The 72089-nt window shown below is 43.4% G+C and overlaps 1 protein-coding gene across 1 annotated transcript; it reads right to left on the bottom strand.

The window, feature by feature from the left end:
* Positions 1 to 41206: 41206 nt before the first annotated feature.
* Positions 41207 to 71858, bottom strand: SIX4 (SIX homeobox 4). Its single transcript, XM_040411201.1, has 3 exons — positions 70978 to 71858; positions 60632 to 61293; positions 41207 to 43513 (listed from the first exon to the last, which is right to left on the bottom strand). The coding sequence occupies exons 1-3, from the start codon at positions 71682 to 71684 to the stop codon at positions 42711 to 42713; spliced, it is 2172 nt and encodes a 723-aa protein (XP_040267135.1). The 5' UTR covers positions 71685 to 71858; the 3' UTR covers positions 41207 to 42710.
* Positions 71859 to 72089: the final 231 nt, after the last annotated feature.

Below are 72089 nucleotides of genomic sequence, written 5' to 3'. Positions count from 1 at the left end.
CCTTTGGTGATGGATCATGTGATGGACCATGTGATGAGCGCAGTGACGTCACCAAAGGTCCTTTTCTCCCAGGTCCTCAAAGAAGAAGAAAGAAGACAAGCCGGGTTGCGCGAACAAGTGGATGAGGTGAGTTTAATTTATTTATTTTTTAACCCCTCCATCCCTAATTTACTTTGCATTCTGTATTCAGAATGCTGTTATTTTTCCTTATAACCATGTTGTAAGGGAAAATAATAAAGATCGGGTCCCCATCCCGATCGTCACCTAGCAACCATGCATGAAAATTGCACCGCATCCGTACTTGCTTGCGGATGCTTGCGATTTTCACGCAGCCCCATTCACTACTATGGGGCCTGCGTTGTGTGAAAAACGCACAATATAGAGCATGCTGCGATTTTCATGCGTTCACCTCACGCATTGCACCTGCGCAGAAAACTCGCTTGTGTGAAAGGGGCCTTACTCTCACCAATCCACCCCCATCATTTACTGCCTTTCTAAAGCTTACCAGGTCCCTGCTGGTCTACAGATCTTGGTTCCAGCTTAGGCAGGGTGCTGAATCTCCTTAAAGAGACCAGTCCTGTATGGAAACAAATATGCAAAGAGGTATTGCCCAATAGGAGAACCAACCTGCCAGCGCCACCTCATGGTATTCACTCCCTATGAGTCAATGGGTCACCCCAAAACAGCTGTGTACGGATGGATATCTGGCTTGGCTATATTCCCTAGTCAAATCCAAAGGCTTGTTGGAAAGTCAGATTTTGACTCCTAGGGAGCTACTTACTTCCAAGAGGTGGCGCTGGAGAAATGGTTCTCTTCCTTGGGAATTATATTCAACCAGCCAGAATCCTACTGTATACTGACAAGGAGAAATCACATGAAGACGGCGGCCATTGATTGGCTGAGCAGGCATCTGTCACGGCTGTATGTGAGCAACAATAGTATACACAGTAAAAGAGCTACTGACCGGACCCAAACTAGGGAGGATAAAGGGTGACCCCTGTCAGACCCTCAAAGCTCTCCCTATGCTGCTAAAGCACATGCCCGGATCCAAATGGCGGAACGAGGCATGCCCACGTACCCAAGACTGATGACCACTGTAACCCCTACAATAGTGGAAGGGGCACGGCCACTGGTGCCCTACTCAGTATATGGAGGGAACCGTGGCCTCCTCAGATCCAGTCAGAAAATAATCAGGTACACAACAATGTCTGTACACTTAGCTGAAGGTGTTGCAGCCGCAGAGAAGACGGATCCAAGGACAGCTGGCAATATCCGGAGTGCTTGCTGCAGCAGAACACAGGTCCAGTGAACTGATAGCTACAAGTGAAGATACTAAAGCAAGAGCTACAACTGAAATGAGAACTATAATCCACGCCCTACAATAGGAGGAGGGGTGATATAAAGAGAGGGAAATCAAACGCATGAGGAACAGCTGGGAGGAAGGAAACCAAAAGTAAACAGAGCAGTGAGAACTCCTCCCAGCTCTAGTAGTGACATCATCACAGGGGTGGAGAAACAGAGCTGTGAGAACGTCCCAAAGCTCTGGTAGTGACAGTACCCCCCCCTCTACGGGTGGACTCCAGGCACCCAGGACCCACCTTCTCAGGATGAGCCCTATGAAATGCCCTGATGAGGCGAGTGGCTTTAATGTCTGACACCGGAACCCACATCCTCTCCTCAGGACCATAACCCTTCCAATAAACGAGGTACTGAAGAGAACCGCGGACAATGCGAGAGTCCACAATTCTGGAAACCTCAAACTCCAGATTGCCATCAACCAAAATCGGAGGAGGAGGCAAAGAGGAGGGTACCGTGGGCTGGACATATGGAGAGATCTGTGAAATACATTATGTATCTTTCAAACCCGTGGAAGATCAAGACGGAAGGCAACAGGATTGATGACTGACAAGATTTTATAAGGCCCAATAAACTTGGGACCCAATTTCCAGGAGGGAACCTTCAGTTTAATATTTCTTGTAGACAACCACACCAGATCACCCACATTCAGGTCCGGACCAGGCACACGTCTCTTATCAGCCACACGCCTATACCTCTCACTCATCTTTTTAAGATTACTCTGAATGGTAGACAAAGACGAGGAAAATCTCTCCTCCTCAGGTAAACCAGAAAGAGCCCCTCCCGAGAATGTCCCAAACTACGGATGGAACCCATATGCACCAAAGAATGGTGACTTATCAGAAGATTCCTGACGACGGTTGTTCAGAGCAAACTCAGCAAGAGGGAGAAATGAACACCAATCCTCCTGGTTCTCTGCCACAAAACAGCGCAAATATGTCTCCAGATTCTGATTGAGGCGCTCAGTCTGACCATTCGACTGCGGGTGAAAAGCAGAAGAGAAGGACAGCCGAACCCCCAGGCGAGAACAGAAAGCCTTCCAGAACCTGGACACAAACTGCGTGCCTCTATCGGAAACAATATCAGAGGGAATGCCGTGCAATTTAACAATATGGTCGACAAAAGCTTGCGCCAACGTTTTAGCATTGGGTAAACCAGGGAAAGGTACGAAATGAGCCATCTTGCTAAAACGGTCCACCACCACCAGGATCACCGACTTCCCCGAGGAACGAGGAAGATCCGTGATAAAGTCCATGGACAGGTGTGTCCAAGGACGGGAAGGTATGGGTAACGGGAGAAGGGAACCTGAAGGCCGTGAACGAGGGACCTTAGCGCGAGCGCACGTCTAACAAGCAGCCACAAAACCCTCCACCGACTTACGAAGAGCCGGCCACCAAAATCTCCGAGCAATGAGATCTACCGTGGCTCTACTCCCGGGGTGACCAGCAAGAACCGTATCATGATGCTCCTTAAAGAGTTTGTGACGTAGCTCAGGAGGCACGAACAACTTCCCAGAAGGAGAACGGGCAGGTGCCTCAGTCTGGGCAGCCTGGACCTCGGCCTCCAAATCGGAATATAGAGCAGAAACAACTACCCCCTCCGCCAAAATGGGACCCGGGTCCTCTGAGTTTCCTACTCCCGGAAAACAGCGAGAGAGAGCATTTTTTATCCCAGGTCGGAATGTAACAACAAAATTTAATCTGGAGAAGAACAGAGACCATCTGGCCTGTCTCGGATTCATACGCCTGGCCGACTCCAAGTATGCCAGATTCTTATGGTCGGTAAAAACGGTGATAGGGTGCCTGGCCCCCTCCAACCAATGGCGCCATTCCTCGAAAGCCAACTTGATGGCCAACAACTCCCTATCTCCCACATCATAGTTTCTCTCTGCCGGGGAGAGTTTTTTAGAGAAAAAGGCACAGGGTCGCCATTTGGCAGGAGAAGGGCCCTGGGACAAAACCGCACCCACACCCACCTCGGAAGCATCCACCTCAACAATAAAAGGTAAGGAAACATCGGGATGCACCAAGACGGGAGCAGACGCAAAACTCTCTTTAATCTTAGAAAAGGCTGCAAGCGCCTCCTCCGACCAAGAGGAGGAGTAAAAGAGCTACTGACCGGACCCAAACTAGGGAGGATAAAGGGTGACCCCTGTCAGACCCTCAAAGCTCTCCCTATGCTGCTAAAGCACATGCCCGGATCCAAATGGCGGAACGAGGCATGCCCACGTACCTAAGACTGATGACCACTGTAACCCCTACAATAGTGGAAGGGGCACGGCCACCGGTGCCCTACTCAGTATATGGAGGGAACCGTGGCCTCCTCAGATCCAGTCAGAAAATAATCAGGTACACAACAATGTCTGTACACTTAGCTGAAGGTGTTGCAGCCGCAGAGAAGACGGATCCAAGGACAGCTGGCAATATCCGGAGTGCTTGCTGCAGCAGAACACAGGTCCAGTGAACTGATAGCTACAAGTGAAGATACTAAAGCAAGAGCTACAACTGAAATGAGAACTATAATCCACGCCCTACAATAGGAGGAGGGGTGATATAAAGAGAGGGAAATCAAACGCATGAGGAACAGCTGGGAGGAAGGAAACCAAAAGTAAACAGAGCAGTGAGAACTCCTCCCAGCTCTAGTAGTGACATCATCACAGGGGTGGAGAAACAGAGCTGTGAGAACGTCCCAAAGCTCTGGTAGTGACAGCATCTCCTGCCATGTCTTGTGTGTTAAGATGTAGAGACCAGCGGAGACCCAGTCAATATCAGTGAGGTGAGTAATGTGTTTTTTTTGTTTTTTTTTAATCCTGTCCCATATTCAAAAAATGTAATCCCTCCAGACAACCCCTTTAATGTAATATAATATTTAGTGTTGAGTGAATCGAAGTTAACAAAGTCATGAATCCGAATTTCTTGGTGCTTCATGGCAACAAATCAATTATTCCCTGAAATTGCAGTTAAAAAAAACTAAAAACATACTCATCCATTTGATCGTGGAGAGGCCGTCGCAGCCATGTTGATTGAATAAAACATGCCAATTCTCTCACGCACTGACCTGTGTCATCACGCCGGGCACGTGCAGTGATGTCACCACGCCCACCCAGCGTGACTCACGCCAGCGTGCATGAGAATTGGCGCATTTTCTTAATTTAAGTATGAAGATCAAATGGATGAGGTGAGTATGTATTTTTTTGTATAAACCCCCTGATAGGCTGAATGTGACTATCAGATGCCACAATCAGAGTTGAACGCGGCATCTGAGGGGTTAAATGACGGGGGCAGCGCGATCGACGCTCACCATCATTGCACCCATTCAATGGAATGCGATTTTTTTGCCAAGTAATTCGTAGAAAATTGAATTTCTTGTCGAAGCAGCCGAATTGAATTTTTTAAAACTTTCCCCGTCACTAATTATATTAACACATATATTCTCCTTTGAATGTTGTTTTACCTCCAACATATAGATAAAATCACCTAAGGCTACTTTCACACTAGCGTTATTCTTTTCCGGTACTGCGTTCCGTCACAGGGGCTCAATACCAGAAAAAAAGCTTCAATTTTAGGCCTCTTTCAGACTACAGTATGGCTTTTTCAGTGTTTTGCGGTCCGTTTTAAACGGATCCGTTGTTCCGTTTTTTTGTTCCGTTTTTGTTTCCGTTGTGTTTCCGTTTCCGTTCCGTTTTTCCGTTCCGTTTTTCCGTATGGCAAATACAGTATACAGTAATTTCATAGAAAAAATTGGGCTGGGCATAACATTTTAAATAGATGGTTCCGCAAAAAACGGAACGGATATGGAAGACATACGGATGCATTTCCGTATGCATTCCGTTTTTTTGCGGACCCATAGACTTTAATGGAGCAACGGAACGTGATTTGCGGCCAAATATAGGACATGTTCTATCTTTAAACGGAACGGAAAAACGGAAATACGGAAACGGAATGCATACGGAACACATTCCGTTTTTTTTTGCGGAACCATTGAAATGAATGGTTCCGTATACGGGCCGCAAAAAACGGCCCGCAAAACGGAAAAAAAAAAACGGCCGTGTGAAAGAGGCCTTATCCTAATGCAGTCTGAATGCAAAGCATTCCGTTCAGTATGCATCAGGATGTCTTCAGTTCAGTCTCTCTAGGCTACATTCACACGTCAGTATTTTTCTCTAATCCGATTTTCTGTCCGTTTTTTGCGGATCCGTTGTTCCTGAAAATGTTTCCGTATGTCATCCGTATGTCATCCGTTTTTTGCGGATCCGCAAAAAACGGAAACATGTATAAATTTCAATAAGCAAATAAAGTTGTTTGGATTTCTTTAAAAAAAAAATAAAAAAAATTTAAATTTAATTTCCAGGAACGGATTCCGTATAAGGCCTCTTTCACACTACAGTATGTCCATTTCAGTGTTTTGCGTTCCGTTTTTCACGGATCCGTTTTTTTTGTTTCCGTTGTGTTTCCGTTTCGGTTCCGTTTTTCCGTATGGCATATACAGTATACAGTAATTTCATAGAAAAAATTGGGCTGGGCATAACATTTTCAATAGATGGTTCCGCAAAAAACGGAACGGATACGGAAGACATACGGATGCATTTCCGTATGCATTCCGTTTTTTTGCGGACCCATAGACTTTAATGGAGCCACGGAACGTGATTTGCGGCCAAATATAGGACATGTTCTATCTTTCTACGGAACGGTAAAACGGAAAAACGGAAACGGAATGCATACGGAACACATTCCGTTTTTTTGCGGAACCATTGAAATGAATGGTTCCGTATACGGACCGTATACGGACCGCAAAAAACGGACCGCAAAACGGAAAAAAAAAACCGGTAGTGTGAAAGAGGCCTAAAACGGATGACATACGGAATGACATCCGTATGTCATCCGTTTTTTGCGGATCCATTGACTTTGTATTGTACCAGGATCCGATTTTTCAGGAAAAGAATAGGACATGTTTTATATTTAAACGGACATGCGGAACGGAACAACAGAAACGGACAGCACACATTGTGCTGTCCGATTTTTTCCAGGACCCATTGAAAATGAATGGGTCCAGATCTGGTCCTGATCTGTTCCGCAAAAAACGGAACAGATCAGGAAGAAAAAACGGACGTGTGAATGGACCCTTACGGTATTTGGCCGGAGAAAATACCGCAGCATGCCGGATCCGGCATTAATTTCCATTGAAATGTATTAATGCCGGATCCGGTACCAAGTGTTCCAAAAAACCGAATCCGGTTTCCCAGTCTGCGCATGCTCAGACCTTTAAAAATGCCAAAAAAAATACGGGATCCGTTTTTCCGGATGACACCGGAGATACGGATCTGGAATTTTCAATGCATTTGTCAGACGGATCCGCATTTGGATCCGTCTACAAATGATATCCGTTTGCATACGGATTTCCGGATCCGGCAGGCAGTTTCGGCAACGGAACTGCCTGCCGGATCCTCACAACGCAAGTGTGAAAATACCCTTAATTAGTGTAAATTTTAAAAGGGAATAATTTGTCATTAGAAAATCACCTACTTACCTGTGCCTGTGTCGGGAGCCGGTCTGAAATCAAATGCAGTCACCGGGAGCAGGCAGTTCCGAGAACAGCCGCCGGGGGCCTTCATCGGGCTGTTCTCGGAACTGCCTGCTCCCGGTGACCGCATTTGATTTCAGACCGCCTCCCGGCACAGGTAAGGGCTTACCTGTGCATCGCCGGACGGGTGAGTCTACCTTACTAAAGATGGCAGCCCGCATGTGTTCGCTGGCGAACACTGCGAACTGACCATCACTGCTCCTGCACACGACCGTTTTTTTCCCCCGTTTACTGGCCGTTTTTTGCGTTCCGTATACTGTCCGTATACAGAGCTATTCATTTCAATGGTTCCGCAAAAAAAAACGGAATGTACGCATTCCATTTCCATATTTTCGTTTTTCCGATCCGTTGAAAGAAAGAACATGTCCTATTATTGGCCGCAAATCACATTCCGTGACTCCATTCAAGTCAATGGGTTAACAAAAAAAAGGAACACATACGGAATGTACTCTGTATGTCTTCCGTATCCGTTCCGTTTTTGCAGAACCATCTATTGAAAATTTTATGCCCAGCCCAATTTTTTCAATGTAATTAGGGTCCATTCACAGGTCCATGTGTGTTTTGCTGATCCGCAAAACACAGACACCGGCAATGTGCGTTACGCATTTTGCGGACCGCACATCGCTGGCACTTAATAGAAAATGCCTAATCTTGTCCGCAATTGCGGACAAGAATAGGACATGTTCTATTTTTTTCGGAATGGAATTGCGGACCCGGAAGTGTCGATCCGCAATTCCGGATCCGGGCAGCACATTGTGCGGCCCCATAAAAATAAATGGGTCTGCAATAATGTTCCGCAAAATGCGGACCAGAATTGAAGACTTGTGAATGGACCCTTACTGTATACTGTATATGCCATACGGAAAAACAGAACGGAAAAACGGAACAGAAACGGAAACACAATGGAAAACAAACACGGAACAACAGATCCGTGAAAAACGGACCGCAAAACACTGAAAAAGCCATACGGTCGTGTGCAGGAGGCCTAAACCACATTTTTATTTTAAACATATTCTTTTAGAATTTTCGTTGTTTTTTTGTTTTGTTTTTCCATGTCACTATCTATATTTTAAAAAATTGTATATGATTCTGAAATTTTCACACTGGGCAGAAGCTGACACCATTGACTTATATAGACAAGTTTTCTAGGCATGCTCTGTGACCTGTGCAGAGGTCAGGAGGGAGCTGTGATAACATCTTTTGTGAATGGTGGATTCTGTGTTATCTATACAGAGGTGTTACTTGTCATTGTAATTCTGCATATGGTGATAATGATAACGGGAAGGTGTAGAATCTAGCCAGGATAATTTTCAAGTGCGCTCCCACAGGCTGCCAGATTTACTATAAGTCATAAACTGGCGTAAATTTCAGAACACCATATATTTCAAATTCTGGTGCACGGACTGGCGGAATATACACCAAATTGTCAAAAAAGGATATTCATACTGTGTCTCTTACTGGCTGAAAAGGACATTAGGGTGGAAGATTGTGGGAAGAGCTGTCAGTCTGTATCATTGGGAGTGTTCTCAGAAATTAATGGTGCCCCAATGGTGTACAATATAGTGCTCATATAACATTGCCCAATTAGTAAACTAGCGTTTGACTGAGAGTACACGCGCACAAAGATTCCAGACCATAAGGGCCAGTGGCACCCCCTTCAGTAATGTCAAGTGATGGGCCCTGTGCAGCCACACTAGTCACAATCCAGTAATATTGTGTTTTTCAGTTTGTTGCAGACACAGCATACATACTATCAGGAAAGTGAAGCTTTAAAGGGGTTACCCAAGAGTCGGACAGACAGATCTCCTAGAGTGGCCGACCGGTGGTGATCATACTTAGGGCTCGTTCACACGACCGTGTGAAGCCCGTGCTGTGGACCGCAAATTGCGGTCCGCAATGCACGGGCACCTTCCGTGGGGCAGGCGCATAGGGATCGCAGACCCATTCACTTGAATGGGTCCGCGATCCCTCCGTTCCGCAAAAAGACAGAGCATGTTCTATCTTTTTGCGGTGCGGAGGCACGGAATGGAACCCCAGAAAGCACTACGTAGTGCTTCCGTAGTGTTCCGTTCCACACCGTTCCGCATCTCCAGATTTGCGGACCCATTAAAATGAATGGGTCCGCATCCGTGATGCGGAATGACAACGGAACGGAGCCCGTGTATTGCGAGCCGCAATATGGGAACGGGACGGGACACCAACGGCCGTGTGAACGAGCCCTTAGGCCAAGTCCACACTTCAGTAATTTGGTCAGTTATTTCCATCCGTTATTGTGAGCCAAAACCAGCAGTGAAACCTACTCGGAGAACATAATGGAAAGATCTGGCATTCTGATCACTATAAAAATACATATTAACAAATGAATCAGCTCAGCAGTTAAAATGGCATAAGGATAGAAGGTGGAGACTCACTTCCCATGATCCTCTGCAGCATTTTCTACACAGTGTTATTGCTAGCAGAAATTTCGAATTTTTTGTGTGCCATTTCCCTAGATATGAAGCAGCTGGTCACCTCATGGGAACACATTCACTGACTAAACACTAAACAAAAGCCCTGATTTACACTTGGCTTCAGGCTAATCCACAACCATTCATGTAATGTCAAATGTCATATTGCATCCCATAAAATTAGTGTAACATTTTGTGTTGTGTCAAAATTGCTTCATTCTGGAGAAGTATCCCGCCGCGCCGATCTGTGCTGTGGAAGATTACAATCAGCTTCTTATCTTACGTCTATTTTCCTAGTAAAAAATAAATAAAATAAAATCACACCCAAATAAAACAAAAAGCTACAAGCAAAAGTATGGCAGACATAAGATTGAAGGGAAGTATATAGCCAGGCTGATAAGGCTGCCAAATGAGAGAGTTGGGGGACACACACGCTATAGTGTATATTGTAAATGTGATATATGGAGGTGCAGGCCCGCAGAGGGCCCCTATGTAAGTGGTCCATGTATTTTCAGAAGATTGAAGCTATAGAAGACCTCTTTCATGGCTCTGTAGGAGAACCTTCTTATTCAGGTACTAAGGTTCTTCCTAACTATATCATTACTAGATAATTGTACAACAAATTGTGCTATCCCAGGGATATTTAATCTCACAAACATCTTTGTTTCAGGGCAAAATTTTACCATGTTGGTGACCTCCTGAAGTTGCGGTATTCACCACCATCATAACCATCTTATAGCAAAGTGTATCACTATTCTGTGTGTTTAAAGGGGGTCTCCAAGACGTAACCAATGATCAGGAGTCTGGGCATGGTGTAAAAGTGTATATGAAAAAAAAGCTGACCTGTTCAGAGCTTTACGGGTCCTGCACCAAGCTCCCATCTCCACTGCTTCCAGTCCCCGCTGGACTGGAAGTGTGATGTGCTGTCTACATGACCATCATCCACTGCCGGCAAATCAGTGGCCTCAGTAGGGACCTGTCCAGGAACAGCACATGACTGAGGTCACTGCTGAGGTCAATGATTGGCCAGCTGTGGTGACTTGCATGTAGATGGCACATCACAGTTCTGGTCAAGCAGAGACCAGAAGAAGCCAAGATGGGATTTGGCCTCTGAACCTGGAACACCTCTGAACAAGTGAGTCAGACGGTTAAGTACTGAGGAAACTATCTTTCGTCCACAGATGAGAAGGCTCCGGGGGTTTTCTAAATAGCTGCTGTTCTTATTCACTGCAATAGGACTGAGCTGCATCTAGGCCATGTGACAGATGTACAGTGACATCACATGGCCTAGGAAGAGGCCGCGGCGCTCATGGAGTACCGGCCTCTTCTAATAGCTGATTGGCAGGGGTCCCATGTGAGGGACCGCAGCCGATCTGATATTGATGACCTTTCCAGAGCATAGGTTATCAATATAAATTCCCAGATAACCCTTTTAAAGAGAAGTTGGGAGCCAGTTGTCGTAAAGGGGTTTTCCCATATACAACATTTATCACCTAGCCACAAGATAAGTGATAAACGTATGATCAATGGGTGTATGACCATTGGGTCTCTGACTCCCCTGTATGAATGGAGTGGTAGTGCTCATGGGTGACCACAGCTCCATTCTCTTCTATGAGAATGCCAGAAATAGCCAAGCAGTGTACTCAGTAGTCCCATAGAAATGATCACACATGCATGACCACCAGGGACCTTTATATACTCATCACCTATCCTGTCTATAGTCCAATGACCCCTGTTCTGCAAAAGGGAAGAGAAGATAGAGAGCTGTTACAGCTGTTAGCTGTTACTTAAAAAGCAAGGCTAAAGAGAGAGAGGCAAGCATGCCATGAAAAATATTTTATCTCCAATCGATAATATTATGTTGGTTATAGCATAATCTACTTAACTGGAACTATAAGGGCAGTTCACAATGAGTTTTCTGGTGCTGATTTCGGAGTGTTTCTGATTCTAAATCAGCTTCAAAAACACCTCAAAACAGCCTCCCATTCATTTCAATGGGAGGCAGCACTTGCATTTTTTATTAACACATGTAAAAAAGAAGCAGCATGCCCTATATTGGGGCAGAATCAGCACAGAATCTCCCACTGAAAGAAAATGAATAGGAATCAGAAAAAACTGCTCCATGAGTCCATGTGGCTTTTGTGCGTTTTCCACACTTTTTCTTTTGGCACATGTCTGCATCAAATCTGCTTCAAAAACCTCAAGCTGAAAATTCAGCTTTGTATTGAAGTGAGCATCCATTGGTTAAAAAAAAGACAAGTAAAAAAAAAAACGCATCAAAAACTGCACGAAAAACATGCCAATTCTGGTCTAATTTTTTAAAGTGTATTTCTAAAATCAGTTGTGTGAACTGGCCCTAATATACTCTTTATGGGCTCATGTGGCATTATTTTTCTCTTTTTTTTCCCCATCCGTTCAGATCTCTCCTATCAAGCGTCTCTTTGTGACCAGTTTAGTAAGATAATTTGTATAGAAGTAAAATCTTGATAATCTGCCACCAGCAGGATCATAGTATTGCAGTTTTAATTTTATAGATTATAATAAAATACGAAATTCAATTTACTTGAAATTCCAGCCATCATATGGCATTTACACTCCTTCCTAGAGCTTACAGAGCTTCACTTGGAGTCTTCTGTTTTGTATTTTGTATTTAACATTTTCTCCTTAAAAACTGAAAAGATCAAATCATTATTTCTTGGATATCATATATTTCAAGGATAATGGGCCATTTGGATTTTCATATAATTTAATGCTGTTTAAATTTTGCAGACAACTGAACCCTAATGCAATGGGTTCCACCTGGCATACTATCCCCTGCTGTGCTGGTGGCAAATCCTTGCTATATACTGTAGATGTACTCTGTCACTTAATTGAATCAATTTCATTTACAATGTTCTAGAACCCCTGTAACAATTTTATCAGGAGACCTACAAGAAGAATCCTGATCTTAGAAAAACACACCAGGAATGTAGAGGTCAATTAGAAAATGTTTACCTCCCCGGCTACTAATCAGTCCGGGATTTTCAGAGGGACCCACAGAGACATTGGGACAGCTGTTGTCTTCAATTTCTTTTCTTTTTAGAAACCTAAGAAAAACATTACAGGTAAACTGAACATTTATATAAAAGGGTTGGCCCATCTAATACATATGTCACCAATGTCAGATAGGTGTGTGTCCCATCTCTGGGACCCGCCGCAACTATCTCTAGTACGGGGCCTCCCAAAGTGAACGAGGGTGCAATGCACAAGCGCGGCCATTGACTTCTATGGGAGTGCCAAAAATAGCCAAGTTCCAGCTATTTCCAAAACTCCCATAGAGGTGAATGGAGAGGTGGCAGTGCTTACGCGATGCGCTGTCCATTGACTTCTATGGGAGTTCTGGAAATAGCTGAGCATGCTCGCTGGGACCTGCACTTATCTGACATCTCAGCGATATGCCACCAATGTGTGAGATGGGCCAACCCCTTTAAGTTTCACTATCATTTTCTACTTTTTCAGTGACAGAGGGGGCTCACAGCATACACACTTATACAGCTCTTAGGGTATGTCCACACAGATTAAAACATACATTGGAAAGGTCCAACATGCATTTGTCACAGAATCCATGGCAGAAATCGGAGGATTTCTAGTTTGTCAGGTTGTGCATCCGACCACAGATCAGTTCAATTCAATGAGGCAAATCTGAGTGTGGCTATGGTTTCCACACAGATTTTACAGATATCCCTCCATAGCACAGATTTTAAATCTGAAGCTGTATGAAATGTGGTACCGCTGAGGTAATGGCTAGCAGAGAATGTCATCTGTGTATTTTTTCCAGATCCTCTGATACTGTGACTTAAAGGGAACCTGTCACCTGGATTTTGGGTATAGAGCTGAGGACATGGGCTGCTAGAATTGCCGCTAGCACATCTGCAATATCCAGTCCCCATAGCTCTGTGTGCTTTTATTGTGTCAAAAAGATTTTATATATGTAAATGAGGCAAGTAAGAAGCCCAAGGAGCTGTTACTAACGTTTCCGGAGCCCAGCCACGCCCACTGTGAAGGAGCCCAGCACCGCCCACATCCTCCGAATCTCCTCCTTGCTCCCCGACGTCACAAAGCTAGAGCGCATGCGCAGTGTCGGCATAGTGTTCCCTCCCTTTGCTGGCATCAGCTTCAGGGAACGAACTGGGCTAGCTCAGATTACGGCGCTCTAGCTTTGTGACGTCGGGGAGCAAGAAGGAGATTCGGAGGATGCGGGGCGGTGCTGGGCTCCTTCACAGTGGACGTGGCTGGGCTCAGAGTCAGAGAACGCTGGACTCCTCTTTGAAGCATGGAGGAGACAGGACTCATCTAAGGTTAATTTACATATATGGCGGGAACATTTATTTTAGGTTTCTCTCTGAACTGATAGTTCATTCATAATTGATTTTAATATCATTATTAATGTATTAAAAAGTATTTTTTAGAAAAGTGAGCGAATAAATAGGCTTAGAAAGTGATGACAGGTTTCCTTTAATAATATTGTTATGTAACTGTTATGTATTCTATGTACATGTAACATGCCTGGTTTTGCAGCAGGTGGCAGTGTATTTGGCAGAGAGTACCTTTAGATAAAATGGAACTTACCATTCCATGCTCCCCCTTTTGGGCTGAAGTGGGCTAGTCCTGCTTCCTACAAAGGTATGGGTTGCAGGAAGCTATAGTTTTAGTTGAAGTTGAGAACCGGAGTTGAGAGTTGCAGTGGGGGAGTGAAGCAGCGTGGTGTGGTGAGGGAGCATGGGATTATAGGGGATATGATAGAAACTTTTAAATACATAAAGGGAATCAACTCGGTAAAGGAAGAGAGCATATTTAAAAGAAGAAAAACTACCACAAGAGGACACAGTTTTAAATTAGAGGGGCAAAGGTTTAAAAGTAATATAAGGAAGTATTACTTTACTGAGAGAGTAGTGGATGCATGGAATAGCCTTCCTGCAGAAGTGGTAGCTGCAAATACAGTGAAGGGGTTTAAGCATGCATGGGATAGGCATAAGGCCATCCTTCATATAAGATAGGGCCGGGGGCTATCCATAGTATTCAGTATATTGGGCAGACTAGATGGGCCAAATGGTTCTTATCTGCCGACACATTCTATGTTTCTATGTTTCTATAAATCATACCCCAACCCCATAACCAACACCAATAGCTTAATCAATACAAAAAATACACGCGGACACCTTGAATGGGTGGAATAAATAAGGCCACGGCCATCTTTATTAAAGATTAGCTTAAAGTTAAATAACAATAAATCATCATAAAATAACTCATCAATAAATTAACTCATCATCAATATCTTATTAACAAACCAATTATTAGACCAGCCATAAGCTCGGCCTAAACTACTGACTCAACTCGTCCGCTCACCTTATCAGTGAGCGACTTTTACCCTCCTTCTAATAAAGCGGCCGTGACAAAATAAAATAAAAGAGGGAACGGCGGGTGGGGCAGCAAAACTTCCCTCAGGTACTTGCTCTGACAGCACACAGCTGGCAGACACCTCTTTTTATAACCCTAACCTGGTTCCAGCCCAGAAATCCCACCCAATCCTATACCTGTTGCTGGGCATCCCTACTCCATTCTGCCCAGCAACGAAATTCCATAGGTCCCTCCCTGACCCAATCACTAACCTCTCCCATTCTGCCCAGTAACCCACCTATTCTTAGCCCTGAACCTCCTTTTTCTGGCGGGAAAAAAATTCCCGCCAAAAGCTCCTAATGTAAAACTCTGGGATGATTATAATCCCATGTGGATCCCTCCATATTTCTTTTCGGGATCCTGACATTTCCCCTCACTGCGGCAGGAGCTTTGGGAAAGTAGTTCATAGAGCAGCCCACTGATATATAAAAGGACTTCAGGACTTCTCAGTACCTCTGAGAGGGAAAACAAAGCCCATGACACCCTACTCAGCAAAGCAGGTCACAGGATACCTCACTCTCATAAGAAACAGTAACTGAAGCTGATAGGAACCAGACTGAAGCCAGAGATTAGCACAGCAGCAGACAGATAAAGCAAAGTATTAAAGTTCACCTGCCAGTTTACCCTTAGCCTGCTGGAGCCAAGAGAAAGATCAGTATTGTTTGGATGACACAAGTTTATTCAGGTAAAAAATGTCAAACTTTACCAAGTCTGGACTTTATTTATCCCACCAACTACAACTCCTTTGTTGTTGCTACAGAGTGTAATCCCATAGCAACAGTATTCAGGTAGGAGCACTGTGACACAAAATTATTAGGGCCACAACATACCACTCGACATACCTAAACACTGGGACCCGATTGCTCCTGGGGGGCGGCCTGCTGAAGTCCCATTGGATACATGGATTTCCTCATGGAATATGTGCCTAAATAGGTGTAAAAGAACTATTAACTCCTTCTTGACAGATGTTGTATTATGTATGGAGGATGTTGCAAGAGAGTTTATACAGTGGATTCAGGTATTTTAAAGCTGCATCCACCTAAACTTCAGATCCCATCTGTTTAACCTCTTAGATCCTGTCAATAGTGACTGTGACATCTTGACAGTGAAACACAGGGAGGGGGTTCCCTCTATCACTTAACATCCTGCAACACTATTTGCAGGGTGTTGAGGTTGTCATAGCAGCCGAGGGCCTACTGAAAGTCCTCAGGTTTGCCATCTTGGTTTTCCTATTATACCCTGCCCCTAAGGCTACTTTCCTGCTAGCGTTTTTGCGGATCCGTCAGGGATCTGCAAAAACGCTTCAGTTACAATAATACAACCGCATGCATCCGTCATGAACAGACCCGGTTGTATTATGTCTTCTATAGAGACGACGGATCCGTCTTGAACACCGTTGAAAGTCAATGGGGGACGTATCCGTTTTCTATTGTGCCAGAGAAAACGGATCCCTCCCCATTGACTTACATTGTGTGCCAGGATGGACCCGTTTGGCTTCGCTTCGTCAGGTGGACAGCAAAACGCTTCAGGCAGTGTTTTGGTGTCCACCTCCAGAGCGGAATGGAGACTGATCGGAGGCAAACTGATGCATTCTGAGCGGGTCCTTTTCCATTCAGAAGGCATTAGGGCAAAACTTATCCGTTTTGGACCGCTTTTGAGAACCCTGAACGGATCTCGCCAGAACGCGAGTGTGAAAGTGGCCTCATTCTGTTGAGAGGCATGATACATTGTAAAACAAAAATATTGAAGTGTATAATACAAGGGATCAAGCAGCTGCAAAAATGGAATAAAAAGTGATCAGAAAGTAGTATTACTCCAAAATAGTACCAATAAAAACTATAGAAAAATAAATAAACAAAAAAGTTATAGATGGCAGAATATAGTGACAAAAATAAAATAAAATAAAAAGTTTTTTTGTGAAAGTAGTAGAACATAACTAAAACTGTATATATATGTATGTTTAATTTTAATATTGCTGCAATCATTCTGACCATGGAGTAAAGTTAACATGTCATTTGTACTGCATAGTGAACAGCCACAAAATAATGAAAACAAAAAGCTATGGCGGAATTATGTGCTTTTTCTATTCTACCCCACTATTTATTTATTTTTTTACATGTTTTTCAATACATTTATGGTATATTAAATGGTGCTATTAAATGGTGCTTTTGGAAAAAAAGGTCTCATGCTGCTATGCTATTGGAAACAAAACAGTTCTTCTGGGGAAGAATAAACTAAACCGTTGCGTCAAAACTGACCACAATGGTGTCAAACCTTAGTTTTTAGACAATTTTGTGATATTTTTCTCTACTCCCTGCAATATCTATTCATAAATACAGTATTTTTTTCTAAGGTGGCATTCAAATGAAAATATCAATATGGAAAAATATCTAATATTTCATGTATAATGGATGGTGCTGCAGAAATTCGTAGAGCTGGTTGTGAGCCAGTGAGGAGAAATTAGCATGTAGATATGCGAAACACAGGATATTATAAAGCTTTGATCGAATAATGTAAAACAACCAGGGCATCCAGAAAGAACATGCATTAAAATAAAGAACAGTTTGTGTCTGATTAAGATCTCCTGCACCAGACGGGCCCAGAGTGAACCTGGAAGGAGATGAGCAGCTTGAACATGATGGCAGCCTGATAACAATGTTCCTTCTGCCTTCACAGACAGAGCAAGCCCTTTGTCACTTAAAGATGCAAGTAAAATGAGTGCACCTCGTGTGCACTTATGGCCAACAGATGTTCTTACAGTGGAAACCAACTGTGCATCTAATATCTAATAAGTGGGAGTCTAATGCTGGCCTGGATCAACACAGTATGCAAAAGGTGCAACAGGGTAGTATATAAAAACAAAAAATAGACCCAAAGTGTCCCAGGAAAAGGGGGGGGGGGGGGACAGTGTCTACCCAATATAAACCCCAAAAGAGGGACACACAAAAATAGGACTCGGTATAAGCTCCCGAGTTAAATAGCAGAAACAACAGAAAAGGAGCTCATGATACCAAAAAAGTATATTTTTTTGAAACATGGTTAAAAAATGACATGGATAGAAGCAATAAATAAATATGGTGCCATAAACATGATGAAAATAGGAGCGGAGGACAGAAAAAGAAAAACGCCACCCTGGGAGAAGAAGCACACGGATCAAAAGAGCATGGTACAGTATATGTATAAAACATGGGAATCAATACTGAATCAATAATCTAACCCATGTACTGAGTACTGAAGCAATAAGGTACCAGGTGAGACGCCCATCAACGCATAGCACCTCTGTAAGTAATGATTGGTGTGCAGACAAAAAGTAAAAGATAGAAATATGCTGCAGACCAATGAAATGCAAAAAAATGAATAGACAGAGGAGGGCAGCAGGAGACAGGGACTCACCAAAACAGGAACCGTGTGCAAGAAAACCCAGGGTGGCGCTACCCCAACGCGCGTTTCGGCGTACCTTCGTCAGGGGGTAGTATATAGTATATATTCACCAATCGCCCACAGATGCCTTTCTAATGCTGTTTTGGTCCCCTCCACACTTCACTTCCTAGTCCTGGGCACAACAGACAGCAATTGGCAGTAATTGACTGAGTGGATACAAATGGCCAAGCCATTTCTCTAAAAATTGCAGAGCAGTGGGGATCAGATCAGCATCAAAACAGCAGCAGTGGGGAATGAATCTATTCTGTCAAATGGGAGTTGAAGAAAAATCCAGAAAAAATCCAGTTTAAAAAAACACCCTCCAGCCCTGCAATAACGCTTTAAAAAAAACAAAATAATTATATGTGATGGAAGCCAAAGGTTGGTTTTACACATATCGCACCTATAATACTGCAATTTGGTAAATCTTGCTTTGGAAACATCTACTGTGCCTAGCTTAACCTAAAGCTGTGGCTTACTAGGAAGGGCGTGGCTTCATGGGAAAGGGACATGTCCAAAGGGTGCTGGTTGGGGCGTAGATAGAAATCACTGGGCCTCATAGCAAGAATCTAAATTGGGCCCCCATGCCCCCTCCCACTACCCGTTGTTGGCCAGTATATACAGCAGTGTACTGACATGTGAGGTACAATGTATAATAGATGCACTGTGTACACATATATAGAATATACAGCAGTGTACTTTGAGCATCAATTACAAAAACGTCTCATGCTGTTCACAAGTCTCCTTATCGTCTGCTGGGGTATGGCATCCCACTCTTGATGGGCGGCCCTCAGATCATTGAGGTTCTGGGGTACAGAGTTACAAGCCTCTACACGGCGACTCAGCTCATCCCATAGGTTTTCAATGGGATTCAGGTCTGGAGAAAGTGCAGGCCACTCCATTTGAGGTCCCCCAGTCTCCAGCAGCTGTTCCCTAATGATGCGACCTTGATGAGCTGGTGCATTGTCGTCCATGAAGATGAAATTAGACCTGTGTTGCTCATGCAGAGGCACAATGACTGGATTAATGATGTTATTCAAGTAGTATGGGCTTGTCCCTGAACCATTCACAAAGTCTAGGACAGTTCTGTATTGATTAGACACACCTGCCCACACTGTAACACCACCACCTCAAAAGTCTCAACAGTGGCTGATGCATAGTGCTCTCCTTGACGTCTTCAACATCTGATGTAAATGGTTTTGAATGGTCTGACATGACACTTGGGTGCCTCTCACCTCCCTTAAATGTGCCTGGAATTGTGTGGCATTCATCATCCGGATCCACAGGGCATTGTTCACAATGAAGCGGTCGTCAGTGTGGGATGTGGCCACTGTGGGAAGGACGTCCACTTCTCCTCCTTTCCGGGACTCTTCCAGTCTCTCTGGATTTCTGTTGCAACCTTCTGATGACACTCTGTGACGCTCTTAGCTCAGTGGCCACTTCCGTCTGAGAACATTCTGCTTGAAGCCTCGCAATGGCGAGGTACTGTGTGTCAATTGTTAGGTGTCGTCTTAGTCTCATGATGTCAAAATGTGAACAGCATGATCAGGAGGACTGTTTAAATACCAATTCTAATTGAACCAGGAAATTTATTGGGTGATTCATGGATCAAACACCTGTTGTGAGTTTTGATGAGAACAGCAAGCTGTGAAAAAGGACTAATACACTGAACAGTTGGACATGTGCATTCAAAAGTTTAGAGAGGGTCACATTCAGTTCACCTGTAAAGGTTAGAGTGCATTTTAGGTTAATCCTGAAATTTTACCCACAATCCAAATATCCCAAACTTTTTGTGAGTAGTGTATGTGGTCAGTTATATATTATGGTTATTGTGTGAGGCACATGAGGTAATAGTGGTTGTAACTGTTTGCAGTACTATATATATAAGATATGAGTTAAAATAGGGAATGGGGTACATTCTAGTCTCAGTGTAGAGCTCATTCTGCAGTTCTTCTCTATGCTGTTGAAGGTTGAAGGACCTGAAATGATGCTCTGTGCAGTTCCTGATGCTAAAAATGATGTCATCATAGTAGGGTTGTCACTATACCAAAATTTTGATTTGATTTCGATACCATGAAAAAGTATTGCGATACTCGATACCATTCGATACCACGTGGAAAAAATAAAACACCAAAAAAGCTGTGTGTATTCCGCATTTTATGGAACATTTGGCCCATAACAGAACAGTCCTATCCTATTTTTTGGGGGGACAAGGTGACAAAAAAATGGCGAATTGCTCGGTTTTTATTTTTTTCTGTTACGGCATTTACCACATAGGAGATATTTTTTATATTTTAATACACTCACCTAAAGAATTATTAGGAACACCATACTAATACGGTGTTGGACCCCCCTTTGCCCTCAGAACTGCCTTAATTCTACGTGGCATTGATTCAACAAGGTGCTGATAGCATTCTTTAGAAATGTTGGCCCATATTGATAGGATAGCATCTTGCAGTTGATGGAGATTTGAGGGATGCACATCCAGGGCACGAAGCTCCCGTTCCACCACATCCCAAAGATGCTCTATTGGGTGGAGATCTGGTGACTGTGGGGGCCATTTTAGTACAGTGAACTCATTGTCATGTTCAAGAAACCATTTTTCCAGTCTTCAACAGTCCAATTTTGGTGAGCTTGTGCAAATTGTAGCATCTTTTTCCTATTTGTAGTGGAGATGAGTGGTACCCGGTGGGGTCTTCTGCTGTTGTAGCCCTATCCGCCTCAAGGTTGTGCGTGTTGTGGCTTCACAAATGCTTTGCTGCATACCTCGGTTGTAACGAGTGGTTATTTCAGTCAACGTTGCTCTTCAATCAGCTTGAATCAGTCGGCCCATTCTCCTCTGACCTCTAGCATCAACAAGGCATTTTCGCCCACAGGACTGGCGCATACTGGATGTTTTTCCCTTTTCACACCATTCTTTGTAAACCCTAGAAATGGTTGTGCGTGAAAATCACAGTAACTGAGCAGATTGTGAAATACTCAGACCGGCCCGTCTGGCACCAACAACTATGCCATGCTCAAAATTGCTTAAATCACCTTTCTTTCCCATTCTGACATTCAGTTTGGAGTTCAGGAGATTGTCTTGACCAGGACCACAACCCTACATGCATTGAAGCAACTGCCATGTGATTGGTTGACTAGATAATCGCATTAATGAGAAATAGAACAGGTGTTCCTAATAATTCTTTAGGTGAGTGTAGTTTGGACTTTTTCGGGTGTGGCGATATGTAATATGTTTACTTTTTATTGTTTATATATTTTATATGTAAAATTGGGAAAGTGGGTGATTTAAACTTTTAATATTTAGTTTTTTTCTTTTTTGTACTTTTTATTTAATAACTATTTGCCCCCTTTGGGGCTAGAACCCTTATCTTATTCACCCTAATAGAGCTCTATTGAGGTGAATAGGACTTTACACTGTCCCTGCAGCCCAATGGTTTGTGCACACAGCAGCAGGGAGCTTACCATGGCAGCCAGGGCTTCAGTAGCGTCCTGGCTGCCATGGTAACCGTCCTGGATGCCATGGCTCTGATCGGAAGCTGCCAAAGTGATACATGATGGGGTTAATGTGAGGCACAGGTCCAACCGTTCCTAGTGCTAAAACCCCCAGGTGCCTAACAATAACCCTATCAAGAATCCATATCCTTGCATAATGGGCAACATGGGGTTAATGCATGAGCTACATCAACAGTCACTTGCTTTTGGCACAGTCTTATGAATTTTGACTTCCAATCTATGTGCCTCATATTAATAAGTGGCCTGTATTCTGTAACTCACATTAACCCCATGTTGCCCATTATGTGAGATGGTACTTTGGGGGTCACTTACTATTAATGTGAAGCACATGGGGTCCAGTCCAAAAGCATGTGCCCAGCCTGACATAAAATAAAAGTGACCCTCACCATGTTTAAAATATGGCAGTGGCAAGAGTCACTATGTTCCCTCCACTGTCTGGCCGGAGAGAACAAAGCACGCGCCAAGTGGGACACACGCCATGTATCGCAAGCCTAGTATCGCAATAATGCAAATCCCGGTACCGAATCAATACTGGCATAAAAGTATTGATTGGGTATCGAAATTTCGATACCCGACGCAACCCTGCATCGCAGGTCCTGACAGATGCTCCTATCTAACCTGGAAACTACACCATTCTTTGTGCAGTTCCTTTACTAGATGTACAGGACCTGTGATGACATCATCACAGGTCTTTTAGCTTTCTCTGCTGATGATAGGGATACTACTGTATACTGGAGCTGGACAGTAATGAGTGTAATTGGGGATAGGGCCTTTGGTTCACCACGGGCCCCTTTTCATGGCAGTGGAGCTACTGTAGAAAGGCTGATCGGCGGAGGTGCTCGGTGTCTGACCCCACCGGTCAGATACTGATGGCCTATCTGATGTTGCAGCTCAACTCAAGTGAATAGAGCCGAGCAGCAATACTGCATAAAACCTGTGGACAGGTGTGGCACTGTTTTTGGAAAAGCAGCCTTGTTTTTCTCATCCCTGCACAACCACATTAACAGTAACAACCAATGTCCGGCAGCTGCTGCCAGGGAAAACAACATACCACTTTACAAGTCAGGCCGCATAATGGAGAATTTTGTACAGTTTTGTGCACAAGGAAGACACAGTACAGCTTGTGCAGGTTCAAAGACAGGCAACTGATGTAATAAATGGAATTGGTGGACTACAGTACCAATAAAGATCACCCAAATTAGGGCTATTTTTTTAATTTATAAAAAAGATTTTGGAGGGGTTACCTAATACCTATGTATAAATACATCAGAAGCAGTTCAGAGATCTCTCCAATCATCTATTTATTCCCAGGACTGTGACAAGATGACATCCTCTACGTCTAGAGGAAAGAAGGTTTTTACATGGACGTAGAAAGGGATTCTTTACTGTAAGACACTATGTGGGGCTCTGCCAGAGGAGGTGGTGATGGGGAACTCACTAAGGGTCCTATGAATTTAAACCTTTAGATATCAAAGTCTTAGATTTTGGATGTCCCAAAACCGGGACTTGTATGAAAATCCAGTCATCCAGAACCAGATTGAATCGTTCAGTTTTACGATCAGGCACAAGCCGGGCTAGCAGTGGCCATAATTTTAATGCATCTCTTTATGTGTTGCTTTGCTCAGAAGTCTGGGTAACTACTGGTGTGGTATTTCAACCAGTGAGTAAAAACGATGCTCTCGGCCCTGGATATCAGGATGCAGTCTTCTTCGGCCGTGAATAGGATTCTTTGTTTGCAGTGGAATGTCTGAAGTCTGGTGTGCAGGTATAATTTTACATCTCCCATCACCTTCCCTTTCTGCTCAATTGTTCTGTCCCGACATAGACTTTTACAGACTTCCCTTTTAACTCTCTCCTTCTGCCAACTCTCAGCGATCTGTCCCACTGATCCCTTAACAAACTAAACATATGAATAAAAAAATTTAAAAAAGTATTTTATTCATTACCTTAGAAAGGCTGTTAGCTGCGTACAGTGAAGCTATTCTCCTGAGATCAGGATCCAGACGAGTTAGTTATTTGACGTTTTATGTGTTCCAGGAAAGTTAGAGGATAAATCAAGGGAAGCAGCAACTTTTGTGGTGAACTTTAATGGAAAATACAGCAATTCTTCTCAAGTTTCTTAAAATTAAATTTTCAACTGAAATACATTTTCCCTCATCCCAAGCCCCATGAATGTTAAGAATGAAAGGCATTTGTGCTCCTGAAGACTGTCAAATTGGGGGGAAAGGGGGCACAAAGGTACCTCGGTCATTTAGCTCCACCTTCACAGAAGGCCACTCATTTCAAATTAGGAAAATTAAATTGGGCAGTGGTTACTGCATTACATCACCGAGGTGACAGCTTGAATCCAACTAGAATATATGCAAAACAAATCTGTATGTTCACAGCTTTCCTTCCATATCCCAAAAACGACAGTACTTTAAGCCAGATGTCTTCCTATACAACTAATTGTGAGATAAGGAAATTAGATTGTGCATCCCACTGGGCACAGTATGAGTGAATGCCTCAGGATTGAAACCGGCCCACCTGAATACCAAAGGATGCTCCAGTGGACCCAGGCTCTCGCACAAAAATGGGCCCCTAACGCAACTGAATGCCCTAAAGTTCTGCAAAAAGACAACCCCATTTGGAGCAGACATCAGAGCCAGAAACCTGTCATGAGGGTGTATTTTTTAAGGGTTGATTCACACAATACTATTAAACGTAGGCATGTACATGGTGGATGAGTATTTCCTCTTGTGTGCTCATGGAACTCCAGTCCAGCAGAATTTGTGTATAGCACCATAGGGCAGTGATGGCTAACCTCCGGTACTCCAGCTGTGGTGAAACTATGACTCCCAGCATCCTCCATTCATTTCTATGGAGTTCTGAGAACAGCCAAGCAAGTTTACATCTTGGGAGTTGTAGTATTACAACAGCTGGAGTGCCAGAGGCTAGCCATCACTGCTATAGGGTATGTTGAATTACAAACATCAAAAAGTTCACCGTTCATTCCTTGCAACATGTATGGGTTTGAGGGGGGCACCTACAGTAAGGTCAAAGGTCCATATGCATGGGAACTCTCCCTACATGGCAGATATAAGTGATATTTCTACACAGCAAATAATTTACTTGTAGAGTAATAGAGAAAAAGTCCTAATAATTAGGATGTGCATTCTGCTTATTCTGAGCAATTTAATCATTAATTGAAAGGGGCTTGTTCCAAATAATAGCAATGAAGAGTTAAATTGGTGAAGTCATTCATTCTGTGGAATAACAGGTGTTGGTTATTGTGCAATTTCTTCTGCAATACTGGGGAAAATGGGGTAGTTCCAGACATTGTTCTGATGAAGAACATACTTTGATTAAAAAGTTGATTGGAGAGGGAAAAACATATAGAAAAGTGCAGCAAATTATAGGTTGCTCAGCTACAAAGATCTCAAATGCCTTGAAGTGGCAACCATAATCTGAAAGATGCAGAAGAAAGCGGGGAACTACTATCTGAATGGTTCAAATAGCCAAAAATGGCAAAGGGTCAGCCAATGATCACCTCCAGAAAGATCAAAGAAGATCTAAAGTTACTAGTGAGTACTGCTACAACCAGAAAACGATTACGTGAAGCCAAGTTACCAGCAAGAACTCCCCACCAAGTCCCATTGTTGGAAAAAAGACATGTCCTGAATATGTTAAAGTTTGCAATGGGACACATTGACTGGCCGAAAGAAAAATGGCGCAACATTTTTTCGAGTGATGAAAGCAAAATTATTCTTTTTGGGTCTAGCAGCTGCAGAATGTCAGATGACCCCCTGGGCAGTGAGTTCTTAGTAATCAAATGACATCTTGGCTACAGCCAAACAGGATTGAGGTAATGGAGTGCAAAGCCCAATCCCCTGACCTCAATCCTATAGAGAACTTGTGGGGTGACATAAAAAATGTGGTTTGTGAGGCAAACACCAAAAATGCAGATCTGTGGAATGTAGTCCAATCGTCCTGTACTGGAGGAACTGTTCAGAGGGGCCAGAAGTTGGTCGACTCCATGCAACACAAATGTCAAGCAGTTCTCAGAGGCAATGGTTGTGCCACTAAATAGTAGTTCAAAAGTAATTCAAAGTAAAATAAAATCTTACCATTTTTTTCAGTTTACATATTCAATTTCTGAGTTTATGAAGAAAAATCCTGGCACTGCTATTATTTAAAGAGCCTAATATTCCTTTTTCTTTGCTTTCAGTAAAGGATTAACACAAATTGGAGAAATGTTCTTGTTTTGATTTAGAATTGAATGTGCAGTATTTTCATTTATGGAAATAAGGGTGGGTCCACATTACGTTTTTGCTATCCTTTTGGCGTATATGTTGAAAAAAAAAAGGACACAAACATGCAACACACCACGCGCGTCCGGTAAAAAAACATTTACCGTATTTTTTCGCCTCATAAGACTCACCAAGGTTTTAGAGGAGGACAATAAGAAGAAAAATTTTTTTCATTAGACCTCAGATCAGACCAGCTATCAGACCCCCAATGTTAATCAAACCTCAGCTCACAGCCCCAATCAAACCCCCAATGTTAATAAGACCCTCAATCAGACCTCAGATCAGACGTCCAATGTTAATAGACTCTCCATTCAGACCTCAGATGAGACCCCAATGCTTATATCAGCCCCCAGCCTCAGAGCAAATAAAAAATAAATTCCACTTACTTCTCCTGCTCCGGACGCTGCCGCTCCTCACCTCCAGCGCGCTCTGTCTTCTTCATGCTGCGGCTGTGCTGTGACCTGACGCGCACAGCGTGATATCAGAGCGCCCTCACGCTGTGCGCAGCCACAGCACAGCTGACTGCAGAAGACCAGGAAGCAGTAAGTAAGGAGCCCCGGGAGTGCTACATTCACCACTTCCCGGTCCTCCGGTACTAATGAGCGCTTCAATTATGGAAGTGCTCATTAGTATTCTCCCATAAGACGCAGTGACATTTTTCCCCCACTTTGTGAAAAATACAGTACTTTTTTTTTTAATAATGGAACTCTATGGTGAACTGATACCACTGTATGGCATCCGTTTAACATATAAGTTTTTTTTAAACAATTTTGTGCTTCATTTGTTTTTTTTAAACTCACTACTATATGCCTCTACCAACATTCATTGCTTCTATAGCACTAACAAACCCTATATGTAACTTGAAATCCCAGCATGGCATCCAAAGTAAAAATATAACTTTTTATTCTGTTAAAAAAAAAACATCCAGATACAGAGCAAAACTAACAAGCTTTATGCGTCTTGGCTCCTTCCCTTTAGTCATAACCTGATTATAACTAAGGTGAAGTAGCCAAAAAGCTTATTATTCTTGCTCTGTATCTGGATGTTTAATTTGGACAGAATAAAGATTATATTTTAACACCAGAAGCCATGCTGGGATTTCAAGTTACATATGGGGTATGTTAGAGCTATAGAAGTAATGAATTTTGGTAGCGATGGATATCCCAAAAAAACAAAAGGATCAGGCATGTTGAAAGTCAATGACATTTGCTGCCTGGGGAGAGTCCCCATGAACATTGGATAAAGGGTGGATTTGGCTGAAATACATCACATGTGTATGGCCAGCTTAAAGGGGTTTTCCATTCTTTGGATACTGGTGACCTATTCTCAGGATATGACATAGGTCATTAACATCAGATCAGTGAGGGTCAAACTCCCACCACCAATCAGCTGTTGGCGCTGGAAAAAGAAAACATGGAATGCATGAAGCCATAAGCAGAAGGTTTGGTCCACCATGTACTGGGTGTGCCGGGGTACTGCTGCTCAGCTCCTACTCCCAAGCCGGTGGTTAGTTGCAATTGCCTATGACAACACTACTGAAGGCGTGGAAGTCCTAGAACTCCACACTCTTCCAGGCATGCATAGTCCCTGTCGTACAACACAGCCATTGTATAGGAAATCACAGTCATGCTGTAGCATATTTTATTCTACCGAGGGTGCATTCGCACGCTGCAGATTCTGTTGCAGAAACTTCTGCGACTGGACATCAGTTCTATTCTGCTGAATGGAGTTGTGTTGGCAGCAAACGCAGGAATTTCTGCAAGCCTCATTCAGATGAACAGAACAGATTTTCAGTCGCAGAAATTTGTGCAACAAAATTTGCTGTGTATGAAAACTACTTCTGTCGTTAACATTTTTAGAGGGAGGGAATGGACCACTAATTGTTTTGTAAATGGGAATACTACACACCGGACACATAGAACAGAAGGAGAAGTATGTGGACAATCTAGTTAGGGCAGGCACATATACAGCAATGCAAGCTATGGTATGCATCCCATCCATCAAATCTCGAAAACAATGGTCATGTTATTACCTGCACTTGTTTGGCTTTGGGGCATTTAAATCATGAGTCAGCTTGTTATAGGCTGCCAAAGGTTAGAATGAGGGTTTTGGAAATATTAGTAAAAATGCTAAACTCCATATTTGGAACAATATTGTATGGCATTTAAAGGGAACCTGTCACCTGGATTTTGGGTATAGAGCTGAGGACATGGGCTGCTAGATCACCGCTCAAAAAATCTGTAATATCCATTCCCTATAGCTCTCTGTGCTTTTATAGTGTCAAAAAAACTAAAAAAAAACGATCTAGCAGCCCATGTCCTCAGCTCTATACCCAAAATCCAGGTGACAGGTTCTCTTTAATAATGTAATTGCATTAAATACTGAATAATGTTGGCTTGCACTGCTTTTGAACGGTCTGTTCATATTGATGGCTAAAGTCAGAATCTGGTTCTAACATGATTTCTATTTCTAACAAGATGCAGAATGGTGAAAGCAGCTATAGGTGCAAATAGTAAAAATCATACACTTACTGTAAAGGCAATAAAAACAATGTTATCCAATATTTTATGTTACGTTAAAAGGGTTTTCTGGGACAGTGTAAAAAAAAATTGCTGTAACCTGTGAAAGAAAACCCCACATTGTTAATATAGCACTGCCGATTTATCGATCTCCAATCCGGCCGTGTGACTCCCTTTTCGGCCTTTCTCTTGTTACATTGACGTGTCGTTCCTCTCTTTCTGCTCTTATCTTATGGCCTGGGCAATGTACTGGTGTCATCAAGTTCACTGCAGACCTGAAGAATCCGCGGAGAAGAGGCGCAGCTACAGCCATGTACAACACCTGCTAGAACAGGAATCAGCAACCTCAGACATTCCAGCTGTTCTGAAACTACAACTCCCAGAATCCTCCTTTCACTTCTATTGGGATTACAAAGGACAGCTGAATAAGTGTGCATGCTGGGAGTTGTAGTTTCACAGCTGCTGGAGTGCAGAAGGTTGCCGTTCTCTGGGCTAAAAGATTGTAAAATTCCACTGATACCAGTAATGCAGGGAAGTGTAGAAAATGGGAAAATTTGAGCGATATCTAATACATAAGTCGAAGTAAAAAAAAAAAAAAAGAAAAAAACTGAATATGGGTCAGAGAGAACCCTTTCAACCTAAAGAAATATTATTTATGTTGTCATAGGTGGAGTTTGAAATGAGGCTTGTCTGGTTTAGAAAACACATTTTCAAATCCACTATTAGGAAATTCTGAGTTAGATGTGGGTCCCCGATTTATACCCATCACCTACTACCCAGACAGAGGAGCAGCTATGAAGTGCTGCCAAGTTCTCCCACAAAGTACAGCTGACTGATGGGCCTTAGGCCTAGTTCACATTTCAGCGATTTGGTCAGTGATTGTGAACCAAAACCAGATGTGGTTAAAAAACACAACAGGAGCATTATACCTCATCTCTGTAGAGGCTCCATTCAGGGTTTTGGCTCACAATCACTGATGGAAATACATGACAAATCACTGAAGTGTGAACTAGGCCTTACCTTGGAAAAAACTAGGTGGGTCTTATGATTTTGAAAAAAATAAAATAAAGAATGACTAGCTAAGGTTACATTCACACGACCGTATCCGTTCTGTGGTCCGCAAAATATGAATGCGGTCTGTGTGCATCTCACACTTTTTCGCGGGTCCCAGTATAAAAATGCCCATTCTTGTCCACAAAACGGACAAGAACAGGACATGTTCTATAATATGCAGCACGGACATGGACAGGGATGACATCCATGTGCTCTCCGCATTTTTTGCGGCCCCATAGAAATAATAAATCCAAGTGCGATCTTCAAAAAAGTTGGATCAAATAACGACCGAAAATATGAATGAATTACATAACATTCCCAGCCCACCCGTGCCACCACGTCCATCCTCTGTGCAAGAAGAGTACTGCCAAGTGAAGTATAACCTGCTTTGGGAGCAGAGAAGCCAAAAACAGAAGAAAGGTGTGCATGCCTAGACTTTGCCGTTTTTGGCTTATGCGATCCAAATAAAGCAGCTTACGCTTCAGTTGGAGGTGCCTGGGACTCTTCTTACAATTAGGATTTCCTGAGTAGATTTAGGAGGACTCCATTCCCCCAAAATAGCAGACCACAAATTAACCTGGTGCATATGTTACCCATTTAGATTTACCATGACCATCTTCTGTGACACGACCAAGGCTCCTAGGATTTGTCCAGATCTGCTAATGAATCCATGTCACACAGAATACATTTACTCCAAATACAAGTAATTAACTTTTTTTTTTGGTGGGGGGGGGGGGGCATACATTTGTTTGGTTAATTAACAAAAACCTAAAGTATGGGTGTAGAATAATGGATTTGGTACCATATCATACAGTAAACTAAAAAGAAATATTTTTGTAAGCTGCAAAAAAAAATAAAAAAATAATATAAAAATAAAGAAACATTCACCTTTAGAATACATCATTGCAAATTTTTTATTTTTTTTCTCTTGACACTTAGGCATCATTTCAAAAGGAGTTATGGTAGAGCGGCTGGGCTTAAAGGATTCTCTGGGCATTTTAGGAAATCAACCCTTTGCAATATCCTGTGGAAGAAAGATGTGTTTAGTTAGCAGTTACCGTCCCGTCCTCCTCACTGAGATGGTCGCACATGCTCAGTTTCATACTTCAACTGCCTCCTAAGCTGTGATAGGCAGAGCTGAGACACGCCTCTTTAGCTGCAGCAGAAAGGACACTCCCCTTGAGCTGTGATAGGCAGAGCTGAGACACGCCTCTTTAGCTGCAGCAGAAAGGACACTCCCCTTGAGCTGTCAGCTTGATATAAATCTAGCAGAGCAATGAATGGGGAGATCTCTGGATCCATGTGAGGTACAGGGCTGGTTCTAGCTTTGTTAGATAGAGGTTGCCATGTACTATATGATGTCTGATTTTTATTTTTTTACATTAGTCATGGGAGAACCCCTTTAAGGATAGCCAATAGATGCAGGTGTAACTATGGGACGTACCTGAGGCAGAGTCAATGGCCCCTATGCCACATAAGAGAAATAGTACTATGATACGAAGTCAAGTTTGTTTTGGTTCATAGTCCGCTACTATGAATAGCAGATGGAATACCGGACACAAACAGAAGCTAAAGCGACAAATAAAAATGTACTACAGGAATCCGAGATTACTGAAGTGACTTACCGTGTCAAATCTTAATACCTCCAGTACACAATGTGTGCTGTACATTATCTTCTTCATATGGATCTTCTAGACTGGAGCACGGAACCTTTGTTTGACCTTCCCATACAAGCTCTATCCGGTCAGGACCTCAGATTATTTTGGTGTCTTGTAACAGCTGCAGTAATGGTAACTTCCATGTTAAATGCAAGAATAATTTTTACACTGAAAGGTGGCAGTGCTGCTAATAGCAACTAATTAGGTTCTTGCATTTACTTTAAAATTACAGCTATGACTTGATTAGTTGGTATGGGCAAAACTTTTTTTTTTTACTCACCATTAATCTATATACAATGTAATAAAGCTGTAGAGGCAAACATTTCAAACATTGGCCCACTTTTGTCAAGACTGGTGTATCTTAAAAGGCATCTGTGCCTTTGAAACTGGCTGACCTGCAGCTGAAGGCATCTGTGTTGGTCCCATGTTCATATGTGCCCGCATTGCTGAGAAAAATTATGTTTTAATATATGCAAATGAGCCTCTAGGAGCAACGGGGGAGTGGCCGTTACACCTAAAGGCTCAGCTCTCTCTGTAACTGCCACGTCCTCTCCACTTTGACAGGACCAGGCAGTGAAAACATCATCACACTGGCCCTGCCAATCAAAGTGCAGAGGACGCAGAAGTTGCAGAGAGAGCAGAGCCTCTTGGTGTAATGGCTCCTAAAGACTCATTTTCATATATTAAAGAATAACTAAACCTTCACATAAACTTTTAATATGTTCTCCCTAATCCTCTAATAAAACTCTAATATACTTTATGTATTAATTTTCTATTTTTACTACACTTTTTCCTGCCTGAGGCCTCATGCACACGACCGTTGTTTTATTCCGTGTCCGTTGTGCCATTTTTCGTGATTTTCTGCGGTCCCATTAATTTTCAATGGGTCCGTTGAAAACTCAGCTAATGCACCGTTTGCCATCCGTGTCCGTGATCCGTGGTTCCAGTCAGTCAAAAAAATATAACCTGTCCTATTATTTTCGTGGAAAACTGTCCGTGGACCCATTTAAGTCAATGGGACCGCCAAAAAACGCGGAGGCACACAAGATTGTCATCCGCGTGTCCGCGTCCATTTTTTTCCTATCATTTGCATGGCAAACCCATCTTAGCCTTTTTTTTTTAACATTCCTTTATGTCTGGTGGTTCTTCAAAAATAAAGGAAGACACACGGAAACAAAAACGGAAACGGATCACGGAACCCCGTTTTGCGGACCGCGGAAAAATACTGTCGTGTGCATGAGGCCTAAAGTGCACCATTCCCTGTGCACTTAAAACTCTGTTGTCAGCTCAGCGGTGTACCAAGTACATTTTATCAGAAGCGCTGTGAGTACTGTCAGGAGCGCATATTGCTGCTCCTGCCTGTACTCCCTGGACGATTATTGGCATAGCACATGGGTACCCTGTATCCATGTACTATGCCAGGATTAGCTGAGCGGGCTCCTGTCTGTGCCTGCTCTGCTAAGGTAAGAGCTGACATGCAGTTCTCTTAGCTCAGAGGAGCAGGCAGAAGCAGGAGCCCACTCCGCTCAGCTAATCCTGGCATAGTACATGGGTACAGGGTACCCATGTGCTATGCCAAGAGTTAGTAATCGTCCAGGGAGTACAGGCAGGAGCAGCAATATGTGCTCCTGACAGTACTCACAGCGCTGCCGCATTTATAAAATGCTTTAGGCAGGAAAAGTGTAGCAAATATAGAAAATTAATGCATAAAGTATATTAGAGAATGTTTTATTAGGGCATTAGGGACAACATATTAAAAGTTTATGTAAAGATTTAGTTACTCTTTAACCACTTCCCATCTGGGCCCTTTGCCCCCTTCCTGACCAGGCCAAATTTTGCAAAACTGACATATCTATCTCACTTTATGTGGTAATAACTTTGGAACGCCTTTATTTATCCAAGTCATTCAGAGATTGTTTTCTCGTGACACATTGTACTTCATGATAGTCATAAATTTGAGTCAAAATATTTCACCTTTATTTATGAAAAAATCCCAAATTTACCCAAAAATTTGAAAAATTCGCAATTTTCTAAATTTCAATTTCTCTGCTTTTAAAACAGAAAGTGATACCTCATAAAATATTTATTATTTAACATTCCCCATATGTCTACTTTATGTTGGCATCATTTTGGAAATATCATTTTATTTTTTTAGGACGTTAGAAGGCTTAGAAGTTTAGAAGGAATTCTTCAAATTTTTAAGAAAATTGCCAAAATCCACTTTATAAGGACCAGTTCAGGTCTGAAGTCACTTTGTGGGGCCTACATAGTGGATACCCCCATAAATGACCCCATTGTAGAAACTACACCCCTCAAAAGGTATTCAAAACCGATTTTACAAACTTTGTTAACCCTTTAGGCGTTCCACAAGAATTAAAGGAAAATGGAGATCAAATTTTAAAATTTCACTTTTTTGGCAGATTTTCCATTTTAATCAATTTTTTTCTTTAACACATCGATGGTTAACAGCCAAACAAAACTCAATATTTATTACCCAGATTCTGCGGTTTACAGAAACACCCCACATGTGGTCATAAACTGCTGTATGGGCACACGGCAGGGCGCAGAAGAAAAGGAGCGCCATATGGTTTTTAGATGCCATGTCCCATTTGAAGCCCCCTGATGCACCCTTACAGTAGAAACTCCCAAGAAGTGACCCCATTTTGGAAACTAGGGGATAAGGTGCCAGTTTTATTAGTACTATTTTTGGGTACATATGATTTTTTGATCATTCATTATAACACTTTATGGGGCAAGGTGACCAAAAAATTGGTTGTTTTAGCACAGTTTCTATTTATTTATTTTTACAGCGTTCACCTGAGGGGTTCAGTCAAGTGACATTTTTATAGAGCAGATTGTTACGGACGTGGCGATACCTAATATGTATACTTTTTCTCATTTATTAAAGTTTTACACAATAATAGCATTTTTGAAACCAAAAAATTATGTTTTAATGTGTCTATGTTCTGAGAGCTATAGTTTTTTTATTTTTTGAGAGATTTTCTTATGTAGGGGCTCATTTTTTGCGGGATGAGGTGACGGTTTTATTGGTACTATTTTGTGGGACATACGCATTTTTGATCACTTGGTGTTGCACCTTTTGTGATGCAAGGTGACAAAAATTGCTTGTTTTGACACAGTTTTTATTTTTTTATTTTTACGGTGTTCACCCGAGGGGTTAGGTCATGTGATACTTTTATAGAGCTGGTTTTTACGGACGCGGCGATACCTAATATGTCTATTTTATTTTAATTTTTCTATTTTTAAATTTTTTTTTTTATTCCTTACTTGGGAACTTTTTTTTTTTTTTACATGTGAAACTTTATTTTATTTTATTTTTTCAACCCTTTATTTTTTTTTTACACTTTTCGTCCCCCATAAGGTCATACAAGACCTCTGGGGGACATTTACTTCACTTTTTCTTTTTTTTTTTTCACAGTTGATTTCTCCTGTAACTGGGGCTGACATAGTAGCCCCAGTTACAGAACAAATGCACCCCTAGAGAGGCTGTACAGCAGCAATCCTGCGCTGTACAGCCTCAGAGCAGGGCTGATCGAGGTCTCTGAGAGACCTCACACAGCCCCTGCACTCTCCGGTCACGGCGGTCACATGACCGCCGGGCCGGAACAGGAAGCGCATAGCGTGTGTATACAGCGATCTACAAGGCAGGGACACCTGGGCACTGTCCCTGCCTTCTCTCTGGGTTGCCCTGCTGTCACTGACAGCGGGCAACCCGATCAGCAGCTGCACGATTAGCGTGCAGCTGCTATTTCTGACAGGACGTTCTAAAACGTGCTGTCAGAAATAGACGTCCACCCATAGGACGTTTATATCCTATGGGCGGACGTGAGGCGGTTAGGACATCATTTTTCTCAGCAGTGTGGGCACATATGAACATGGGACCAACACAGATGTCTTCAGCTGCCAACCGCACATGTAACAGGTCAGCCAGTGTCATAGGGACAGATCTTCTGACAGATGCCCTTTAAGCCAATTTAAGCAACAGTAGTTGGAGTGATTTGGGAAATTTATTAAATGGAACACAAATTTTAAGAAATTTGACACATTCAGAACTGCACCAGAATTTGAACCGTTTTCAGGCTTTTTTTCTTAATAAATTTAAATAAACTGCATTGGCGAGCCATGCACAAAGTTGTTGTGCGACATCATTTGCAACTTTTTTGTACAGTCAAAAGCTGGCCTGAACTGCTTAGTAAATGTGCATCATTGTGAATCTTTATGGGTCTAAATTATTGGTTCCTAGGATTTTCTGCACAAGTGTGACTAGTAAATCCATTGCACATGGAAATGCTGTGTGTACAGATCCTTGCGGCAGTACATGATAAGAATCCTTGAAGATCTGGATGATGCAATGTGGAACGTGATTGAGCGTCACATGATTATTTATTTTATTTTTCTTGCTAAGAACAAAACTTTTTATAGAAAATCGGATGAAAGCCAGGATACAGCATGGGCATACTGGTTAATGGTTTACCACCTCTACCAAGGAGGCAGCTATGTTAGTTATCAGTCACCAAATTCGCATGCATAGACTTTCCTCCACAACTACAACTAGGATAAGCACAACTATCAAGATCCGATGCCTCTCGTTACTCCAAGGGTATGAAAAAAAAAAAAAAACAGCACTCGTACCATCACCAAGCCATTTTTCCTGTTTTGTGATCAATTAGTGTGTTGGATCACCTGACTGGTTTAGAAGAGCCTCCATCCTCTGAGATATAGGGGAAGGTTTATCAAACTGGTGCAAAGAAAGAGCAACTTCCTATTATAGCCAGAATGCTGCTTTCATAAAAAAAATAAAAAAAAACTTAAGCATGAACCAGATATGGATATTGACCCTTTGCTTTGCACAAGTTTCTGATAAAGCTCCCCCAATGATCCATTGGACAGTGCTAGAGGAAAGGGCTGCCTGTACACGTGCATTATACGCATCACAAGGCTGGTGTGCATATAGGTAAACTGTATAGTTCTTACGGCATCCTTTGGACCCATAACTTCCATTCATATGGTCAATAAAGGTAGATTGGCATCCCCTTAATGTTCCTGACATGAGAACTTTTGGCTTCCTGTGAGGATGGACCTAGTCAGTGCATTTTTTTCCCCCCCTGGCAATAGAATATGGTAGAAGGGCGGTGAATGCACTTATCTTACAAGAACTGTCCCATACCTCTCCCAGTCTTCTCTGTGCACCTCACACAGGATTGAGGTTTTCAAATGTGTTGTTCATGTCCAGAGGACAAGATGCAAGAACGTTTAAGATGTTATTTTCCATACGTATTACAGGAACTTACATAGTGCACATCAGCTCACCACTCCCTCAAGTCATTCTTATCCCTAAACAGACAAATCTACCAAAATATAATCTCTATTCTATTCCCCTTTCCCACTCGCATATCATTCTTCACCTACATACTTACTAATCCTCTTTCCTGTTCTGTTCAAATTGCATTATTTTATTCTCGTTTTTGTACAAACTGACAAAAATATATTTAAAACGGAGTAATAGAGTTTCGCAGTGATGTTTTATCGCCCTCCTCTTCCTCTCTGGTGCCCTTGAACTGCTGCTTCTAATAATCACCCATATATCTTTTTTGTCACTACATTAGAAATAATGCCGATCATTTTGCAATGCCTGATAATGGAAGCAAATCAGTGTTGAAAAGATATCAAATGATTAAAATACCTATTACAGTGCAAACTGCACAGAATGCAGAATAAAAGTGCATAGTGTAAAAAATCCCCCCTTTCCCCCAATTTCATTGATCCCCTCCCTTCCGCACCCCTAGTAGCTAAAACCTAAATGGCAATATCAAATTCAGGAGAAGAGAACAACTTCTTCCATCTCATACAGGGATGCTCAACCTGCGCCCCTCCAGCTGTTGCAAAATTACAACTCCCAGCATGCCTGGACAGCCTTCAGCTATTAGGGCATGCTGGGAGTTGTAGTTTTGCAACAGCTGGAGAGCTGCAGGTTGAGCATCCTTGATCTAATACATTACTCTTTACATGTTTTTAGCCAGTGTAGCAGTTCCTAAAGGTGTTGGCCCATCTCAGACACTGGTGGCATATCGCCAGGATATGCCACCAATGTCGGATAGGTGCGGGTCTCACCGCGCTTGTGCAGTGAGCTCTTCATTCATTACTATGGGAGTTCTGGAAATAGCAGCGAATACTTTTCAGAACTCCCATAGAAGTGAATGGAGAGAACGCTGCACACGAGAAGTGCGCTCTCCTTCGTTTTGTGGGAACCGTTCTAGAAATAGGTGCAGGTTCCAAAAGGTAGGACCCGCACCTATCTGGTCGAATATCGTAGTGACATGCCACCAGTGTGTGTGATGAGCCAACCCCTTTAAGGTGGTCACAAAAATCAGTGTAGAGTTGATCAGAACAGAGCATTTCAACCAAAATGATCATTCGTCAGGTGAAAATTAAGAACGAGAAAAATGTTATAAGCTACTTTCACACTAGCGTTTTTGCTGGATCCGTCATGGATCAGCAAAAACGCTTCCATTACTGATAATACAACCGTCTGCATCCGTTATGAACGGATCCGGTTGTATTATCTTTAACATGGCCAAGACGGATCCATCATGAACTCCATTGAAAGTCAATGGGGGACGGATCAGTTTTCTATTGTCAGAGAAAACAGATCCGTCTCCATTGACTTGCATTGTGGGTAATGACGGATCCGTCTTGCTCCGCATCCCAGGGCGGAAAGCAAACCGCAGCATGCAGCGGTATGCTCTTCGGTATAAGAAAGGAACGGAATGCATTTTGGAGCACTCCGTTCAGTTACGTTTTGTCCCCATTGTCAATGAATGCGGAGAAAACGGAAGCATTTTTTTCCGGTATTCAGACCCTATGACGGATCTCAATACCGGAAAATATTAACGCTAGTGTGAAAGTAGCCATAGTTAATTGCTGACAGACTGTCACTGTCTGAAAAAAATAAAAAAAAGTGAGACATATTCAAAATGTTCATCCAATGGTTGCAAGTCTATGGATGATCTTTTCAAGAAGGAACATTCCCAAAGAGATTGTTTGTCCCTTGCCAGGCATCATTGAACATGTATGGTCAGTCTGAACAACTTTTAAGGCCAATATGGGCTAAAATCTGTATGGCTGTGTTGGGGTTGTAGTGATTCACCAGACCATCGGTCGTTTAATACTAATGACGTATACTCAGGATAGGTCATCAATATCATATCAGTGGGGGTCCGCCTCGCTGAAGATCAGCTGTTTGAAAAGGCCGCAGCACTCCGGTAGATGACGGGTCAGACTCCTGGGATGTCAAGCAGCTGTTTCAAGAGACCGCAGCTCTATGGTGAGCACTGCAGTCTGTTTGGTGATCGGACAATTGAATCATGTTCATATGTCACATGGCCTAGGCGCAGCTTAGTCCATTCAAGTGAATGGGGCTGAGCTGCAATACCAAGCACAGCCACTATACAATGGACAGCGCTGTGCTCTGTAAGCTGTTCTGTTCTTGAAACCGCTGATCAGCAGGTGTCCGACACCTGATAAGATAACAATGACCTCTCCTGAAGATAAGTCATCACTATTAGGCCTCTTTCACACATACGGCTGGTCCGCAATACGTGGGACACCGCCCTTGGGCATTCCGCATCATGGATGCGGACCCATTTACTTGAATGGGTCCGCAAATCCGGAGATGTGGTACGGAACGTAACACTACGGAGTGCTACTGTGGGGTTCCGTTCTGTTAAAAGATAGAACTTGTTCTATCTTTTTGCCGAACGGAGGGATCGCAGAACCCATTCAAGTGAATGGGGTCACGATCCGTATGCGGCTGGCCCACGATCGGTGCCCGTGCATTGCAGACTGCAATTTGCAGTTCGCAGCGCGGCCACACGTTCGTGTGAAAGAGGCCTTGGGCCTGTTTCACGCTGCCGTTACAGCATTCCTGCAGGCTTTTCTGGCGTGGAATGCCGGGAATCGGGCCGACAAAAACTGTATTTATCTGCGTCCAATTCTCGGTATATTTGCCGGATACCATTATAGTTAATGGGGCTGGACAGCATTCCGGCAGCCAAATGGGACAGCCTTCCGGATCTGTAAACGCTAGTGTGAAACTAGCCTTAAACACTTGGAAAGCACCTTTAACCACCTACCTACATCTACCTGGTGGCCACCTTTAGCTCCACAGATCGTATATAGATATGTGGTAGGTGACACTTACATTCTTGCCCAGGCAGTAAACCCCATATAACAGTAATGGCTCTCTAGTGTCTTGTACTTATTTACAAAACGTTAAGGTTCTGAACACTACTGGGGTGCAGTATTGCTGCGCAACAGAACCTGAACCGACATGAAACAAATGTATAAATATAAAAGTTTATTCAGTATAGTGTTTAGAAAAATAAGTTCACATCATTTCAGAATACAATAAAACTCGGGAAGAATAAATCCCTATTACAGTACAATGAGAACAAAAAAAATAATAATACATATATATATATATATATATACGATACCTCTTTGGTTGGGTAACTGCACAGAAATGGTTTTTGACTTGAGGTTGGTACCATTAGCAAGAAATGCATGATGAAAAATAAAAAAACTACATAAAAATGTCAGTTGTGTTCTGTTCTCATAAATCATCGTAAGGCACAAAAGAAACAAATATAAATAAAAAATAAAACAACATGCACAAGGAAGCAGATTGAAAAAACAGAACAGAAGGTCTGATATGAGACATGCATATAAGTTAAATAATAGATAGATTAAAAAAAAAAAATACAACTAAACGCCACCAATTCCCACTTTATAAACTAGACAACAATGTATAGCCCGTATATTTTGCTTGCTTTAGTTGTATTTTTGGTAATGCTTACTAACCGTCCTTGAAAGAAAATAAAAGTAAAACATGCAAAACAAGTAAACAGAAGGCTAACAAAATGTTGTGAAGTTCAATGACTGAATTTTTTCTTTTTTTGACAAAAAAAAAAAAGCATGTATTTTTCACTAGTTGGAAGCAAAGACCCTAAGAATAAATAGCATTTTGCACATCGTTATTTATTTGTTACTGCAAATTCCATGCAAAAGTGAAAAATGCCTACATATTTTTTTTCTATGTTAAAATGGTAAAATAGTGCAAAACAATTCATACAAATGTAGTGTTTAAAGTAAAGTTGTCAAGTGATTTCTACTGCCATATTCAAGAGCAGGATAGGATAGAGGAAGGAAAGCTTCTGTGTCTTAAAGGGGTCAGCAAATGGCATTTATTATGTAGAGGAAGTCAATACAAGGCACTTACTAATGTATTGTGATTGTCCATATTGCCTCCTTTGCCGGCTGGATTCATTTTTCCATCACATACACTGCTGGTTTCCATGGTTACGACCACCCTGCAAACCAGCAGAGGTGGTCATGCTTGCACACTATAGGAAAAAGCACCAGCCTCTCTGGTGGTCAGGACCATGGCACTGCACATAGGCTAGTGCTTTTTCCTACAGTGTGCAAGCATGACCACCACTGATGGATTGCAGGGTGGTCATAACCATGGAAACGAGCAGTGTATCATGTGATGGAAAAATTAATCCAGCCAGCAAAGGAGGCAATATGGACAATCACAATACACTAGTAAGTGGCTTATATTAACTTCCTCTACATCAGGCATGCTCAACCTGCAGCCTTCCAGCTGTTGCAAAACTACAACTCCCAGCATGCCAGAACATCCTACAGCTATCAGCCTACGGCCTCATGCACACGACCGTATGCGTTTTGCGGTCCGCAAATAAATAAATAAAACGGATGACGTCCATATGGCAACCTTTTTTTTTGCGGATCTGTTATTTTTGCGGATCCATTGTAATAATGCCCATCCTTGTCCGCAAACTAGAAAAAAAATAGTACATGCACACACATACTGATGCGGACAGCACATGGGAGTGAGAAAATGACTGCATACACACAGATAGTATCTGTAGTTTGCAGATCGCAAAACTGACACGGTCGTGTGCATGAGGCCTAAATCATGACAGGACTCCTGGAGGAGACTGCAAGAGTCCGGTTTATTCCACCCACACAGGGATGGACTGCTTTCTATATGCACACACTGATACACAAGGGGAGATTTATCAAAACTGGAGAAAGGGGAAACTGGTTTAGTTGCCCATAGCAACCAGACTCCACTTTCAATTTCTCAGATCTCCTTTGGAAAAATGAAAGGATCAATCTAATTGGTTGCTAGTAGCAACCAAGTCAGTTTTTACATTGCACCAGTTTTGATAAATCTCCCCTATAGAGAGCTGTCAATCATCCTATGTGGTCAGGCTAAGCAGGACTCGGTCTCTCCTAAGAGTCCTGCCCTGCTCTAAATCATACAAGCCTATGCATCACAGAGCTCCGCTTCTCTCTGTCCATGATATCCTGCCCAATAGAAATTATTCTAGGGATGACATTTCAAACAGGGCTCGTGGCAATACGTGATCAAGAATTGATTGTCTTTCCCTTTGTAATCAGGGCTATATTACTAGGTGCTTACGTTTAAAAAAAACTAGAACTACACCACAAAGTAAGTATCCTTAGCCTCAGGATAAGGGGATTTTAACAAAAAAATATGTAGTATACATTAATGTCTTCAGAAGACAAACATAGATATATTTGAATGATCTACTCTATTTCTTTATAATGTGCTTTGCTACAGTTAAATGGCCCATAGGCCAGAAGGCACCTGGAAAGTTCTTTACAAAAATTGCTATATTTGGACAAGAAAAAAATAAAATAAAAATTGCAACAAAATAAAATAGGGATCGCTTTTCAGAAACTTGTAGTGTGTAATTTTAGAAACTCTGAAAAACTTGCATAATTCGTTTTTCCAAAAAGAAATTAAAAAAATAATAATCTGGAAGTACATAATAGGTCTCTACTAGGACTACATAGGCTTATGTAGAACACACTCGAAGAACTTTAGACTGTAATCTTCCATCAATTTTTACAACCGAGCTGGTAAATGTTAGTAATAGCATTTGTGAAATAGCGGAAGAGAACTACAAGAAGTCTACGTGTAACATTCTAAAATCAGTCTGTTTTAGTTCATTAAACTGTCAAGTAGATTACAATTCTTCTGGATCATAAAAAAAACACACAAAAACAATACAAACCACAAATAGGATTCCGTTATTTTTTGTGATCGACATTTTTCCAGCATATTCCCAAAAAATAAGTACCAGTAATGCTTTTTTTTGTTTTTTTAAACCTTAAACCCAATATTTCGTACAATAAAAAAAAAAATTACTTCAAATGATGTTTCCTTTACTTACCCACCTTTCATGAAAAGGTTAAATGTGGTACAGGAATAAAAAACAAAAAGCAGTGCGATTTCCTAAAATTCTAGTTTAAACAAATATGAATGAAACCAAAAGTCAAAGAGAATCACCTGTCGGCCGTTTATTACATGTCTTGCATGTCCTCATCCATTTGAACGTTCTGAAGCTTGGCCAACTCTTTCTTATCGCTTTCGAGTTCTTCGCAGCCCGTATTAATCATACCACTAAGGACATACTTGGATTTTGCATCCAACAACATAACACTCCCGCTGATTGTGGTGTTCTGCTCAATGGGCAGGAAATTCTCTTTGGATTCGGGTACACGTTGCAGAACCAGGTTGTGATGACTGCTGTAATCCTGATGGGCATGGGTGGCAGAAAGGCTGGCATTATTACCGCTGGCAGCAATGGGTTCTCCAAGGTTAGACTGTGCAGAGGTCACAGACAACAGGTCTTGGGCAGCAATGTAGTGACAGTTCAGCAGAGGTGCAAAGTTTGCGTTACTTGTGGCTGTGACACTGGTCGTGGTGGCGGCGGCATGTGTGGAAATAGGCTGGCTGAGAGAGGCCGACTGGTTCCCTGTAACAGAGGCAGGATTTCCAGAAGCAGTTATTAAGGTAGGCGCGAGTGAAAAATTCTGCCCGTGAGTTCCGTTCACCAAGGAAGCCGCGACAGACTGCAGGGTCTCATCAGAGGACATGCTAATGTTTACTTGTGCTGCGCTTTGATTGACCGGCATTAACGGAGAAAAGAAGAGGCTTCGCTCCAGGCCATCTTGCTTTATAGAATGCGGAACGGTGTAGACGACTGTGCTGGGAGGGAGAGAGCTGAGGAACACTTTTCCTTGATCACCACTAGAGATGGTGTCACTTGTAAATGTTCCTCCCTCTGAAGTACCAGGGACAACTGAGAGGTTTCCAATATTTCCTGCAAAGAGAAATGTGAACAGTTAAATCGGCAAAATGACTACATCCCAAAAATATTTGTCTACAAATTACTATTTGAATTAAAAGGGTTTTCTGAGACTTTAATACTGATGAGCTATCCTCAGGATAGGTCATCAGTATCTGATTGGTGGGGGCCCGACCAGGGGTGAACCTAGCATTTCTGCTGCCCGAGGTGAAAATTGAAACTGCTTCCACCCCCTCCAGCCCTACTGTTTACTGTGATACAGTTGAATATAGAGAAATATTGCCACAGCCCTGCCACTGTCCCCACTTGTCTCTAGGTCTTGCTGCCTGAGGCAATTGCCTCACCTGGCCTCATTGGTGGTGAACCCCTGGATCCAACTCCCGGGAACCCCGCTGATTAGCTGTTTGAAAAGGCAGCGGCACTCGCAGTAGCGGCACGCCTTCTCTCAGCTTTTTCTGGGCCATAGGATGTCACGTTCATCAGTCACATGACCTATTTTAGTGAATGGGGCTGAGCGCGATACCAATCACAGCCGCTATAGAATAAACGACGATGTGCTTGGCAAGCACGGAGAAGGCCACTCAAATGGGCGGATTGGCGAGGGTCCTGGGTGTCAGACCCCCACTGATCAGATACTGAGGATAGGTCATCAGTATTAAAGTCCTGGAAAACCATTTTAAAGAGGACCCGGCACAATTCCTGACATTTCTGATATAGTCAATAATTGTACTCCACATGAAATCACAATTCTGGAGCATTGTAGGACTCTAGGTTGTATATTCCCTTCTTATTCCTACTAAGAGTTTATGAATGAATTTCCAACTGGGTGTTACTAGTTAGGACAGTGTCCCTGGACACTGTCCTATCAGTGCCGACAGAGGCAAACTGTGCAGGGAAACGTCCCTCTCACAAGGGGAATGCTAGCACCCAGCGAGCAATTTATACATAAATGTATATTAGGAATAACAGAGGAATGGTTCAGAGTGTGATATGAAAAGCTGGTATTACATGGGGAGTGAAAACCCGTCCTGCTGAGTGCACGGCGTCATCGGTTGCTATGACGCTGTGCGCTTCGTGCTGCCGCCACTGTACAGTAATACACTCGTATGCGAGTGTATTACTGCACAGCGGTGGTGGCACAAAGTGCACGTCGTCATAGCAACCAATGCAGGACGGGTTTTCACGGACTGTGATCCACGTATATGTGTGAATGAGGCCTTACTGTGGTCCCTGGAGATGGCAAAGTAAATGCTGTAAATATTGAATGCACTTTCTCACTGCAGAATTGCTGGTCTACTATATACAAGAGCAGTATACACTCACCTAAAGAATTATTAGGAACACCTGTTCTATTTCTCATTAATGCAATTATCTAGTCAACCAATCACATGGCAGTTGCTTCAATGCATTTAGGGGGGTGGTCCTGGTCAAGACAATCTCCTGAACTCCAAACTGAATGTCAGAATGGGAAAGAAAGGCGATTTAAGCAATTTTGAGCGTGGCATGGTTGTTGGTGCCAGACGGGCCGGTCTGAGTATTTCACAATCTGCTCAGTTACTGGGATTTTCACGCACAACCATTTCTAGGGTTTACAAAGAATGGTGTGAAAAGGGAAAAACATCCAGTATGCGGCAGTCCTGTGGGCAAAAATGCCTTGTGGATGCTAGAGGTCAGAGGAGAATGGGCCGACTGATTCAAGCTGATAGAAGAGCAACGTTGACTGGAATAACCACTCGTTACAACCGAGGTATGCAGCAAAGCATTTGTGAAGCCACAACACGCACAACCTTGAGGCGGATGGGCTACAACAGCAGAAGACCCCACCGGGTACCACTCATCTCCACTACAAATAGGAAAAAGAGGCTACAATTTGCACAAGCTCACCAAAATTGGACTGTTGAAGACTGGAAAAATGTTGCCTGGTCTGATGAGTCTCGATTTCTGTTGAGACATTCAAATGGTAGAGTCCGAATTTGGCGTAAACAGAATGAGAACATGTATCCATCATGCCTTGTTACCACTGTGCAGGCTGGTGGTGGTGGTGTAATGGTGTGGGGGATGTTTTCTGGGCACACTTTAGGCCCCTTAGTGCCAATTGGGCATCATTTAAATGCCACGGGCTACCTGATCATTGTTTCTGACCATGTCCATCCCTTCATGACCACCATGTACCCATCCTCTGATGGCTACTTCCAGCAGGATAATGCACCATGTCACAAAGCTCGAATCATTTCAAATTGGTTTCTTGAACATGACAATGAGTTCACTGTACTAAAATGGCCCCACAGTCACCAGATCTCAACCCAATAGAGCATCTTTGGGATGTGGTGGAACGGGAGCTTCGTGCCCTGGATGTGCATCCCTCAAATCTCCAACTGCAAGATGATATCCTATCAATATGGGCCAACATTTCTAAAGAATGCTATCAGCACCTTGTTGAATCAATGCCACGTAGAATTAAGGCAGTTCTGAAGGCAAAAGGGGGTCCAACACCGTATTAGTATGGTGTTCCTAATAATTCTTTAGGTGAGTGTATACCCACACAATATGCAATATAACCGTGTATATGCCAAACAACTGTTAACAGCATGCCAATGAGCGGTTACTGAGCCGAAGACTAATACTGCAGAGCTGATCACCATTCCTACAGATGTGCAATGTATGGATTACACTGTGCTGTCAGAAGAGGAGAACGCCTACAGTGGAAAATAATGAACATGGGCCCCTTTATTCTCAGAGGTCCCACCGACCATAAAGTGCACTTTATGAGATGAGAATAACTCTTTAATCTAATACGTATGGCCAATCAAAAACTGGAAATTGACAAATAGCAGCTGTAAATACACAATTACCAATTTTTTTAACCAGTTCAAGACCAGGTCATATTCTATTTTATTTTTTGGACATTTTTCTTTGAAAGCCATAACTGTTTTCTGTTCAGTAACATAAATACTTTGTGCCTTTTTTTCATTGATACAAGGGGCTTTATTTTTATGTCAATTTTGAGTATTTTTTGATTTTACAAAAAAGGAAAAATGTCTGATTTTCACAATGTATTAAATTTTTTTTGTTAATATCACAATTTGCAACTAAAATATTTTTTGATGTCCCCTTTCCATAACGATCATTTTGATATATGGGATGTATGGATTATGGTCACTAGGCTAGACGCTGCGGTGCGGTGGCTTATTTTTTTAATTGTTTTTATTTTTTTATTTAGTCTGTTTTTATTTTACATTCAGCCCCCATAAATTCATACAAGAACCCTTTTAACGTTACGTTTTTAATTTTTTATTGCTGCTTTCTCCTATAACTGGGGCTGACATTAGTCTATACAGCCCCCAGCGAGGTTGCACAGGGCTGATTGCAGAGCTGATCTGAGTCTGCTAAGACCCAGCAGCCCACGCAGACACCCGGCCACCAGTGATCACATGACTGCTGGGACCGGAGCAAGAAACAGCATCACCACTTCCTGATCTTTACACACAGAACTCGTTCAGAGCTGTGTATAGAGCAATAGGGAAGGCAGGGACGGTGAGTAGCATCACTGCCTTCTCTATGGGGACCCTGCTGCCACCGACAGCGGGCTCCTCACTCCAGCTGCAGTCTCTGCGTGGACATTTTAAAATGATCGTGCAGAGATATGTGCAGACCACCCGGACATATTTAATCAATGGACGGTTGACCACCGGTTAAATACAATGTAGTAATTGAATATGCAATCATCAAGTGGCCATTTACATAAACTGGAACTTGTCTTCTGCAACACCGACTTCAATGCATTCATTATGAAATTAGTACATCTGCCTCTATCATGTCATATATCCACCAAATTCTTTATCCCTTGAAAGAAAATTCTTTGAAACACCAACCCATCTCACTCTGACTTACAGCACCATGCAAGTTAAGCTAGTCATAGGCATGGGATTAAAGTTAGACGAAAAATGAAGGATTCTGACTGTTCAAATGCACCTATATAGAGACCTATAACCTACTGTATATAGACCTATAATCATGACAACAACCAAATAGCTGTTCCACGGAAACTACTCTACATTTTGGAAACCAGCAACTGGATCTGAATACTTTTGTAATTGCATGTAATTAAAAATTTTGCAAAGCTACTGAGTTATTCAATAAAATGTATCTGTATAGCGCCACCTGCTGTTTTATTTTCCTTATTTCTCTGTCCACTTCACTGGTCACCCATGCTCCGTTCCATCCTTCAACTGCCACCAGCCATTTCTACTGTTGGAAGCTGTGACAGTTACAGAGAGAGCTGCAGCAGAAAGTTACTATATAACGTTGGATTTTTAATTTTTACATTAATCATGGGATAACCCCTCTAAATATTAATTTACCAACTCCAACTTAGCCGATAGTTAAAATACTGTATCTTTAAAGGAAACCAGATTTTTGAAAAGCTCTTTTTCTCACACAGCATCCAATTCTGCAAACGCATATTTTTCTCCTAATGGTTTCCAATAAAACCATCCTACGTTTGCATTTTGTAGGGAAACTGTTACTTCTGCTGAAGTAAGGAAGAAAGGATACGAGGGAATACACTGTATATCACTTAACGTTAACCCTAATAGAAGTAGTCAACAGATATATCACAATACAATCAGCCAACACGCTCAACAACAATATTTATTTGGCAACATAAAAAAAATGCAAAAATAGAAAGTAACAGATTCCAAACATTATAATGTATTCAAACTTTACTAAAGTAACAGTAGAGCAATTTCACATTTCAGCAGTTTTATCTCCATTGGAAGTCATAGATTTTTCCAAAACCGCCAACATCTTGCCAAGTATCAGACCAATATTGGCCATCTCAGTGCGAAGACCACGCAAGTCTGTAGCCATCATACTCTGCAGCTCACAAAGATCTCTCAATCTTTGATCTACGCGTGAACTCGATCTCTCAGGCTGATCCTGTGCTCTCTGTTGAGATTCTTCAGGTTGTTTCTTCATCAACTGAAGGGGCTGTAAATTCGAGCAAGGAGCAGACTTAGTTACCACTGAGGAACTTCTTCTGAACTTTTTCTTTAATATTCTTTTTGGCCTCTGGAGTAGCACAGGGTCATCACTATCTGAAGAAGAGTCTCTCTCTGCCAGGTAAAGGTCTTCTGCAGATGAACATCCAGGAAAAACCTGCTCCAAACTGGATGCTCTGCCATCCGATGCACCATCACATAAAGAAGCACAAGATAAGAGAGGGCTTTTTGGGTCACTTTTGTTCAATTCCCTGCTTTTAAATTTGGAATCTTTCTGAGATTCTTCAACAATGCTCTGCAGATGTTTCATTTGGACATTGGTTTCAAAATCACTTTGATTTTGAGAAGATACTTTAGAGCGGGCTGTCTCGTGGTCTTCAGGGGTACAGTAGAATTGCCTACGATACTTCTCACTCACAAGGTTACCTGTGGGAAGACAATATGGCATAATAAAGTAAGAACTAAGGTTGTGAGAATTTTTGAAGGCAAAAATCATGTCAAATACTTACACACTGAAGTCTGTGGCACAAGGTCCTGTAGACTGAGCTACTGCAAAGGAGCAGAAGAGGAGATCTGGCTGACCTCATCTAGGTCTGATCTTTAAATCAAAACCTCCCAATAAGCCTGGCAAAAATCAAACTTGGTGGTTAATTGAAAGTTAAAAATCAATCATGATTCAATATTTTATTTCATTTAAAATGGAGCAGTGTAAATAATTATCTTACCTGGTCTCGCAGATCATCTATCTTCCTCACATTGGCCAACTTAAAGAGGCACCTAGAACCTGTGTCTACAGGCTGGCGATTCTCCTCAATGCTGCCATGTTCTCGATTTTAGTCACTTATTATTCAGACACCTTCTCGTCTCTCTTGCAGTAGCCCAGGCTTCACATAACAAGTAGTGAACGCAATACAGGAATCAAAAGAAGAAACCCGTCCAAAAACTAAATAAAAATCTAAAATGCCACGAACAAGACATCTCTTCCACCAGTGAAAATATTTCTATGGACTGTATTTGCATTACAAGGCTTATTCTGAGCAGGGACCACCTTAACCACGCTGATCCCACTGCCACCGCCTTCTTAAACACAAAGTCAGTCTGCTTGAACAAGCCTGGCAACGCTAGACGATGTGATACCCCTCCTGCAATATGGGCTGGCTTTAGTGTCATGCCCCCAGATCCCTATGGTGTCGCAATTTTAGTTTACAAGAACTGCAGGGGGTCTGGGTGGTACAGCAGCAATACAGACTGTTAAACTTTAAAGGGGTTATCCGACACTAACAAATGCTCCCCATATGTTGGGCCTCTTACACTGATTCTACTTACCGCTGCTTCTCTCTGTGCGCGGATGAAAACATCCGGTGTCGGCAGGAGAAGCAGCAGCGGCAGGAGCCGCGCAGGGAGTGGGGAGCCAGGTAAGTAGAATCAGTGTGAGACCTCCATAAACTATGGCATACAGCAGGGTACATGCCATCCTGACACCTCACATGATATCAATACTTGGACCCATCAAGACAAGCCACCGCTAAAAGTCCCACTTGAAAGATGGTCTCTTGCTCTGTGTGACTCCATACAACCAAGTATCACATGTCTCCCATTCATTCAAACAGGCGGTGTGCAATCATCTGCAGGGGAATTGTGTGGCCACTTGCAGCTGTCTTGGAGATAACAGCTGATCTCTGGGGGAAGGGGGCACAAGAAAGAGTTGTCCTAATGTTGACGAAAGCATTGCGTGCAGCGGTTTTGGTCCACCATGTGATGGAAGTCAGATTTTTCAGCATGCACATTTTCTTATGCAGCATAATTCGGTTCCCATCAGATCCCATTAATGGCAGAACATAGGAATGTCACCTTATTGCCATGATCTTCAGAAACTTTTACATGTATCTGTAATAGTGGTGTTTAACAAGTGCATGCTACATTCAACAGTTAGGACCTGCTACTAGTCCCGTAGGCCTCTTTCACGCAAGAGAGTCCTCCATCCAAATGTTATGCATGTAGTGAACACATAGCATCTGGACTGAATCCTGACCCATTGATTTCAATGGGTCTGTGCACATTAGCGTAGTTTATCATCGATTATCGCATCATTATTCTTTCTTTTTTTTTTTTTTTTTTTAATAAAAAAATCGCATCATGTTCTACATTGTCTGTTTTTTTACATAGTCCTGGCTTCATAAATGGGGTTTGAGTGAAAAAACGGAAGACATCCAGCTGCAATGTGTTTTTTAATGATTTTCGCTAGGAGATGTGGAGTGTTAGCCTTCAGTTTTTCATCACGTGTGTGAAAAATGCATCAAAAACTGATTGCATCCGTGCAGAAAAACAATGAATACAATCACATACAAAAGTGAATAAACTTGTGGAGATGTGAAAGCAGCCTTAAAGGGGCTTTCCGGGATCGACCTTCTGATGACCTATCCACAGGATAGGCCATCAATATCAGATCAGTGAAGGGTCAGCGTCCCTGCATCCCCAGTGATCAGCATCATCATTGGGAAGCTGTGGTACCCAATGGCCACTACATTTCAAAGGTGATTATTATTTTTTTAGTCTACCCTAAAATTGTGTTCTTTTTTTGCAGGACATACAATACTTTATTATTAATTAAAATATAGTGTATATTAAGAGTGTATAGCAATTAATTTTTGTATGTCTTATTTAGGGAAATATGGTCAAAAACGGGGAAAAAATACAGATGTGGTGAGTATCTCTACTTTTGTTATTTGAGACTATTTGCAGCGGTTGTCCAAATTTTTATTTATATAGTAACCCGATAGATATTTAGTTTTTCTCCTTGTAACTTTACATTTTGCTATATTTATGTACGTGATCCCTGCTGTCCTCCTTATACAGATCACTGATGAGTGATCTAGTGGTAACAGTTACCACTTATCTGTATATACAGTGAGGAACAGAAGTATTTGAACACCCTGCGATTTTCTCCCACTTAGAAATCATGGAGGGGTCTGAAATTCACATTGTAGGTGCATTCCCACTCAAATAAATAAAAAAATTCAGTAAATCACATTGTATGATTTTTAAAGAATGTATTTGTCTTGCACTGCTGAACATTTGAACACCTGAGAAAATCAGTGTTAATATTCGGTACAGAAGCCTTTGTTTGCAATTACAGAGGTCAAACGTTTCCTGTAGTTCTTGACCAGGTTTGCACACACTGCAGCAGGGATTTTGGCCCACTCCTCCACACAGATCTCCTCTAGATCTGTCAGGTTTCGGGGCTGTCGCTGAGCAACACAGAGTTTCAGCTCCCTCCAAAGATGTTCTATTGGATTTAGGTGGCTAGGCCACTCCAGAACCTTGATATGCTTCTTACAGAGCCACTCCTTGGTTATCCTGGCTGTGTGCTTCGGGTCGTTGTCATCTTGGAAGACCCAGCCACGACCCATCTTCAATGCTCTGACTGAGGGAAGGAGGTTGTTGCTCAAAATCTCACAATAAATGGCCCCATTCATCCTCTCCTTAATACAGTGCAGTCGTCCTGTCCCCTTCCCAGAAAAGCACCCCCAAAGCATGATGTTACCACCCCCATGCTTCACAGTAGGGATGGTGTTCTTGAGATACAACTCATCCTTTTTCCTCCAAACACGACGAGTGAAGTTTGGACCAAAAAGCTCTACTTTGGTCTCATCTGACCACATGAATTTCTCCCATGCCTCCTCTGGATCATCCAGATGGTCATTGGCAAACTTCAGACGGGCCTGGACATGTGATGACTTGAGCAGGGAAACCTTCCGTGCAATGCATGATTTGAAACCATGACGGCGTAGTGTTCTACCGACAGTGACCTTTGAAACTGTGGTCCCAGCTCTCTTCATGTCATTGACCAGCTCCTCCCTTGTAGTTCTGGGCGGATTCCTCACCTTCCTTATCATCAGTAATACCCCACGAGGTGAGACCTTGCATAGAGCCCCAGTCCGAGGGAGACTTACAGTCGTCTTTAGCCTCTTCCATTTTCTCCAACAATTGCTCTAACAGTTGATCTATTTTCACCAAGCTGCTTGGCAATTGCCCCGTAGCCCTTTCCAGCCTTGGAGGTCCACAATTTTGTCTCTGGTGTCTTTTGACAGCTCTATGGTCTTGCCCATGGTAGTAGTTGGCCTCTGACTGTGGGGTGGACAGGTGTCTTTAAAAAGCTCAGGCAGGTGCTACTAAGTTAGATTAATGAATGGAGTAGTGGTGGACTTTTTAAAAGGCACAGTAACAGGTCTTTGAGAGCCAGAATTCTTGCTGTTACTCAGGTGTTCAAATACTTCTGTTCAGCAGTGCAAGACAAATACATTCTTTAAAATTCATACAATGTGATTTCCAGAATTTTTATTTATTTATTCTGTCTCTCAGAGTGGGAATGCACCTACAATGTGAATTTCAGACCCCTCCATGATTTCTAAGTGGGAGAACTTGCAAAATTGCAGGGTGTTCAAATACTTCTGTTCCGCACTGTAGACAGATTGCATCTCCTCTGTAAGCCTCTGAGCGCCTTCCTCACAGGGAATTCCTGTGACATCATTCTTGGCATCATGGGATTCCCTGGCAACTGCCCGAATGCAAAAGCAGTTCTTCTGGATTGATGAAGACAATGCTAGATATCAGCACTATGTTCAAGGCGCTTTCAAGGGTTTGTTGTCCCATAAAAAATATTCGACAGTTTTCAAACCAGCACCTGGATCTGAATACTTTTGTAATTGTATGTAATTAAAAATTTTGTATAGTCACCGAGTTAGACAATACTTACCGTTCCCCCCCCGCACGGGGGAGAACGGGTAAGTATCGGCTAAAGGAGGGGCCCGGGCATTGTGGGGGCTATTTGTACTATTAGAAAACCCCTTTAAGTTACCTTTCATAATATGGGATGTCAGTGTGGCAACCAGAAAAAAGGCACCTCATGGTGCCATCAAAGGCAACACTTAATGAACAAGCTACTGGGTCTAGTCTATGCCATTAGTCTGTACCTTGATTGTACACTGTACCCATACCTATAATCCCTTACCACAATTGGTCCTTCTGGTTTACAAACTATGAGGAAGGGACATCACGTGACAACGTCACCATGAACTAAACGCTATGCTGTTTAGTTCATCAAAATTAGGCTTGGGCTACTTTCACACTAGCGTTTTTACGGATCTGTCATGGATCTGCAAAAACGCTTCCGTTACAATAATACAACAGCATGCACCCGTCATGAACGGATCCGGTTGTATTATGTCTTCTATAGCCATGACGGATCCGTCACCATTGAAAGTGAATGGGGGACGGATCCGTTTTCTATGGTATCAGAGAAAACGGATCCGTCCCCATTGACTTACATTGTGTGTCAGCGTTTTTCTGTCTGCGATGGGGACGCAACCAAACGGAAAGGGATGAATTTTGGAGCACTCCGTTTTGTTCAGTTCTGTTCCTATTGACAATGAATGGGGACAAAACTGAAGTTTTCTTCCGCTATTGAGATCCTATGACGAATCTAGGGCTGCAACGATTAATCAACGTTATCGATAATATTCAAAAACGGGATTCGTTGTCGCCTGCTTCATTCATAAAGTAGGCGGAGCGTCACGTAAGGTAAAAGAAGATGCGGTGATTTAAAGTAAAAGTTACTGCCGGTTAAGGAATACTGCTGTGAGCGGCGGGGCCAGGGCTGTTATGGGGAGGGGGATCTGTGTATGGCACTGTTATGGGGAGGGGGATCTGTGTATGGCACTGTTATGGGGAGGGGGATCTGTGTATGGCACTGTTATGGGGAGGGGGATCTGTGTATGGCACTGTTATGGGGAGGGGGATCTGTGTATGGCACTGTTATGGGGAGGGGGATCTGTGTATGGCACTGTTATGGGGAGGGGGATCTGTGTATGGCACTGTTATGGGGAGGGGGATCTGTGTATGGCACTGTTATGGGGAGGGGGGGGATCTGTGGATGACACTGCTATGGGGGATATCTGTGGATGACACATATAGCATAAGATGCCATCCATAGATCCCCCCATAGCATAGTCATCCACAGGTCCCCCTCCCCATAACAGTGCACAGATCCCCCTCCCATAACAGTGCACAGATCCCCCTCCCCATAACAGTGCACAGATCCCCCTCCCCATAACAGTGCACAGATCCCCCTCCCCATAACAGTGCACAGATCCCCCTCCCCATAACAGTGCCATCCACAGATCCCCTCCATAACAGTGCCATCCACAGATCCCCTCTATAACAGTGCCATCCACAGATCCCCTCCATAACAGTGCCATCCACAGATCCCCTCCATAACAGTGCCATCCACAGATCCCCTCCATAACAGTGCCATCCACAGATCCCCTCCATAACAGTGCCATCCACAGATCCCCTCCATAACAGTGCCATCCACAGAACCCCTCCATAACAGTGCCATCCACAGAACCCCTCCATAACAGTGCCATCCACAGAACCCCTCCATAACAGTGCCATCCACAGAACCCCTCCATAACAGTGCCATCCACAGAACCCCTCCATAACAGTGCCATCCACAGAACCCCTCCATAACAGTGCCATCCACAGAACCCCTCCATAACAGTGCCATTAACAATTTGTTTTAATATGGCCTTTGAACATAATTTTTCAAGTAAAATCATATAAACCCCTTTGTCATTTTGGTGTTTTTTCCCGATTAATCAATGAAATTATCGACAACTAATCGATTATTCAAATAATTGTTAGCTGCAGCCCTAGACGAATTGAAGACGCAGATGTGAAAGTAGCCTTAGCCCCTTGGATCACCGCTTCAGCACCACCTTTCCCCATTAGGAACTCCCCATTAGACAAGGACCGGCATCCTCACCGTCTTCCTGTCTGGTCCTTTAATCCCACGCATGCAACAGTGAATGTTTCAATCAGAGCATTTTCAGTACAACTCGATCAGCTTTCCACGATGCTGAGATCCAAACTGTGCATGTGCTGATGACATTTGGATCTCAGGATCTGGGAAAGCCGACTGACAAGTTCTGCACATGCAAAGACGGAACATTCACCAGTGCAGGCAGACAGAGGATGCCTGGCCCTGTCATTGAAGGCGAGGGGTGGAGGGGCCAAGGGGCAAAAGGCAAAGCAGTGCTCTGGGGGGGGCTTGGGCACTGAAACCTAATTAGCATATGAAAAACTGCAGATTTCTCAAAAAACAGGGGCCATGGATTTCAATAAGTAATTATTTCATTCGGCATGATCAACCCTTCGGGTGATGTCACAGCGCAGATTTAAAAAAAAACACAGCACAGCCGCAATTGTGTGGCAGCACCCTTACAGGCAGGACGTCTATTTAATAGGGTTGATCATGCTGACAGGTGCTCTTTAACCACTTCCAGACCCCTTCCTGACAAAGACTAATTTTGCAAATCTGACATAATGGTGGTAATAACTTTGGAACGCTTTTACTTATCCAAGCCATTCAGAGCTTGTTTTCTCGTGACACATTATACTTCATGTTAATGGTAAATTTGAGTCAATATGTTTTACCTTTATTTATGAAAACTTAACGAAAATTTGAAAAAATTGAATCGCTCTGCTTTTAAGACAGATAGTGATGCCTTAAAATATTCATTAATTAACATTCCCCATATATCTACTTTATGTTGGCATAATTTTGGTAATGCAATTTTATTTATTTTTAGGACGTTAGAAGGTTTAGAATTTTTGAAGCAATTTTTGACATTTTTAAGGAAACTTTAAGGAGCAGTTCAGTTCTGAAGTCACTTTGTGGGGCTTACATAGTGGAAAACCCCCATAAATGACCCCATTGTAGAAACTACACCCCTCAAGTTACTCAAAACTGATTTTACAAACTTTGTTAACCCTTTAGGTGTTCCACAAGAATTAAAGGAAAATGGAGATGACATTTCTAAATTTCACTTTTTGGCAGATTTTCCATTTTAATCCATTTTCTCTTTAACACATCGAGTGTTAACAGCCAAACAAAACGTAATATTTATTACCCCGATTCTGCGGTTTACAGAAACACCCCACATGTGGTCGTAAAAGGATGTAAGGGCACACGGCAGGGCGCAGAAGAAAAGGAGCGCTATATGGTTTTTGGAATGCAGATTTTGCTGAACTGGTTTTTAGATGCCATGTCCCTTTTGAAGCCCCCCTGATGCACCCTTACAGTAGAAACTCCCAAAACGTGACCCCATGTCGTAAACTAGGGGATACGGTGCCAGTTTTTTTGGTACTATTTTGGGGTACATATGATTTTTAATTGCTCTAGATTAAATTTTTTTCACGAGGCAAGGTAACCAAAAAATGGCAGTTTTTATTTTTTACAACATTCATTGTAGTGTGTAGACAGTGTAGATCATGTGCCATTTTTATAGAGCAGTTTTTCAAATATGTCTACTTTCTTTGTTTATTTCAGTTTTACACAATAAAGCATTTTTGAAAAAAAAAATTATGTTTGTGTGTCTCAATTTTCTGAACGCCATTTTTTTACATTTTTCTGCCGATCATCTTGTGCAGGGGCTTGTTTTTTGCAGGAAGAGTTGAAGTTGTTATTGGTACCATTTTTGGGTACATATAATTTTTTGATCATTCATTATTACACTTTAGTTTAACACAGTTTTTAGTTATCTTTACAGCGTTCACCTGAGGGGTTAGGTCATGTGACTTTTTTTTTTATAGAGCAGATCATTACGGATGTGGCAATACCTAATATGTATACTTTCTCTTATTTAAGTTTTACACAGTAGCATTTTTGAAACAAAAAAAAATGATTTTTTTTTGACCGATTGTCTTAGGTTGGATCTAATTTTTTGCGGGATGATGCGACGGTTTGATTGGTACCATTGATCACTTGGTGTTGCACTTTTTGTGATGCAAGGTGACCAAAAAAAAGGCTCTTTTTTTTTCTTTTTCTTTTTTTTACACTGTTTTTATTCATTTATTTTTTATGGCGTTTATCGGACATGGTGGATCATGTGATATTTATAGAGCCGGCTGTCACGGACGCTGCAATACCAAATAGGTCTATTTTATTTATTCTTTTTTTTATTTTACACTTTGCGTCCCCCATAAAAGGTTATACAAGACCTCTGGGGGACATTTAACTTTTTTTTTTCTTTTTCACTATTGATTTCTCCTGTAACTGGGGCTGACATAGTAGCTCCAGTTACAGGGGAAATACACCCCCCAGAGAGGCTGTACAGCAGGGGTGCACAACCTGCGGCCCTCGATACCATTCTGTGCGGGCCCCCAACCATCGGGTAACAATATTTATTTCTATGTTTTGTGGCTGCTCACATGTATCTTTCATGTATTCTCCCATTAGATGGGAGTACTAGAAGTGTAACTAGACATTTATGATATATACTCTATGTTCAATATGCCAAAAATATAGTATTTCCGTTGGTAGTACCTCTAAGTTTTATTTTCGGCCCTTGGAATTGGTTTAGGCTGACAATGTGGCCCCCAACCAGAAAAGGTTGTGCACCCCTGCTGTACAGCCTCAGTGCAGGGTTGATCGAGGTCTGTGGAATACCCGACAGCAACTGGACGCTCCCGTCCCCGGCAGTCACATGACCACCGGGCCGGCACAGGAAGCGCATAGCGCTTCCTGATCTGTATACACAGCGCCTTCTCTATGGGTTGCCCTGCTGTCACTGACAGCGGCCCCCCCCCCTCGCTCGGCAGCTGCACGATTAGCGTGCAGCTGCCATCTCTGAATGGATGTTCTAGAACGTCCATTCAGAGATAAACGTCCGCCCATAGGACGTTTATAGTCAATGGGCGGTCGTGAAGTGGTTAAAGAGGAGTTGTCACCTCTCCTGAGAGGTCTGTTTTAGTCACTATCTACATTGTCCATATAATAACAATTCTGGAGCATCTATTCATATGACTCTATGATGTGCCATTGTTGTATTATTCCTGCTAGAAGCTATGAATTATTTGCTAGCAGTTTGCAGTAAAGGTACAGATGGGTGCTACCAGTTGGGAGTGTGTCCCTGTACAGTCTGACACTGGCTGCACCGATTGGATAGTGTCAATTAGTGCAAGGTCACATCGCCAATTAGCAAAACCCATCTGGACCTTCACTGCAAACTGCTAATACTTGATTTTTAACTTTTAGCAGGAATAATAGAGGAATGGCACATCACAGAGTCATAAGAACAGATGCTCCAGAATTGTTATTACATGGGGAATGCAAGTGGCTGCTAAAACAGAGATGTCAGGAGAGGCGCCAGGTCCTCTAAGAGCTAGAACGTCACTAATTGGGGGCTCCATCGAGTGCACAAAGTCTAGGCGTCACCTGTGATGTGCAGTCAACATTTTACATTATTACCTGCAATCTCGGTTTACACCAGGCCAGGTTTCCATAAAAAGGGAACAGTCTAATAGTAACTACTACGCGTATTATAGGAACAGTACAAGTCACAGAGCTGTACCACGACCATATAAAAGTATTCTATATAATGCACAGCTGGGGCTACATTATTTGTTACCTGCTCTCCTGCAAAACTTAATCCTTTTTAAAAGAAACTCTCCAGCACTTCAGATGTGTCTAATGATGTTCTGCAGCTGCTGCAGCATACTACTATATAAAGCATAGCTGCTGAAGAACAACTTCATAAAGAAGCACCACGTATCAATCAGTGGTTGTCACACGTCGTAATCAGTGACCGACTGCCTCTGTAGATAGAGATGAGCAGCGTCTACAGTGCGCCACTTTTCTCTGCATCATCATGAGGTATATATACACACAGCAGACACCGAGGCCCCATCATCTGCGCATTTCTGATTTAACCAAATGATGGCTATATCCATTTGGAAGTCCTACTAATGGGCTGTTAAAGCAGGACCGCTGCAAACCAATAAGTATACGAAGGCCACTTAATTATACCTCATACGTAGCGGTGCTATTAATACCGCAGAACAGCTGCAACATAAAAGTATAGACACAGCTTTGCCGTTGTTCTCAATGACTTCACAAACATGGAATGGGCACAGCTTTCAAGGCTACATTTTGCTTTATGAAATGGCAGACAGTATATACACATACACTTAAAGAGGACCTTTCAGCAGTTTTGACATAGGCTAATTATGGTATTACCTTGTAGGGCGGCCCCCACTGATGCCATGGTGGGTGTTTTTTTTTTTTTTTTATTTAAAAGCCCCCCTCCCCTGTGCCCCCCCCCCCCCCCCCCGATTATTTGATGCGCTGTATTATAACGAGCAGTAAACTCGCAACGGGGAGGGGACGCGGTCTTCTGCTGTGGGCGTCTCCTTCTCCCTGGATGTGAGCATCCTCAATGCGGCACTAAAAATCATTATTCGGTCCCTGGTGCTGATGACTAGTGCAAACAGTACGAGAACGAACAATAGTATTAAAGAGGTTGGCCATCTTCGCTGTGTTTTATTTTTCAGACTCCCAAAGTGGCTGGACCTGCGGTAGAGAGCATACCCCTGCCACTAGGGTTCTGGCTTCGTAGATCCACCTTGTGCTCTGCTGGTCCTGGGTATACACAGGTTAATATCCTGTTTGATGTTGGTCACGTGACTGCCATGCCCAATTAATGCCCACAGGGGTCACGTGGACCCATGTCCAACAGGGTCTAGCAGTGCATGAGGCAGAGCGATGGAGCAGGAACCCAGTGGCAGAGAAAAGCTAAGTATGCTCACCACCATGGGTCCAGCCATGCTTGGGGGGAAGGGGTAGGGTGGTTGGGGTCTGAAGAAGAAAACACAGTAACCCCTTTAATGAAAGTTCGCCCCCATACCGCATGGGAGCAGCTCAGTCCACTGCACAATGGATGGAGCTGAGAAGTTCAGGTTTCAGAGCTGATCAGTGGGGATGCCAGGAGTCAGACCCTCATACTGGTGACCTATCCTTAGGATACGATCCCTTTGACAAGAGAAAACCATGAAAGGCTATGTTCCTGCACCATATTTGGAAGTATATTAAAATATTATTATTATTTTTTTACAATTTTTACATAGTTTAGCAGCAATTTTTAAAGGACCATAAACCCCTTTAAATGCCCAGCGTTTACAAGGTGTCTACCCAAATTAATGAGGTGTCAAAATCCACAAAACATTTTAGAAAACAATGTACCAGGATGACAGCACATCCATATGCACGTACATGCGTTCTAAGCCTAGCATTTACCTTGAGACATGGCGACAGAAGGCAGCTGGAGTGTGGAGAATCCAAGGCTTCCATTAAGGAGTTGGGCGTTTGTTCCTGAACTGGGGATCTGGACAATGCCATATGGGTTTATCTGTATGGGAGTGGTAAATGTAACAACTGTTCCGCCATCTTGAGAAGCAGCAGGCTGGATAGTCTCACTCTTGACTTCTGTAGCAGGTATTAACCCGGGGAAAGAAGACTGTATATTTGTAGTGTACGCTGAAGAAGAATCTGTCAAACCAGCTTGAAGAACCTTGACTTCCTCGGAAGAAGACACTAAGATGTCCGAGTTTGGGGCACCATTGCTTACAATGGTAGAGGCCACTTTTTGAGAATTCAATGTCACCGTTTGTGAATTTGCCACATTTATACCATTTAGAAGCACGCCATTGGGTCCTTGGATAAACGAGCCGCCGTTTAGAAAGAGAGGTGAAGTATTGGAAGATACCAAACTTCCATTTAACAGCACTCCAGAGGAACCTAAGGAGATCTTATTTCCAATGTGCTGCATATACACCGCATCTGGGTGAGATGAAAGGTTTAGGTTGGAGACCCCATCCGAGTTGGAAAGAGTATGTGGAGACAAGTCGTCTTGGCCTTTGCTCGATTCATCCTCAGTGCTGTGGTTTCCATCAGACTCACTAAATTTGCAAAGTAAAGCACACAAAAAGAAACATCATTACAAAACTCCAATGTAAATGGAAGGGACACGAATTGACAGTAAAAATAAAAAATAAAAAACTTCAAAAGTATATGCAAACAGCTGGTTCAGGGAAACCCTCTTTTGGAGGAGACTAATGGACACTTAACTTGTGTGAAGTGGCAAGAAGCAAACACAGAAGGGCCATTTGGCAAATATATGGCAGTCAAGTGGTGGCATTTGTAAACGGGGAGCAGTTATTAAGCAAGAAAAATAAATACCATGCCGAGGATTATATGCTTGGATGCTGTAAAATAGAAAAGTTATTTTCTAAGCAATCAATTACTTCATCTACAACTGCAGAAAAGTAATTATTAACCAGCCACCAAGATAAGGGGCGACCAAATTCTGCCTTAGGGCTCATGCACACGACCGTATGTTTGGTCTGCATACTATCCAAATTTTCTGTGGATCGGATGCGGACCCATTCATGCGTCCTTTCTATGGCCCCGCTAAAAAGATGGAACATGCTCTATTCTTGTCCATTTCGTGGACAAGGATAGGACATTTCTATTGAAGCGAAGAAAAAAAAATTGCAGCATGCACACAGCCGGGATCCATGTTTTGTGGATCCACAATTTGCAAAACACATAAGGCTGGGTGCATGAGCCCTTAAGGCCGATTCGCACAACGGTGTTTGCTTCTAGTAAACACAGGCCATGTGCACGCTACATCTCCCGGACCGACTGCGGTTCCCCGGACCTAAAAACTGACTTAATAGCGATTTATGACCACATTTTTGACCAGTTCCGATCACAATTGTGGGTCTAGTGTACTATGCTCACATCATGTCAGCACAGTACAATACACCCGCGATCCGATAGGAACTGACGGCATCATGATGTAGTCAGTTCAGGTCAGAGGAGCCATGGTCGGCCGATACACAGGCTGTGCTTCCCAGACCGAGCACGATCATGTGAATCAACCCTTAGGACAGGGGTGCACAGCCTGGGGGCCACATGCGGCCCTTGATACCATTCTGTGTGGCCCCCAACCATCTGGTAACAGACATGTATGTCTATGGCTTGTGGCTGCTCACATGTGTCTTTCATGTATTCCCCCATTAGATGGGAGCCCTGGAAGGGTAACCAGACATTTATGATGTTTACTGTATGTTCTATATGCCATAGAGTATTTCAGTTGGCAATACCCCTTTAAAGGGAACCCGTCATCAACGTTATGCTGACCTCACTGAGGGCAGCATAAAATAGTGACAGAAATGCTGATGTCAGCGGTGTGTCACTCATGAGCTAAAAGTAAGTGGTTGCTGAGAACCAGCATCATAATCACTGCAGCGCAGGCCTGGAAAAGAGTCAAATCTACCTGAGAAGAGTCCTGGTTATTCCTAATCTCCTGCTCTCCCCATCTGCTGATGGTTGGCAGTTCTCTCCTAGAGAGAAAGAGAGAAAACTAGGTAGAAGACTGTCAGCCATCAGCAGGTGGGCAGGAGAGCAGGAACTCATGAATAACCAGGACTCTTCTCAGGTGGCCGGGACTCTTTTCCAGGCCCAGTCTGCAATGATTATGATGTTGGTTCTCGGCAACTACTTACTTTTAACTTATATATGACAGAGCGCTGAAATCAACTCACCTGTCTCTACTTTATTCTGCCTTTAGTATGGGCAGCATAAAGTTGATAACAGGTTCCCTTTAAGTTTTATTTTCAGCCCTTGGAATTGGTTCAGGCTGACAATGTGGCCCCCAACCAGAAAAGGTTGTGGACCCCTGCCTTAGGGTCTTCTTACATTTGCTAATGGCGGGACAATAATGAGCGCTAATCAAACGCGCTAACCAGTCAATCAAACTGCACTCATTTAAAAGGGTCATTCACATGACCAGATGCAAAGTAAAAAGGGGGTCGAATGATTGTTTAGTCTCAATTCACTTTGCATACTGTTGGCAGCAGATCCTTGCTTACACAGGGTGATGTGCTGCCGACAAATGACGAGTTTAAGGGGCCGCACGAAAGATGCAATCATCCGACTCTTTAGATGTCGGGTGATAGGTGACATCTGTACACAGGCCAATTGTCGGGGACGAGCGTTCGTAGAACGTCTGTGCCCAATAATTGACTCTATCCTCAGCCAATGTATAAGAGCCCTTGGTCCATACACATTAGATTAACATTGGTTAAACCTGCCAATGTCAACGGAACCGGCCAATTAAAGTGTATGCAAACCTCCCATCTCCCCCTGAAATAATTGCTCCCAATTTTCTGGGTTCACAACAGCGCTGCCATTTCTTTTCGGCTCATTTATAGGAGCAGCACAATGAAAACCACCTACGGTAAGTGCCAAATCTGACATAACTGAAACCAACTGCACTAGACAAACCCAATTGACTATAATAGGGTCAGTCAGGTTACCATTTTACCAGGTAAGAGAGGAAAGCGTGCTGCCTCCAACGTGCATGTGAACGAAACCCACAGTGTACGTCCAGCGTAATTCTATACTTCCTGATCACACAAGCATGCAATTCACAGGAAGGCCTGGAATACGATGGAATGCCCCAAAGGTGTGAATGTATGGGGAAGAGCTTGAGGAGTGGGGGGAGGTTTTCTTTACCCAGGAAGGATTCGTTTAGACAGCACAAGGAATGTTACCTGTCCACATTTGCCCATCCATCAAGACCTCCCTTCCCCCACATCTCTATGCAGTAAGCCGGGGATATGGAGATTGCTATCTCGCCTTGGAAAGCACATGCATCAAGCACAAATTACAAAAAACCATTCTGCAGCTCATGCCTGTAACCGGACCATTAAGACCCCAACCAGCAAATGCATAAGCATCCATTGTGCGGGGCTGTCATATCTGCACACTTAAAGCCCATGAATATTTTACAAGCTGTAAAGGTTTGATCTAGGACATATACTTGCACATTTACAATGGCGGGTATATGGAAACATGTATGCTATATCAGGAAAGAACAACCTAATTCCTATTGATAGGGCTGAAAACATCACATCATGAAGTAAAGGATTTTGTTGACCTCGTTGATCTTTTCATTTATTAGCAACTGATATATTATCCTATTTCCTGCAACCTACTAACGCAGTCGGCCATATTATGACGCCATACTAGTTCTGGTATAAAGCCGTAATACTGAGGTCATGGTATCTTACGGATATTGTATTTCCGTGTGTCGGCTTATGTCTTGGAAGTGTAATGGGCCATCACCTGCTACAGATGTTAGGCCTGTCTCACATCTGTGTTGATGCAGATCCGACAGGCTGTTCCGGCAGGGAACAGCCTTCCGGATCCATCACTGACGTAATTCTGTTCCGTCCCATTCACTATAATGGGGACTGGTGGATATCCGGGCGCAACCTGGCAAATATGCAGAGAAGCAGCCGGCAGCGGTCTATGTCTGGCCGCTTCTCTGCATATTTGCTGGGTTTCTCCGGGATCTCCACCGCCATTATAATAAATGGGGAAAGAAGGAATAGCACTTTGTCATAGCGGCTGTCACTGTTTACACCTTGCTCACATCTCCATTGACTGTAATAAGATCCAGCGGTGATACGGCTGATTTCCGGCATAAAAGCTGGGTTTTGGACGGACAAAAAAAAGATGCATATATAAATGTAAGATTGCAAGGGTCTGACTGCTGGGGCCCCCAGTGATCCTGATAACAGAGTTATCCTGAGTCCCCCATCTGAAGCGAGCAGTGGGCTGAAGGAGCAATGTCTACACCAGTTCCATATAAGTGAATGGACAGACATGCGCACTACCACTCCATTTGTAAAGGGGACTCTGTCCCAGCGGTTGGATTCTCCTGCAATACAGCCTGTACTGTCTATACTGTGGATAGATAAACACTATTTGGTGGGATAACCTTTTTAAGGTTACTTTCACACAAGCGTTAATATTTTCCGGTATTGAGATCAGTCATAGGGTCTCAATACCGGAAAAAAACGCTTCCGTTTTGTCCCCATTCATTGTCAATGGGGACAAAACGTAACTGAACGGAGTGCTCCAAAATGCATTCCGTCCCGTTCTCATACCGCAGCATGCTGCGGTTTGCTTTCCGTCTTGGGATGCGGAGCAAGACGGATTCGTCATGACCCACAATGCAAGTCAATGGGGACGGATCCGTTTTCTCTTACACAATCTGACAATAGAAAACGGATCCATCCCCCATTGACTTTCAATGGAGTTCATGACGGTTCCGTCTTGGCTATGTTAAAGATCCATTCATAACGGATGCAGATGGTTGTATTATCAGTAACGGAAGCGTTTTTTGCTGAACCCTGCCGGATCCAGCAAAACCGCCAGTGTGAAAGTAGCCTAAAGGAGACTTAAAAAATAAAAAACACATCCATTTCTCTTAGGGATGATGGCAGGGCCACACACACACACTCAGAACTAATATCTGATCCCAGGGGTAGACTGGCCATAGACCCTACAGGGAAATATTCTTGTTGGGTCGATGCCCAGGGGGCCACCTGCGCCCTTCTCAAGCTGACAGCCAGGTAATGATCTGATGTGCTCAACATTAATGAATGTAGGAGCATCAGGTTCTTATGCACCTGGCAGGTGCCCTACTAAATTCAACTGTATCGCCATCCTCAGGTCAGTGATACACTTGAATACTGCATCGAGGGTGGCAGTATTTTGTGCTGCACTGTGGTATTTGGTTCTGCAGGGGCGGTATTTTGTGGTGCACTACAGTATTGCTGGCCCTGCCTACTTGTGTTGCCCCGCCTTGTGTGAATTTGGACTCTCATACAACATGAGGCCATTTTTAGATTTCCAGGGCCACTTTAAGTTTCCAGTCCGCACCCGATTTATCCAGACACGTGCATGAGGCATAAAAGATCGCAAAGACAATTTTTACCATAAATCAATCTTCATCACAAAGATTATTTCAAACCATTGGTTCCACCCAGATATTGACAGAATCTTCTACTCTTTCACAGGTTTATAAGCCATTTATCCAAATGAGGCAAAAATGTATACGGACCAGGCCCTCTACACCTGAGAAATCCATGGAAACCCTTCGGCCTCTTTCACACGAGCGTGTCCGGATAAGGTCCGGATGCGTTGCGGCAAACCCGCGCGAGTAGGTACCCAATTGCAGTCAGTTTTGACTGCGATTGCGTTCCGTTGTTCAGTTTTTATCGTGCGGGTCCAATGCGTTTTGCACGCGCGTGATAAAAAACTGAATGTGGTACCCAGATCCGAACTTCTTCACAGAAGTTCAGGTTTGGGTTCAAGGTTGTGTAGATTGTATTAGTTACCCTTATAACATGGTTATAAGGGAAAATAATAGCATTCTGAATACAGAATGCATAGTACAATAGGGCTGGAGGGGTTAAAAATAAATAAATAATTTAACTCACCTTAATCCACTTGTTCGCGCAGCCGACATCTCTTCTGTCTTCTTCTTTGAGGAATAGGACCTTTGATGGAGTCACTGCGCTCATCACATGATCTTTTACCATGTTATGGATCATGTGACGGACCATGTGATGAGCGTAGTGACGTCATCAAAGAAGCAGTTAAATTATTATTATTGTTGTTTTTTTTAACCCCTCCAGCCCTATTGTACTATGCATTCTGTATTCAGAATGCTATTATTTCCCCTTATAACCATGTTATAAGGGGAAATAATACAATCTACACAACCTTGAACCCAAACTTCTGTGAAGAAGTTCGGGTCTGGGTACCACATTCAGTTTTTTATCACGCGCGTGCAAAACGCATTGCACCCGCGCGATAAAAACTGAACGCAACGCAATCGCAGTCAAAACCTACTCACGCGGGTTTGCCGCAACGCATCCGGACACACTCCTGTGAAAGAGGCTTTATACCAGTGGCAACCCTCATTGTATGGACATCACATGGACTTCTCCTAGTCCCTCCAATACTGCTATATAGCATTTGGTCAAATACACCACAATAAGCACTGCACATATCTCAGGGGTCTTTGCACTCAGCTGGACAGAGGTTGTGTGTCTGTTGATATGCACACTCACACTTCCCTAAATCCAGATTATAGCAGGGGCAGACTGGTCATAGACCCCACCGGGAAATTTCTTGGTAGGCTGATGCCAAGGAGTCCACTCGAGGCTCCCTCAAGCTGTCAGGTATGCAACGATTAATTACGAGCCAAGCCGGGTACCACAAATGTCCTCTGAATTCAACTGTATCACCAATACCCATGGCCTTCTGTCCCACCATTCACCCTCACGGAGAAAGAGGCCACTTGACCTGAAGCCTATGAGGCAGTGTACAAACCGCACATGAATGCAGGCATCTCAGGTCCCAGGCTGGATGAGGTCTAGGCCTGAACTGCAGAGGATATAGCCGAGCACGCTTACTTGTGCTGCTCTAACCTTTTGTCATTTTGAAAGGGCCACTTTCACATTTTTTTTTTTCAGGGGCCACTTTAGGTTGCCAGTCCACCCCTGGTCTATGGTATGGGGCAGCTCCTTTGGACTAAATACTCCTTCATAAAAGGCAACACCTTAGGTGCATTGTCCTACAGTGTAAATGCTAAGGCTTCATAGCATACCCTGCTAACAATATTCAAGCTGTAAAGATAGTATGGGGAATGTCCTGTCTACAGAGCACTAATATCTAGAAGTATGGGGAACGCCAGATCACACTGCAAATACAACACACAGCATTATTTCATTATTGCTGTACGTGCCTTTCAAGAAAAAAAACACCTCAGGGCAACTTCTCTCATTAAAAGTTCTACAAATGGGAGGCGTAAAGAGACAGAACAGGGAAGGGCTGAACGTTCTGTTGGAAGAACAGGTCACCTCCACCTGGCAGGCCAAACCAGTCACAAACCTGTAGAGATAAGGGATTTCTGAAGAAAACAAACTAACCCCTGCAAAGTCTTGACGTCCTAGACAACGCTACAACCCTGTACCTTGCTCTCAAACATAAGAAGTAATCTGGACAAAGGACAGGATGACTGGCGGCCACGGGAACAACTGTTTAGATCACTGTTTTCAGTCCTGATTCGCCCATTCACACAGCTAGGCCGAACATGCATATTATTTCAGTGGAGATAAGCAGCTGCCAGACACCACTTGACTATTGCGGATAGAAAAAATAAATAAAAAATCACCCTGTCCCGTGACCGATTTAATGTAGCCTTTGAAGGGGTATTCCCATCTAGTAAAGATGGTATATAGCTAGGATATGCCACCACTTTATGATCAGTCGAGGTCTTGCCTCTGGGACCCGAAGCAATCCTGAAAATGAAGGAGTTGCACTGCTGACCCTGTAAAGCAGGCATCCTCAAACTGCGGCCCTCCAGCTGTTGTAAAACTACAACTCCCACGATGCCCTACTGATACTTGTAGGCTGTTCGGGCATGCTGGGAGGTGTAGTTTTGCAACAGCTGGAGGGCCACAGTTTGAGGATGCCTGCTGTAGAGCAACTCCTCAGCCACCTGCTATGCAAGGGAACTGTGCACAGCTTCATTTCAAGGGGTTATCCAGTGTCACGGATCTGTTGACCCAGCTACAGCGGTGGCATCACTTCGACAAAATGTGACGTCACAGCTGCTGCCAGTCACTAGGCTCAAACAGCATACTGCTGAGATCAGCGATTGGCTGCAGCAGTCATGTGTTGCCGACGTGGCATCATTGCTGTAGTTGGGTCAGCAGAGCCCACCCGGAAGAACCGGAGAGGCAGCGTGGGATCTGCTAGGTAAGTAATGGTCTGTTCTTTATTGCAGGCATGCCACAAGGGTTGTCCAGTTTTTTTTCTGGACCCCTTTAAGTGAATGGGCCCGCCCTACAGCCATGTGGCCAAGAGTGCCATGGGCTTGGAAAAACTAGCGTGGTCGTCCCTTCATTCTCCAAACTGGTCAGGGGCCCAGGAGTCAGATCCCCACCTACAGTAAAGTGATGGCATATCCTAGATGGGAGCACTTAAAGGGTTTATCCAAGGGGGAAGACTCCACTCTAAGAGTCGCTGGCCTGTGGAGATACCTGGTTCCGCCGCAGGGTTCGGTGTCTTATGCTCCCGGGTCGGCTCCCTCTTCCTCAGTCGATAAGGGGACATGTGACCACTGTAGCCAATCACAGGCTGCAGCAGTGACCTGTTCCCTTGCATCAGGTGACCAGTGGTCGTGACGTCACGTATTGCCCTGTCGACGGATATCGATTTCATCTCTGCATGGATAAGAAGAGCCATCTGAGGAGTGTCGGAGACTGAACCCAGCAGTGGGGACCAGGTATTATCTCCACCGCAGGTCACCCACCCTGGGAGGTCTTGTCTTACTTTTGGACAACTCCTTTAAGTAAATCAGAAATGTCTTTTGTAAGACCACCAAAAAATGGTGCAATCTGTAGCATTTCTAAAGCGCTGCACTCTGGTTATCCCTCAGACCATGGCAGGCCACACTGTCAGATGTGACCACCTTTGTCATACTAGACACATGTCAATAAACATGTCAAGAATGAAAGGGAAGAGGAAGAAGAATTTTTGGAAATTATGGAGCTTGCCACGTTAGAAGTCATTTTTGTTAAATACGATTAACCAATGCTCTGTAGACTATGGTTCTGAACATCTGCACGGACCACCATTCGTGGCCTGATTCACAACACATCATCCTACGTACTGTCCTGTGGCTCCTTGGCTGTTCTGAAACTACAAGTCCCAGCATAACAAAACTCTGCAGAGCGTCACAGCATCCTGGAACTGGTGGCTCTACAGGCCACTGCAATCCGATAATGTTGTGAGCTAGGCTGCTTTTACATGGGTCTGCTCTTGAACCATATGGTAATCTGCACAGCAGGAAGGAGACGCCACCTATCTATATGTGGGCTTTCAGTTTGTTGCATTGTATTAAAGCGGTGTAAACCATTTGGCGGTCAAATGTTTCTTAAAAAAAAAGACAACTTCCAGGTAACAAAAGGAGTCAAACTAGCACGAAGGTGTTAAAAGTGCAGCCCCCACTAGATTTCCCCCTCTCTAAGGGGAACAAGCTCACATCTGTTCCAACACTCTCCTGTGCAGTCATAGGGGCTTACAGCAATCTCAGCCCCCTCTGGCTGCAAATCAGCGCCCCTTCTCCGTCTCCCCCCCACCCCCCTTTTCCCAGAAGTCATTTATTTTAGTTTAAAGCATTGCCTCGCGGATAATCTAAACCCAGCGCGTAAATGGGAAAATGACCAATCCTTACCTAAAACCGTCAGATCTTACCGGAAAGGTTTAAACGGCAGCTGCAGGAATCCGTACGACGGCAAGATCATAAAATAAAAAAAAATAAAAAAAATGGGCAATGCAAATGAGCAAAGGCGATCAAAGGGCAGGAGTTGTCTCCTATCTAGGATTTCAATGAAACCCGAGCTGAATGAGTTCAGAATCAGGTTTCAAAACACTGCAGCCTGATCCGCCATGCTCTCTAACCGGCTGCATCAAATTCGAGCAAATCATTCACTCTGTCATAATTAAAATTATATAGACAGGCAGGCCACCAAAATCATTCTCTACAAGTTTTACCCCCCAAAACTGACACCTATGCACCTCTATAGACAGGCTGCATGGCTGGGATCCACTTCAAGCAAAAAAATAATAATAATACTAAAGTTTGCAGCAGAGCAGCGCCATATTGCAGCAGGCACAATAGAGGAAAGTGGCAGAAGTTGGGTGCTCACCTCTTGGACTGCGCCTCGGAGGGGTTGCGGTCGCGCTGCCGGCGGTTCTTGAACCAGTTGCTGACCTGGGTGAGGGACAGGCCGGTGATCTTGGCCAGGTTCCTCTTGGCGGCCGGGGACGGGTAGCGGTTGTGCTTGTAGAGCTCCTTGAGCGCGTTGCGGGACTTCTCCTTGAAGCAGTAGACGGTCTCCTCTCCGTCCCAGATGGTCCGGGGCAGCGGGAACTTCCTCCTCAGCCGGTACTTGTCCACCGCCCCCAGGGGTCTCCCCCGGGCCTTTTCCGCCTCGTTGTACCGAGCCTTGTACCAGAGGTCCTGCAGCATGGCGTGGTTGGACGGCTCAAAGTTATGGCTCTCCAGCACCGAGAAGAGCTCCTGGTACCTGCCCTGGTGGAAAGCTACCAGCGCCCGGGCTTTCAGGATACTCTCGTTGCCACGTAGCAGGTCACTTTGGGGTAGAGACCACAGGAACCGGGCCAGCCTGTCCAGGTCCCCACCTTGCTGCAGAGCCTCGCACACGCAGGCGACATGCTCCGGGGAGAAGGCTAGGGTGTACGGGGCCCCCCCGCCACCGCTCACAAGTTCGTTCTTGATCCCCTCCTCTGTCCCGGGCTGCTGTGCATGCTCCATAGAGAAAGGAGCCGCGTCCAAGGCATCTTCCTGCTTGATCTCTATTGCATTTGGGATCCCGTTGGAAGGGGAAGACATTTTTTCCCCCCTTCTGTTAAAAAAAAAAAAAAAAAAGTCCACCCCTCCCGTCTGATCAGGTTTCCATCGGACACGCAGCGATCATTACTTCCCCCCCTCCCCAGAAGTGTAAACGAATCGCAGCAATGTGACTACTATACAACTGCAAACTCTGGCAGGAACGTCCTGGCCTGGAGCTGGGAGAACCATTGGGGGAACTGAGGTGGGCGGGGACTTTGGAATGCAAGACCGGCCGTTGCTGCGGCAACCGTCACTCAAAGCGTTCGCTCCCCCCCCTCTCTTCCACCTATCGCGCGCGGTCAGGCGCAGACTGTACGTATATATTATATACACCTCCACCTGGCCGGAGCCTGCTCTCCAGACCTGATCACAACTCTCCAGGCCTGACAGCTCTTGTCGGAGGAA

The sequence above is a fragment of the Bufo bufo genome, chromosome 11 (genome assembly GCF_905171765.1).
Source record: "Bufo bufo chromosome 11, aBufBuf1.1, whole genome shotgun sequence".
Lineage (NCBI taxonomy): Eukaryota > Metazoa > Chordata > Amphibia > Anura > Bufonidae > Bufo > Bufo bufo.
Note: the sequence above shows the minus strand (reverse complement) of the source record. Positions and strands in the feature narration are given on the sequence as shown.

Excerpts from the sequence above, each read along its gene's own strand:
- SIX4 (XM_040411201.1), bottom strand. The coding sequence starts at position 71,684 with ATGTCTTCCCCTTCCAACGGGATCCCAAATGCAATAGAGATCAAGCAG. Across the intron at positions 61,294-70,977 it reads TCCGAGGCGCAGTCCAAGAG|TGAGTCTGATGGAAACCACA; the intron begins GTGAGCACCCAA and ends TTGCAAATTTAG. Across the intron at positions 43,514-60,631 it reads TTCTGTCGCCATGTCTCAAG|GAAATATTGGAAACCTCTCA; the intron begins GTAAATGCTAGG and ends TTCTCTTTGCAG.